At 34.7% G+C, this 72,089-nt stretch overlaps 4 protein-coding genes, 2 long non-coding RNA genes and 3 other non-coding genes across 14 annotated transcripts; 5 read left to right on the plus strand and 4 right to left on the minus strand.

Annotated features, from left to right (window-relative positions):
• Positions 1–6,932: 6,932 nt before the first annotated feature.
• On the plus strand, positions 6,933–13,271 carry LOC145028135 (protein MICRORCHIDIA 6-like). Of its 4 annotated transcripts, XM_078976956.1 has the most exons (21): positions 6,933–7,214; positions 7,295–7,333; positions 8,320–8,673; positions 8,852–8,926; positions 9,033–9,067; positions 9,255–9,333; positions 9,438–9,527; positions 9,604–9,679; positions 10,276–10,381; positions 10,463–10,582; positions 10,955–11,053; positions 11,133–11,234; positions 11,307–11,444; positions 11,526–11,618; positions 11,711–11,762; positions 11,839–11,950; positions 12,035–12,288; positions 12,382–12,473; positions 12,558–12,622; positions 12,708–12,750; positions 12,913–13,271. In XM_078976956.1, exons 3-21 carry the CDS (start codon positions 8,340–8,342, stop codon positions 13,042–13,044), a joined length of 2,097 nt encoding a protein of 698 aa, XP_078833082.1. In that variant the 5' UTR covers positions 6,933–7,214; positions 7,295–7,333; positions 8,320–8,339; the 3' UTR covers positions 13,045–13,271. The 4 variants fall into 4 exon arrangements, with proteins under 4 accessions (XP_078833082.1, XP_078833081.1, XP_078833083.1 ...); XM_078976955.1 differs by having other exon boundaries at positions 6,933–7,333; XM_078976957.1 differs by having other exon boundaries at positions 6,933–7,333; positions 8,323–8,673.
• Positions 13,272–13,826: 555 nt separating this feature from the next.
• On the minus strand, positions 13,827–16,415 carry LOC145028181 (uncharacterized). Of its 3 annotated transcripts, XR_013675951.1 has the most exons (4): positions 16,121–16,405; positions 15,923–16,045; positions 15,255–15,314; positions 13,827–14,205 (listed from the first exon to the last, which is right to left on the minus strand). It is a non-coding gene; the product is annotated as an uncharacterized LOC145028181 (long non-coding RNA). The 3 variants fall into 3 exon arrangements; XR_013675945.1 differs by lacking the exon at positions 15,255–15,314 and having other exon boundaries at positions 16,121–16,401; XR_013675939.1 differs by lacking the exons at positions 15,255–15,314; positions 15,923–16,045 and having other exon boundaries at positions 16,046–16,415.
• Positions 16,205–16,307, minus strand: LOC145027877 (U6 spliceosomal RNA). Its single transcript, XR_013675640.1, has one exon. It is a non-coding gene; the product is annotated as a U6 spliceosomal RNA (small nuclear RNA).
• A 6,258-nt stretch (positions 16,416–22,673) lies between the features above and the next one.
• On the plus strand, positions 22,674–26,156 carry LOC145028202 (uncharacterized). The gene is made up of 5 exons (XM_078976959.1): positions 22,674–22,957; positions 24,222–24,270; positions 24,764–25,171; positions 25,317–25,657; positions 25,761–26,156. The coding sequence occupies exons 1-5, from the start codon at positions 22,877–22,879 to the stop codon at positions 25,974–25,976; spliced, it is 1,095 nt and encodes a 364-aa protein (XP_078833085.1). The 5' UTR covers positions 22,674–22,876; the 3' UTR covers positions 25,977–26,156.
• Positions 26,157–27,284: 1,128 nt separating this feature from the next.
• LOC145028218 (uncharacterized) lies at positions 27,285–29,701 on the plus strand. The gene is made up of 2 exons (XR_013675966.1): positions 27,285–27,610; positions 28,341–29,701. It is a non-coding gene; the product is annotated as an uncharacterized LOC145028218 (long non-coding RNA).
• Positions 27,376–27,478, plus strand: LOC145027879 (U6 spliceosomal RNA). The gene has a single exon (XR_013675642.1). It is a non-coding gene; the product is annotated as a U6 spliceosomal RNA (small nuclear RNA).
• Positions 29,702–30,241: 540 nt separating the features above from the next.
• On the plus strand, positions 30,242–30,344 carry LOC145027878 (U6 spliceosomal RNA). Its single transcript, XR_013675641.1, has one exon. It is a non-coding gene; the product is annotated as a U6 spliceosomal RNA (small nuclear RNA).
• A 1,311-nt stretch (positions 30,345–31,655) lies between these two features.
• On the minus strand, positions 31,656–33,648 carry LOC145028229 (uncharacterized). Its single transcript, XM_078976960.1, has 4 exons — positions 33,329–33,648; positions 33,168–33,246; positions 32,441–32,865; positions 31,656–32,200 (listed from the first exon to the last, which is right to left on the minus strand). Exons 2-4 carry the CDS (start codon positions 33,192–33,194, stop codon positions 31,840–31,842), a joined length of 813 nt encoding a protein of 270 aa, XP_078833086.1. The 5' UTR covers positions 33,195–33,246; positions 33,329–33,648; the 3' UTR covers positions 31,656–31,839.
• Positions 33,649–38,701: 5,053 nt separating this feature from the next.
• On the minus strand, positions 38,702–40,505 carry LOC145028245 (plant UBX domain-containing protein 10-like). The gene is made up of 4 exons (XM_078976961.1): positions 39,881–40,505; positions 39,441–39,614; positions 39,087–39,158; positions 38,702–39,014 (listed from the first exon to the last, which is right to left on the minus strand). Exons 1-4 carry the CDS (start codon positions 40,415–40,417, stop codon positions 38,784–38,786), a joined length of 1,014 nt encoding a protein of 337 aa, XP_078833087.1. The 5' UTR covers positions 40,418–40,505; the 3' UTR covers positions 38,702–38,783.
• Between the last annotated feature and the right edge of the window lie 31,584 nt (positions 40,506–72,089).

Genomic DNA, 72,089 nt, shown 5'->3' on the forward strand with positions numbered 1-72,089 from the left:
TTTTTGAAGATCCATTTGCACCCGACTGTTTTACGGCCCGGTACATTGTCAACCAAGTTCCAAACTTGATTGTCATACATGGACTGTATCTCGCTGTCCATAGCCTCCTTCCATATAGCAGACTCCGGGCCTGCCATGGCTTCCTTAACACTGCTAGGTTCATCCAAATTTACTAGTGTACTATCACTAATAAACGTATCACCTTCCGTAGTAATATGAAAACCATAATAAAACGAAGGTGTGTTCCTAACCCGTGTGGAACGTCTCGGAGGTACAGACTCGTCAGCTGGATCAACAGGAGTTTCTTCCTCAGGTTGATTGCTAGTGTCTGAGGTTCCTTCACCAATTGATTCTTGAATTTCTTCAAGATCAATCTGCCTCCCACTGTCTCCTTGGCTTATAAATTCTTTCTCGCGAAAGATCCCTCTTCGTGCTACAAAGACCACATTCTCACTGGGTCTGTAGAAAAGGTAACCGAAGGATTTCTGTGGGTAGCCGATGAAAATACACCTTTCACTTCGGGGTTCAAGCTTATCATGAGTTTCACGCCTCACGAAGGCTTCGCAACCCCAAATTTTGATGTGGTCCAAATTGGGAACCTTCCCAGTCCACATCTCATGAGGTGTTTTGGTAACCTTCTTTGTAGGGACTAGATTAAGGATATGGGCGGCAGTCTCTAAGGCATACCCCCAAAAAGAGATTGGTAACGAAACTCGACTCATCATAGAGCGAATCATGTCCAACAAGGTACGATTACGCCTCTCAGCTACACCATTTAGTTGTGGTGTCCTGGGAGGAGTCAATTATGAGACAATCCCACACTCCTTAAGATAGTCAAGGAACTCGGTACTAAGATACTCACCACCTCGATCGGATCGAAGTATCTTAATGTTCCTGCCCAATTGATTTTCTACTTCCTGCTTGAATTCCTTAAACCTTTCAAAGGTTTCGGACTTATGTTTGATTAAGTAGACATACCCATATCTACTAAAATCATCAATAAAAGTCACATAATACCGATTAGTGTCCCTTGTGGCGGTTTTGAATGGCCCACATACATCAGTATGTATTAGGTCCAACAAACCTTCACCCCTCTCACAAGTTCCAGTGAAGGGTGATTTTGTCATTTTTCCAAGTAGACAAGATTCACAACTATCATCTGATTTGAGGTCAAATGATTCCAAGACTCCACTCTTTTGGAGTTGGCCTATGCGTTTCTTGTTTACATGTCCAAGACGACAATGCCACAATGATGCTTTATCTAGGCTAGTAGAAGAATCAATATACAACACATTATTTCCTAAGTTGTCTACAATCGACACAGTTTCATACACACCATCACAAGGTAATGCTTTAAAATAAAACACATTATTAAAGAAAGCATTAATACCACCACATTCATTATCAAACGAAAAGGTAAAACCTTGTTTGTACAAAGCATGAAAAGAAATAATATTTCTCGCCATTTCAGACGAGTACACACATTTATTCAAATCTAATTTTAACCCATTATTAAGCAACAAAGTATAAACCCCAATCTTGGAAACAGGTGAAGCCTTCCTATTCCCCATGATTAAGTTTATCTTCCCGTGCTCCACATCCTCACTTCTTCTTAGGCCCTGCAAATCAGAACATATGTGAATACCACATCCTGTATCAAGCACCCAAGAGTTAGAATTGTTGAGTAATTAGACAATATAGTGTAAATACCTGCATAGGTGGGTTTCACTTTCCCATCCTTTAGATCCTGCAAGTACTTAGGGCAGTTTCGCTTCCAGTGTGCCTTTTCATGGCAATAAAAGCATTCAGCATCCTTTGGAATGGCAGAAGGAGTGACAGAACCGTTCTTAGTCTTTGATGAGGAGCCTTCAAGAGACTTTCCCTTGGTACCCTTCGAAGGGTGCTTCCTCTTTTTCCCTTTGCCTTGCCCAATAGCTAAAACAGGGGTAGAAGTTGGAGTAGGAGTAGCAGAGGTAACAACCGCTTTACCCTTAAGACCGGTTTCAGCGGTCTTCAAGAGTCCTTGAAGCTTGCTGAGGGTAACTTCCTCCTTGTTCATATGATATGTCATTCGAAAATGATCATAACAGGAAGGTAAGGAGTGCAAAATGATGTCAATTGCTAACTCCTCGGGGATGTTAACATTCAGCTTCAGCAAACGGTCCACATACCTTTGCATCTTTTGCATGTGGCCCGTGACGGATTCACCGTCCTTCATGCTGGTAGTTATTATGGAGGAGATTATTTCATACCGCTCCTGACGAGCACTCTGATGGTACCTTTCCATCAGGTCTTGGTGCATCTCAAAAGGGTAGAAATCTTCATACGACTTTTGGAGCTCGGCTGTCATCGTGGCCATCATGATACATGCCACCTTAGTAGCATCTCTCTCATGAGTCCTGAATTCAGCGATCTCCTCAGGAGTAGCAGTAGACTCATCAAGTTCTTTTAGCTCCTTATCGAGGACATATTCCTTGTCCTCGTAACGAGTAACCATCCTGATGTTCCTAATCCAATCCATGAAGTTGGAACCATCAAAGATGACCCTCCCACAAAGATTCATGAGAGAGAAAGAACCAGTTGGGTTAGAGCCTGAAGCATTAGTGTTGGAAGACATCTGAAAGAAGAAAGTAAGTTTAGATTAGATATTTAGGATCCTTAATAAGACACCCAAATGTAATATTAAGGCTAGGATCCAATCACAATATATTACACTTAGAAGAGGGATGCCGTAATCTAAGTAATAATATATTTGAAAGGTAGGCGAATGACGATTCACCAATTTCCACCATGAAAACGAAATGATTTATTAGGTTTAATTGGATTTGAAATTCCTAGATTCTTTTGAGATTCATTGAACTTTTCAATGGCATGTTTCAATCTCGATTGTGCCCTTCAAGTTTTGTGACTGGGATGCCGAGGATCACAAAATAAGGTGTGAATAACCATGCTAACTCACTTGGTACTCCTAATATTATCACCTAATCAATGTGCCGGTTAACCACACACGCTCCATTGATCTATGACAAATATTAAGTTACCCTTCGTGATCCTTACTAGTCCTAGTTAGTGTGCCGGTTAACCACACATGCTCCACTAACGACTTGGTAAGGTACAAAGTGTGAATTCCATGGATTAGCACCATGTTCACATTTTCCTAAAATAACTAAGATTGGGAATTAAAAGAGTTTAGTTATTTTATAATATTCATTATACTTTTAATGAGGATTTAAAGTCATTGTTCTACCCGTTCGGCTAACGACCCTCCACCGATCAAGCAAGCGGTGGGTGAGAGTATACACCCATTAAGTCGCCATTTTATAGGCAACAACCTTATACCCACCTTATAGATCGGCTTCGTGAATGAGGCCTACTAACGGTAAAACGACTTATTCTTATACATATATATAATAATTAACCATTAATGTTATAAATAGTATAAGGGTTGAATTTTAACTATTAAAACTCTAAGGTTTGGAATTAAAGTTTATTAAAGTGTGTGAAACTTTACAAATTCCAAAACTTGAGGGCAAGTTTTGTAACTTTGCAAAACTCTTCATTTCATAACTTATGAATTAAAGGTTCATAAAAATGAAGACTCTTCATTTTCATGTAACTTATGTGTTTTAAGTGTGTGTTAAATGAAAGTGACCTTTGGTAATCCATAACTTGAGGACAAATTATGGACTCCATTAAAACACATAAATGATAAAGAATTAATCCTAAACAATTCAGCAAATAATTCCTATCATTTTCTAAATTCATAAGAACATGAACATGTTCATCAAAATTCAAGAATTATATGAACACATAAAATCATGGAATTTTGATATATGCTATTGTAAATGGATTAGAACAACCATTACACCAACTAAAATAAGTTTTATAACACCAAAACAATTTAGGGTAATGTTTCTAGTCCATTTCCAGCAGCAAAAGTCGAGATTCTGCATTCTTTCGATCCTACTCGCCGAGTGCACGAACGGACTCGTCGAGTAGGTTGAAGTTTGCCTTGGACTCGGCGAGTCCCCCCAATGGACTCGGCGAGTCTAGCATGCAGACAGCAACGATTTCGACTTTTTTCACTATTTTGCATCAAGTATCAAACAAGCAAGCCTAGGCTCTGATACCACTGTTGGGTTTTGAGCAATCTAACACTTCCTAAGTGTGCATGCAACCCTAATAAACCTTGGATCTATGTTTGTCTAAATACATGCAAAATAATAATTTTCCAAGGTTTATAACCTATCTAACATGGCATGGGGAACATTTCAACATAAAAAGAGTTAGAAGAGATTACATACCTTTTGGTGTGTTGGGTTCTTAGGAGTTTGAGGGCCAAGCACCAATAGTGTGAATGCCTCAAATGGAATCACAAACACCACAAACTCTTGGAAAACTTTGAGAGAGTATATACACCTTGTATAAATCGGCCACACACATGCACACACACACTAGATCACTAGCTTTCTCTTAGGCTCCATTTCATGCTCCATAAGCATGCTTATATAGTATGCATGGTTAGGGTGAAACCCTAATAACCCATGTCTTTTCCTTTTCCAAGGATCCATGGGTTAAAAGCTCCATGGATCATCCATGGACTTCCACATAAGCCTAGCCCATTAACAAATGAGTATTAGCCCACACTATATAAAACAAATAGCCCATAATTTAATTAGTATTCCTTTTAATCTCTAAATTAATTCATGATTAATTTAAGACTAAAACTAATTAAATAACGTAACTTCATATTAATATATTATAACTCATAATATATTAATAAACATATGTGTATAACTCTCATAAAATTATCCATAATAGTTTGGATGAGATGCAACCCAAATGGACCATGCCGGTCGGGTCAAGTATATACCAAATAAGTTATGGACTTAGACACCTTATCCAACAATATTTACTTATGAGTATTAAATAATATTTTATACGCGAATATTACATAGTATTCCATGGTATATCAAATGTGAATATTACATACTATATTCACTTGTGAATATTAGATGATATATTCACTTATGAATATTACACAGTATATTCACATATAAATATTACAAGGTATATTTACTTGTGAATATATTCACTTATGAATATTTCAAGGTATTTTGACAAATATATTTAATTTTTATATGTTATTCACATATGAATAACATACAGACTCGCATATTTGTTTTGTGTTTTTAATAATCATATGTTGATTCTGGTGAGAAAACATATTCATATGTGAATATAACATGGTAATTTAGTTTATGCATTTCATCAAACAGTTTGAGTACATACAAGTTAACTATTTTAAAAATGTTAAAAACATCAAGTTATCAATTCCAAATCATCATATACTTCCGATTTCGACTTCAGATGCGACATCCTATGTCTGATCGATTTCTCATTTTGATTTTGATTTCCGAAAATCCAATTGGGAACCTGTGAGTACCGATTCCGAGTCCTTCAATGTCGACTGTGACTGCGAGTTCAGAACTCCGATTCCAATTTCATGAACAGCGAAGAAATTCCGATTTAGTTGAAGAAATCTGGATGATTATTGAAGGTTGGAGGAAAATTTTTGATGATGAACGGACTGTTATCGATACGTATTTGAGATTGAAGGTTATTAACATATTTACAAGTTTATCACCGTGTCTTTTTATGTTTAGATTAAATGAGTGGCTGAGAATGATTCCCCAACATTTTTTATTTTCTCAATTGAACTCACCTCTCTCTCTCTCTCTCTCTCTCTCTCTATATATATATATATATATATATATATATATATATATATATATATATATATATATATATATATATATATATGAGAATTTTATTATCTTTTTTAGTTTTGTAATTTTTTTTAGTTTTTTCTTGGCATTGAGTGTCTATAAAAGAATATGACATATGCTTGTAAAATAATAAATACCCGACAAGTTTTTTCGGAAAAATTAATCAATAAATACCTGAAAATACATGTTTATAAAAATGAAAAATAAATAAACGAACTTAATAAAATATTTAAGATGAATAAATGATAAATTAATTGATTTTAGAAAAATTTATTGAAAATGTTAACCATTGAAAATGATATTTTAATAAAAAGTTTTTGTTAGATTATGGTAGGTGGAAAGATAATATAAAAAAAACAATAAGTATTTATAAGTTTAATCATTGGAGGATTATAATATATAAATTAATAAATTTTTATATTTTGTAAAATATATGTAGGTTACGAAAGGCTTGTCAAAATTAATATGATAAACTTTAACAAAATTTAATTCTTAGATATCATTTTCAATATTGGACTTATTTTATATCTAAATATTTTTTCGACTCTAATAAATGAATATTTTTTTTTGTAACATTCTTATTTAATTTGCCAAATGTTATTTTGTGGTTATTTTAATTTAATATTTTTTCACATGTTATTATATAAGTTTTTCTATTTTTTAAATTTCACATAATATTTAATAATTGAAATAAATAAAGTAATAAATTGATATCAATGTCATTAATGAACTTATATTTTAATTTCAAAATCTCAAAATTAAAGCTCGCTGGTTTTTTTTTTTTGTTTATTTATTTAAATTTAAAAATATAAAACATTACTATTATAACAATTTATTATTTTCTTATAAATTCAAAGTTTCAAATATTTACACCTTTATATTTAATTTTATTTAATTAATATGGATTTCGCAACTAATTTATGAAAATATGCTTGTAGAAATTAATTTTAACATTTGTATCATATACTTACAATTTATATATAAGTGACAAAATATACCATAAAACATTATTAATATATAATATATGAATTTGTCTTTGGTGAACATAGCAACAAAATAGTGGGCTAGGGTCGTTAACACCAAAATGGTGCAACTTTAAAGCTTCAAAATAGCCTATGGTTGGAGATAGTTTTAGTAAGAAAAGATTGTCCAAATCGTAATTTTAAAGAAATACAGGGACTATTTGTAACTTTAGAGGATCATGCGAATCCGGGATGCCTGTCACCTTGCTCCAATTTCCCACTGTAGCCTCTGCCGATCAACGGAGTTTCTTCGAGCTGTTTTTTTTTTCTCTCTCTCTATCTCTTCGACGATCGTGTATATTTACCGGCGGACGTTAGCGCTACCTTCTGGCCATTCCTCTTTTTCCATCGGCCTCTTCTACGCAATTTCATTCTATTTGATTCCATTTGCATGCCACATCTGGTAAAATTCTCTTTCAATACAAAACCCTCTTTTCAAAACCGCTTTAGTTCACTGTTTCTTCATTTCTCATCTGCTTGAAGTTTCCGCTACTGAGTTTTCATCTTAAGCGCAGAATAACTGTGAGTTTATTTCATTGATGCATTTTATCCAACTTTCCAGTAGTGATTTTGTCATGTTCTCTTATACACGATTATTCTTACTGTCACTAGTAGCCAATGTCGCTGTTGAAGGTTCCATTATTATGTATTAGCAGTCTTAAGGCTGTATGAATGATGAATTTGCTATTTCAACCTTTTTGTTTGTTTTTGTTTTACTCGTATTCAGTATTTTGTTACTGATCAAAATATAGGGTTAAGCCCTGGTAAAAATCTACGTGCACCATTTGTATTCTGCATTTGGGGAAAATCGTAGTGTCAATCCATGATTCCATGATCTCAATGCGTTAAAACGTAACAAATCATAGGAGACATCTACTTTGTGGTTCAAATATCCATATAATCTTCTTACTTGGTTCCTACATTTCATGAAATGAGGGTTCAATCATGTAATTTGTGAAGAATAGTACTTGTCGATCATAGTTTTCTTTCAACTGTGTGTGTTCATTTATGGAAGCAGTCACCACTGCCTACCTCTTACCTCTCCTAGCCCATTCATATGGGAGTTCTTTTTTATTTATTTATTTTGTTGTTGTACATTCTGAAAATATGATAGGAGTGCTCTAGAGCTATCCTTTTCTCCACATATTAAGTCTGGATATTACATTCTAAAGTAAAGAGTAAACAAAGGACTAATCGGGTGAATCTCCTAACACTTGGAGTGTGATTTGGGTAAAACTACTGTTGGTAACTTTTCGTATATGTGGTTGAAGACATGTTCCTTTATCATGTGCTCCTTTTGATAACTTTAAAATGATAGAGGATATGGTTTTCTATCTCAGAAAAGGATCTCCTCTTTTTCATAGAGAAACATTGAAAAAACTATTTAGGTTTCTGTTCTGTTTGCTGGTTCTTTGTCAGTTCTTCTGTTGTGCCACATTTTATAGTGCATTGTTCTTACTTTCATCTTTGATACCAAGGCGATTCTGAAGACTTTTATGACTTTTCAGCAGATTGCAACAATCAGGATATGGTTGAAGCTGGTTGGGATTATAATCCTGGAGAAGTGGATGCAGGGTTGGTTAAGATGGAATCAAATTCTGTCAGGATAACTGATGACCAAGTTGAGTACTTGCATACAAAGTCCAATGCCCATAGAAGAATACCAGAATCTGAAGGGAATAGGAGTCGAAGTGCCTCAAGTACAGGTCAAAGTGGCACTTGCATCTTGGATCATGAAAAATCACATGTTGATGATACAAGCCCTTGTTCTACAGCATCAGAATGTGCTGCACCCATTTGTCGCCAATTTTGGAAAGCTGGAGCTTATAATGAGGATCTTACACCTGTCTCCAAAACCCATGGTACTTCACAATCAAACTATTCTCATGATTCTCTATAGACTATAGTTGTTTCTTCTTGGTGCATGTGTTGTATGCATGTGATTATACTGATATGATTGAATATCATTTTCATGATTAAAGATTAAATTTCTATTAATATATTGTTTGCTGCATTAGTAACTTTGTATGTAATTAATAGCTGGTTCAAGTTATCTACACATACACCCGAAGTTTCTTCATTCTAATGCCACTTCACACAAATGGGCATTTGGTGGTATGTTGAGCTTCACCCTGTTATTTGTTCTATGTTATATAATCCTACACTAAATAGATATCTTGTACGTTTCTAACTCATTCTATTTGCCATCTTGTATCTGCAGCCATTGCAGAGCTTCTTGATAATGCTGTGGATGAGGTAATCATGTTAATGTATTTCTAGTTGATTTTTCTTCAAGAAGTTTATTTTTATTTCTTTATATACCATCATTCTTGTTGTTGCCTATTTGTTTATTTTGTTTGGATACCATTACATTTGTCTTTATGATAGCTAATCATTTCTTTCTTTCCCTAATCAATCTTCCCATGCTTTACCTGTTGTGTAGATACAAAAAGGCGCCACCTGTGTGTACATAGATAAGACTTCAAACCCAAGAAATGGAAGTCCAGCATTGCTGATTCAAGGTAATGTTGTGCTTTAGGGTTTTCTCTTTGTCATATTCAAACTCTTGCAAGGTTGTCATTATTTGTGTGGCTTTTGTCTTGATGATTTAAATTTTAAAAACTAGATGATGGGACTGGAATGGATCCAGAAGCAATGCGCCAATGTCTGAGTTTTGGGTTTTCTGATAAAAAGTCAGACTCTGCAATTGGAAAGTGTATGAACACAGTCTTCTCATTGTTGTCATTTTGTTTTTTTTCTTTGTTTTAATTGGTTATGTTGTTGACATTTAGATGGGAATGGATTTAAAACAAGTTCCATGAGGCTTGGAGCAGATGCCATAGTTTTCAGTCGCAACTTTGTTGGCAGGTTTGGCCCTTGGGTTATCAACATGACTAGATCTTCTATTGTTTTTCTATTCTACACAAAGGGGTTTTTAAAACTTGTAATATCTTTAAAATTATAGTATTCTCAAAGTATACTATGCATTTAAGCTAAACAAACCCATGCGGATCCAGAAACAAGGATGATCTGCAGTTGACAGCAAGTTGTCATCTTGTTGTATACACCATTTTCATATTTTCACACAACAATTTTTTTTTTTAACAATGAAACACCAACTTTAATATTTTAAATTATGTTCAAAAATAACTTTTAACAAGTCCATGTGGATCCAAAAACAATGTCCACCTCAAGTTAACAACAAGTCATTTCTCACATAACAATAAGATTTTACAAACTTTTATATCTTTAATGTTAATGTAATATGAATCTATGCTCCATGTGGACCCAGAAACCATAATTACAGATCACCTGCAGTTTACAGCAAATTGTGCATGTGTTATATACACTGTCTTTTTCACGCACAAAAAAAAAAAGATTTAAAATAATTTAAGAGCAAAATAAGAAGTTATGTTATTGTTTTGACTTTTGACATTCGGGTATCCTAACTGTTTTGTATACAGTTTTGAAGAATGTTTGAAAGGGATTGGGAGTTTGACACAGAGCATTGGCCTTTTATCCTACACATTTCTGACTCAATCAGGCTATGACAGAATCGTTGTTCCCATGGTGCATGAGAGTTTAAATTTCTTGTGATTTGCATTTACGCATTCATATTTAGGTCCTGAATTACTCAATTGTATACTGCAGGTGCACTATGAGTTTAATTTTAAGACACACGTTTTCCAGCCACGCCAACACTCTGACTCAAATCTATCTGTGCTTTTGAAGTGGTCTCCTTATTCAACAGAGGAACAGTTACTAAAGCAAGTAGGCATACTGTTTCTGTTTCTTTCTTGGCCTAAATGCACAAAATACCAATGTACTTTTCAAAAGAAGCATATTGTTGTTTCTTTCTTACTACAACATTATGCTTTCCTCTTACTTCTTATTAGGTATCGTACTTTGAAAAATCTACCCAGTTATGGTAACTGATAACTAAAAGTTTAAAAAATACATATTGTTATTTGTTGCATTAAAATCGGCTGATCTTGTGTTTAAAATTGAGCTTTCTTGGAGTTGTTGGACCAATCATCTCCTTGTTGAAGTTTTACTTTTACCACAATCAGTTTGTATTACAACATACTAGATATAGAATTGTAGATTGTCCATAATGCTAATGGGTTGTTATTACTTTTATAGTTTGATAATGTTGGTCCTCATGGGACGAAAGTCATCATCTACAATTTATGGCTCGATAACGAGGGTAATGTGGAGCTTGATTTCGAGTCAGATCCCGAGGTTTCAACTTTTTTCTTTTCCAACATTACCCTTTTTGTGGTTATTCTTAACACAATTTTCAAATTTGAATTTTCTGCAGGATATTCGTATAGAATGGGATGGAAAAAGTAAAGCAAAGGATGATTCTCTCAAGGCAAAAAATGAAAATCACATTGCCAATCGCCTAAAATATTCTCTTCGTGTAAGTGTGATGAGTTCAACTCTATTTTTTGAAGTATGCAGTTTTTCCTTAAATTTCTAAAACATGTTTCAGGCATATTTATCCATCCTGTACGTCAACCTTCCGGAGACTTTCTGCATTGTATTGCGAGGAAAAGTTGTTCTTTATGATAACATTGCAACTGATCTCAAGCACCCTGAATTTATCGAGTATAAACCGCATAGTGGCGAGGTCATTATAACTTTTTATTTATATAATTAACTTCAAAAACTAGGCAATCACCTGATTTTCAATTTGATCAAATTATTTCAGGGCAAAGTGTTAACAACAATAGGGTTCCTTAAGGAGGCCCCAGATGTAAATGTCCATGGCTTTAACATCTACCACAAGGGACGTTTGATACTGGTCATTTTGATTTACATTCTTCATTTTTACCTATTTATTTATTCCTGTTAAAAAAATGGAAATTCTAACAGTTTGTTTAATTTTTTATTCAGCCTTTTTTTCCCGTGGTTACTTTTAGCCGCAACCGAGGGAGAGGTGTTGTTGGTGAGTGTTTGGTCTTTGTTATAGTTGACCATCCAAACGACATTTTTAGTTGACTTTTTTTTTTCTTTTTCTTTAGGTGTACTTGAAGCAAACTTTATCGAACCAACACATAGTAAACAAGATTTTGAGAAAACAAATGTTTTCCAAAAGCTTGTGGCTAGATTAAAAGACATGACCCATGAGTACTGGTGAGACCTAGCTACTACTTACTTGTTTCATGCCAAATAATATTATAACACAACATAAAGTAACATTTATTTATTTGATGTTAGGGATGTTCATTGTAGCCTAATTGGGTACCAAGTCCCTAAAAAGCTTCGATCTTCTTCATTGCCTCCCCCAACCCCGAATACACAAACACCTCCACCAAGCACCAAAACCACTGCTAATGATACTGGTGGCTCTAAAAGCGCACCAGTAATCACAACTGTTAGCAGCAGGGCTGCTTTATATGCTAAATCACCACCCACTCCCAATCCCAATCCCATCATAGAAGAACCTGCTGTCCCACAAGCTGCTGAAGAGGGTAAGTATTATCATTATTTCATTTTAATAATAATAATAATTTGTTTTTATTCTTGAGGGTATACATTGATAATCCTATGTTGTATTAAATCAGGAGGATCAGGTTTGAAGAGGAAATTACCAGAGGGAGAAGGATCCCATTTGAAGAAGCATATGACAGAAGCTGATCAACCGGACTCAAATATGGTAATAAATGTTTAGATTGGAAGAAATACTCTTTATTATCGTAATTTCTTTCATCATAACAAGCATCTTGTTCGTTGTTTGTAGCCTAGTACTGCACAGAGTCAAAGGATGATCATCTTGATGCAAGAAAACAAGAAGCTCCAACAACAGTGACTATCTATCTTTTTAGTAAATTTTATAATATGTGTATATATATTGTGTTGTGACTTGTGAATGTCATTTGGTTTATTTCAGATGCTTAAAATCCGAGAAGGCAGGGGAAGAACTTAATCTCAAGGTATGTAGTTGATTTTAGTAATATTTTCTTACAGATACAGACAATCTATCTGCATTGCATTGCCGTTGTTTATTAATTTAATGTCAAATTCTCTTTCAAAAAAATAATAATAATGTTAAATGTCATATTATTATTATTAAATAGGAATTGGCAAATTGGCAGGTGATGAATCTGAAGATAGCATTAGGTGAGGCTCAAAAAGAATACGCTGCTTTGTTGGCAGAGTTGATGGTTTTAGAGAATGTGAATGTTAACGTGGAAAATAGCAGCAGAAGTGGATATTTGTACATGTAGGCAGTAGATATGATTCCACGACTCTCTCTCTCTCTATATATATATATATATATACATATAATATATATATTGTCTTTTTTGGAATAGGGAATGAGGTTTAGGTAGGGGTAGTAAAGCTGTAAATGTGAATATAGGGATGATGAAATATTATGAGAGGTACATGGCACTACTAGTAAATACTAATAGGACCGAAAAAACATTATTGTCAAGTGAAGTCCTTTTTCGTACGTGTTTTCCATGAGATGGACACAATTCCCTAGTCCACTTCTTCTATTAAACAAAATCATAAAACCTCAAGTCAACACCCTATTTGTTACCCACAACAGGAGTCAAGATAGCACATGACATGTTGAAATTCACAAGGGGATAAAATAAAATAAAGGTTATAATTTTTGTGTATTGACATTTGCCAAATGCTGTACAAACATACATGTTTAGTGCAGTCCTATGTGAAGGTGAGTGACACAATACAAAATAGCTGGCCTCCCTCAAGGAACAATTCCATAAATTTGTGTTTACTTGAATGATGATGTGAAACGTAAACAAACGTAACATTCTCTTCTATTTATTGTGTAATTTAAGTAGCAGTTTAAATATGTTGAATATTATATAAACATAAACACAAACTAGGATGAAAAGAATACCATACAAGAACAAACAGCAGCTGACATGAATAAAAACACAAAACAAAATCTTAAGTTCCATTGTAGACTAGGGATTAGGGAGGAGCTCAACAAACCAAACCAAGCTAGACAATATCCACAGCAAAACATACAAAATAATGAAATATAAACTGCGAAACTGAACTGGCAGTGTAATTTTGATTAAAAACCCCAATGGAAGTGCATAAGTGTAAACAAAATACATCAAAACCATACAGTATCTACATAGCTTCCAAAGATTTGAACTTTTGATGCATATGTCCTCAAAATCCGCGACTATTCAAGGAAAGGAGAATACAATCAACCAAAATGCATCAAAAGTCAAAACCTAACCTCCTTTCGATTGCATCAAATACTGTTTTGGTCACAAAACGCTATGATCTGAGATTACTATGGCTAAGAGACCAAAATTCACAAAAGTGACATGACCATAACTTGCAGCGTTGCAGTTTACTTGATAGAAACATCTTCAAATGCCCCAATTTGAATTAACAATATGCTGAAAAATAAATTGCCAAACTGATCAGGCAGACATAATTGAAAATTTATTGATCGACAAATAGAATAACAAATTGGCTCATATTGGAACACACGCTTTGATGCATACACTGGCATTACCACCACCATTACGTCAATACGAGCCCTAGTTGACAAAACGACAAGGTAATAAACAAAAAATTGTCCAAATCGTAACCTCTGTCTCCACGTTGCATGACATAAGCGTCAGTAAGTTCCTAATCCTTTGAGTAACTCGATACCGATTTAAGATCATTCTTACAAGTAAAACTTTACAACAAAAATGATTGAAGTTCTTAAAAGACTTTAAGGATCGATTCTTTCATATTTTCTACCAAAAGACCCTACACTTCAAAAGGATTGTGGAAACATTACAACTAGATAGAAATTACAACTGTTACTACATAACCAAAGCAAATGAATTGCAAGATGCAAGTCTTTCGACCGTATTTGTAACATGTGTAACGGGTCCGAGGTGAAGAAACGATTAGCGCTCGAAATGGATTGCGACTTTTTAGGTTATTATGAATAGATAAGAGTCGAGCACTCCAAGAATACCTTTTGGAAAATATGTTCTAAATTTTTTATAAGACTTATTCTTACTCGATATTGAAACATGAAGTTAGGTCATTGTCTCTTGATGGCTTTATTTACCAACACCTAGTATGAGAATACATATTTTGATTGTGAAGTTGTTCCTCGCACGTTATTCATAGATTAGATAAATGTTGTTTATGTGTCGAATTAATATTGTTAAAAGTAGGCAGTACACATGTGCTTAACCTAGATTTACTTTCATTCCAATTCTTTCATGATATAACTTATTTGCCAGAATTCTAAAAATATTTTGTAAACCAAACGCCGCCGTTTAAACAAATATACATACAAGTAAATGCTGCAATCATTAGATGGAAAAAGCGGCTGCAATTATTACAGAGTTTGGCATACATACATGTAAATCATTTCTATTGTGGCTTTACAAAAATATAGGCTGCAATTACTACATGGAAATAGAGGGAGTTCTTGTCTCACCTTTTTTGGGTAAAACATTAGTGTTGTGCCTAGCAAATTAATTACAACATATTCAGTCGCCTGCAATCATAATAAGCATCTTATTGTAATTGCAATTGCACCACAAAGCATTAACACTGAACTCCAACTAAAACCAGGATGATGGACCTAAATAGAAGAACATAACTATGATCCAGGTACATTTTAAACCCTAGCGAATATAGCATAACAGAAAGAACATAAAGGATTAATATGGATGATCTGAATAAATAAAAACAATCTACATTGGTACTAATCTACAGAGACTAAAAACTAGAGGAATTAAAGATGCAACCCTAAATTCAAAACTGACAAACTTATTTGATTTTAGTTTCATAATCCTATTGCAATTTAAACCATAAATTCATATAATTATAAATGTTGGATAAGCTTATTTGCTTCAAGAAATCAAAATGAATCTGAGTTTTGATGCTCCATTAATGATCAAAAGCAGGGCAGAAAATCATCAATGGTAAGACTGGTTTGATCACAAAACGCCATCATTTAAGATTACTATGGCTAATAGATCGACCATCTCACAAACACTATAACAGCTTAAAACTCACAAAAGTCCATCATCATAACTTGCAGTTTACTTGATAAAATATAGTTACAAACACCCCAATTTGGGTTAAACTTGTTCGACATACCCAATCGAAGTGCATAAGTGTAGACGCAGATAAACTACATTCAAACACAATCAAACATTTGCTCATATTCGAACACACACACGGATTCAACATCTCTTCCCAGATATAAATTTTGAGGCATACCTGCATAAAATCCGACGGTTGTTATGAAGCCGTAGTTCAACAAATGATGATAAATCAAAAACGACGAAACGGCACCTTCCATTTCGACCGCCCCCGTCGCGTGAAATCTCTGTCACTTCAGAATAGAGATTAGGGTTTCCACGAAGACGAAGAGGGAAAAAAAATTTGGACCATTTCTCGATTTGTGCGTGTCATCCTTGCGCAGGGGCCATGCTAATCTTCTCTGTATCGTTCCAATTTTATCGGATGTCCCCGAAGGGACGATTATGGCTGCTGAGCTCGACGATATAACGATACACTCAGTTCTTCATCTGGTCGATGTGGGACTAGACAGTTGACAGCATCTTGTTACATGAACTAAATAATACATTGTTTTAGTTTTTTCTCTCTTAAAAATAAACAACGCCATTCATATATACTATTTTATTTTATTTACCATTCATATAATATTTTATTATATTTCCGTCAATCAGATGAAATGCTTTTTCTCACTTAAATTTTCATTTTTCTTATACGAGATTTTATAATTTTAATATGTATTATCAAACCATACCATTACCAACTCTCAACTTTAGGTATACGGAGGTAGAGTAGGAAATTCAAAGAACTATAAGGTCTACCAACGTTATTTTTTCCATCTTATTCTATTATTTTATTTTAATGAATTATATGTATATTATTTTAACTTGTAGGGTTGCTCAATATCAATTAAAGACTATTCATACCAATAAAATGTCATCACAACAGAAAGATTGTAGTTGTTAGTGACTTATAGCCCATGTTATTACTCTCCCATATATTTGTAATTGTAATATTGTTCTTTGAAGGCAACGAAGATAATCATTCTATAATATGGTATTAGAGTTAAATCTCTCTCTCTCTCTCTCTCTCTCTCTCTAAAAAAAAAAAAAAAAAAAAAAAAAAAACTACTTCTTTACCAAATCAAAGTCTCAGAGTCATTGTCCTATACACCAACTTGACTTTAAGACTTATTTTCTTCATGAACATCTTTAAAAGACGATGCAAATGTATCATCGGTTGAAATGTCAACATTGTGCCACTTGCAAGGTCTACGAGCATGGTACATCAATTTTCCCGATATGCTTCCTGCATTAGTTTCCAACACAATTAGTCACACAAACCCTTATCTGTTTATTTATTTGGTCGTCTCGTATTATATTTATAACACATGGATGACATCATTCTCACAACATCATCCACAATCTTTTACATCATATCATTACTCAGCTTAGTCGTCATTTCTCTATGATAGACATCGATGCCCTTAATTACTTTATGTGTATCTCTTAAATCATATCATCCACATGTCTTATCTTTTCCTAATAAAAGTATGTGAATGAAATTTTAGAAAGTGTCAAGTTGCTACACTACAATCCCTATCAAACTCTATCTAAGTTGGTTCATAAGTTGGACTCTTCTGAGTCTCCAGTTGTTGACTGTAACGCCCACAAATTTAGCATATATAAATATTTATTTAATGTATACACATTATTTGAATAAATAGTACGAGTATATAATATTTTTTAGAAAACCATAATATAAAACGTATCGTCAAACGATAAAATAACATTTTTTGATAAAATAACATTTAGGATAAATGATCTAAAAAAACCTTGTTTAAGTAAAGTCCTTCACAACCAGTCTAGCTTTGAACGTGTGCACATTTTCATCAATGTCGGTCTTCTTCTTGAAGATCCATTTGCACCCTACTATCTTTCAACTAGATGCATGATCAACCAAGTCCTACATTTGATTATCATACATTGACTGAATCTCGTTATTCATTGCCTCCTTCCATTTAGCAGCCTCAAGGTTTGTCATCGTTTCCTTGTAGTTAGTTGGTTCATTCAAATTTACCAGTGTTTTATCACTGATAAACACGCCCATATCTAAAGTCATATGGAAACCATAAAAATTAGGTGGAATGCTAACTCTATCAGACCGACAAGAGGTAGGAATTGTCAATAGGCTGAACTGGGATTCCATCCTCAGGTTGAGTGCTAGTGTCATCTAAGGTTCCTTCATTGGATAACTCTTGAATCTCTTCAAGATCAGTTGTATTCCCACTATCCTCTTTAAATGTGAGCTCTCTCTAAAAAAGACTCTTATTCGAGCTACGAAGACCAAATTTTCATTAGGTCTGTAGAACAAGTATCCAAAGGATTTTTATGGGTAACCAACAAAGATACACTTCTCGAATCTAGGTTTAAGTTTGTAATGAGTTTATCGTCCCACAAGAACCTCACAACCCCAAACCTTGATAGGTGCGAGCGAGGGAGGTTTCCATGGACACATCTCATGAGTTGTTTGATGAGAATTCTAGGTTACAATAACAATGTACTTGTGAAATTTCACTTAACACTTAAGGGTACATGTAAGCTAAATTGGATCTATGTCTTTTTCACATCTAATAGAAACATACTTATGAAAAACACAAATTAAAACCATATGAATCAAAATTCATGTTCAAGAACAGATACCTTTTGTAGATCACAATCAAGGTAATCAAAATCTTGTACTCTCCTTAGAAAACCTAGCTACAATAGTGTGCAAGCCTCTAATGGTTCACACCTAAAATGTGAGAAACCTTAGGACTGAAGGAGAGAAGGGAGATAGAAGGATAATTTTGTTCTTGTTGGGTTTTAGTATACTACAACATCCTATGGTGCACATACAACCATAAATGATCTGGATCTATGTTTTCTCTAATTATACATGCACTAGTGTTTCCAAAAGCATTAAGCCTACAACTAGCATACAATTGACATAAACAACATAAAATACTAGTTAGGAGTTTGCCTCTTTATGTAGCTTGTAGAACTTGTTGTATTTGGGCTTTAAGAACTTAGTACCCCAAGTGTGATGCCTCAAACGATTCACAACACACCTAGGACAAAGGAGAACTTGAGAGAGATTACTAGGCATACAAATCGGTTATGAACTCCAAGAACACTTGTTATAATCGATTTTAGCCATGGGGTTATGTGTGTGTGTGTGTGTGTGTATATATATATATATATATATATATATATATATATATATATATGTAGGAATCCAAGATTCATGGGTAAACCCTAATCCATACACTTTGGGTTATGATCCATATTTCATGTGGGATAACTCTTCATGGAAACTTACATAAGCTTAGCCCATCATGGATCAATAGCCCAAACCATATATATATATATATATATATATATATATATATATATATATATATATATATATATATCATTGACTTACATAATCAGTCCCCATTAATTTAATTAGTCACTTTTGATCACTAAATTAATTCCAAATTAATTCTTGATCAATACTAATTAAATAATATGATTTCATATTAATATATTAGAACTTATAATATATTAATAAATCATAAATTATCTCTTACTATAATATCCATCCTCAAATTGTCCTGGTGATATGCAACCCGAAATCGACCATGCTACTCTCAGGTCAAGTACATACCAATTATAGTTATGGGATTAGACACCTAATCTAACAATCTCCCACTTGGATAATTCTAATAACTATTATTGCAAGTACGACTCCAAAATCCCGACTAGCAATCGTAGCTCTTAAAAGCCGATGTTGAACTCTGACCTAGTCATTGACGCGTCCATTAGATAAGGGATCATATATTCCTCCATTCTATATATCGTATAGACATAAGACATGGATTATAATCATTATAGATCTACAAAGGAATTATTGTTATTACAATATAACAATCAAGGTATGTGATCAAACCCTATTTTTATATGAATTTCGAAAATTGTAGGCACTTCCTAGGGTTTATCCTTTTGTGTTCAAGTTTGCATGCTCAATTAGAGAAAACTGGATCAAAAGCATTAAGGTTGCATGCACACATAGGAATTTTTGTTTTGCTTATAACCCATCAAGTAGAAGGTACTCCAAGGCATTTAAGTTGTCCTTTCAGAGGTTTTAAGGAGTGTTAAGTCATAAAGTTGGGTTATTGGGCACTAGTTTTCCTCTATGCAAGTCCTAGATGGTCTTAATGGGTTAAGATAATAGGGTTTTTGGTGTTAAGGACTTAATAGCCATGCTAGACCATAAAGCTGTAAACTTTATGCTTTAGAGCATCTTATGTAATCCAGATCTGAAGTTTGGATGTAGGTGCTTAAGGGATTAATCACTTATTTTAGAGGTTGGCAAGCAGCCTTGTACGTAGGACATGCCGAAGGGTACACTGAGCATACGAGGTCAACACCCCAATCCTCGGTCAACTACGAGGTACGCCCCACGTACTGACTGTATCAACCTGATTGAGTTGGATCTGGAATTTGACTAGGGTTTGACCTAGGGTTATTTTGGGTATTGAATGGTTGTTTGAGTTTTGGTTACTGTTGTTCGTGAAGGTGACTGGCAGTAAGGATTTCGGAGAAACATGTCAGTTCAACTTTTCGTTTATCTATGAGGTGAGTCTTCCTACCAACTTAAGTAGGTCGAAGGCACCGATGTCGAACCATTGTATTTTGTGAGTGAACTATATGTTATCGTATGATTCTGTTTGTGTGCTTGCATGATTTATGTATTGAACTATATGGGCTCGAAGTCATTACAGACTCGGGGTTGATACAAACCCGGGGGTTGATTCGGACTCGACACAACCATATGTTGTTATTTTAGGTTGATACGGACTTGGGGGTTAATACAGACCTTACAAAACCACGTGTTGTTATTTGATATGTATGATGTTTGTGGTAATTTGGGAAGCTCACTAAGTTTTATGCTTACAGTTTATGTTTATGGTTTTAGGTACTCCCAGTTCAAAAAGGGCTTGACGTGATGACACAACATCCCCCTACATGTTTTCCACATTTGATGTATTTTGTATTCTGATGTTTTAGAGTATTGTAATGAATGATGGCTTTTGATACAATCAATGAATGAAAACTAATGGCTTTTAAATGAAAAGTTTTAGTACTGTTTTTGGGTTGGTACAAGTTGGTATCAGAGCATTGGTTTGAGGGAGTCACGCATTCTCTCGTGTGTGTCAGAACTTAAACTGAGGAAATGATATTTTTCTTTAATAACAATGATTTTAAAAAAAGGTTTATTTAAGAAAAAAGGGGTGTGATACATACGTTCGGCTGAGCTCAAGTAAGTGGTTCTCAAATTACCCAACTTATGTTTTATAAGTAGTATTCTTGATATGAGAACACAATGCTAGAGTAGGCTAGGGATACATTCAGGAATTGTATGATAAAATTGTCTGATTTGTGTGATGCATTATAGCCTAATTGAACTTAATGCCATGTATTATTTAGAATTGATACCGACTCTATTATTTGCTAAATGTATGCTTTCAAAGTTGTATACGATTAGGATTGTATAGCCCTAAAGACCTCATTTTCTGTTCCTTGTTTGGTTGTAGACTTAGGGTATAATCATCGTTTGACAGTCTATGTGATCATGCTTTGTGTATAACTTGCATGCATAAGGCAACCAACGATGTTGATTGAGGTTATTGGTATTGCGAGTGGTGAGGGTTGGGAATTCCTAGTAGAGTCTAGGATATGTATGCGGTATAACATAGGATCAACTTATTGCTTTGATGTGATGACTTAGAAGAATCAGGACTGACCTGGAGGAAGGTACAAGTAGGTATGAAAGGTAGTATTGGGCCCGTACTACTAGAAGCACAAGACCTATACCTGAGACTAGTGCAACTCTGGAAACTCTAAGAAGGCCTGTGTAGAAGAGTCCCCTTGGGTCGTTTGTTGATTGTTTTATGTTGTGTTTCAGTTTGGAGTATGGTGATGATTACTCGAGGAGGTTCCGACTTTGGTTTTGGATCAGGTTCTGGCTCAGACACAAAACCAGTTAATGTTTGTTTGCACAAGTTCATTTCGGTTGAGGTTACTCGCGGTATTCTGGACACTACCCCTATGCTGTTTGGTACCATAAATGAGGGGATTATGGAGCTTATGGACGCGAGGCTTAAGACTTTACAAGCCGAGATTGTTATGTGTCAGATTGGAGCTCGAGATCCCTCATTTTAGGAGTTCAAGGCCTATGGAGCTCCTGAGGTCTTTGGGGCTAAGAACCCCATCACTAGTCATCACTGGATCGTTGACATGGAGAATGCCCAGTGGACGAGCTTTTGCCTTGAGGGGGAAAATGTGTGATTTACATCCTGCCTGTTGAAGACAAAACACGAGACCGGTGGGAAATGGGAGCGGTGAAGGGCGATCAGAACGAGAATACGAGAACAGATCTTTAAGGTGGGAGAAAAAAGACGAGAACATATTTGTAGGTGGGTGTGAATTGATTAGGTTAGTTTTAAAGGCATTAATGTAATTAACTAATTTTTTTTCAGATTAAAAATTCGTAAAAATATACGAAAGGATGTATTTTGTCAAACCAATTTTTTTTTCTTACTAAAAAAACTTTTTAATTTACCAAATAACTTTCGAAACATTTTGATTTTTTGAAGAAGTTAAAGTTCTTTATTTATTTATTATTATTATTATTATTTGACTTTTTGAAGAAAAAATCGTTTGAAAAGAACTAATTCTTTGTAAAGAATCGTCTCCCAAGTGAAATTTACACCTACGATTGTACTTATTAATTGTTGTATTTCACCAACCTCACTTCTTCACTTGGACATAAAAACAATGACAGAGTAGCCGCTTTCTTGGATTGTATCCAACGCCCAATTACCATTTCCTCAAAATCAACGAAGTGTTTTCAATTTTTCTCAAATGGGTTTCTACGAATTCCGTTTCTTTCAAATGGGGTTCCTGTAGATTTCAAGTTTGAGTTAAGAATATATTGCCTCTAAGAATGGCAGTCAAAGTTTCTTCATCATTTTCCTGCGTTTCCACATCTTTCTTTGCTTCATTCCCGTTCAGAAGAACTCTCCAGGTACAAATATTAAGTAATTCAAGCACCTTAGTTGATTTGTTTATGTACCCTTCAATTTGCTAGCGTACTACGTTTTCCGTTATACGAAAGTCCTGTCTAGGGTTTATGACGAGTGCGGTTTCAAACTCAGAGATTCATTTCGATTCTCCAAACAAATAAGTTTATCAACTATTTAGAATTATATGAATACTGGGTTTAAATCGCGATGGGTTTATGCAACTAAAATAAAATAAATCTGTTTCAATTTTGAATTTTAGGTTCGCATCTCTAATTCGTTTGGTTTTTGTCTTTCTTCTTTGCTTTTTTGTTATTCATACCATCCACATTCATTCTTTATGTTCTTTCTATCCTGCTAGATTTGCTGGTGTTTAAAATATACTCAAATCTTTTATTTAGGTTCATCATCCCGATTTTAGTGTTAATGCTTTGTGCTGCAATTGCAGTTCCAATAAGATGCTTATTAGATGTAATGTATGTTACTTTATGGCAACAAGTTTATGTGTACATCATGTAAAAATAATGACATAAGCCTATGTTAGTTTATTAGTTTAACCAAGGAACATTAATGCCCTGTTTTTTCCTTCCCATTAACTCATGTCTGGATAAATCATGTTTTAGGAAACTGATGTTACACCAATGGAAACGATAGAAAATATAAATGAATGTAAATTTGTAAAAAGTTAGAACTTAATGAAGAAAACCTCATTTCCTTGACTTTCTCTATCAAGTCATTTTTTTTACATCAAGTAAAAAAGAAACACCCATATATAGCTCAAGGGATCAAGTCATATCCCTATTAAGTCTATTAAGTCAAAAGATACAACACCAAACATTTTTTTTATAGTTTCATTCATGTTTTCATAAACTTTATTCTTCTTTAGTTGTTTTGCACGGGTGTGTGCTTGTGTACAACATTCTTGTTAATCATGTTATATATATATAATATATATCATATTGCCCTATTTTCTTTGGTTTGACGTAAAGGTTAACATTTTCTATTTTCTTTGGGAAAACGATGAGTTTTTACCTTTTCTTTAACATGAATGGTGTCATTTTTTACTTAATAAGATCAGACATTCTTCGTATGTTTTTATGTGTAGTTTGTGGACTTGAGTATTTGCTTAGAATGTGTCGTAAGTTAATTAAATAGCTATTTCTTTATTTTGTGTCATTACTTTTGTCATTATTATCACATCTCTATATTCCTAATTTCCCATAAAAGTTATTTTTGTTCCTTTAGTAATTTAGCAACTTGTGTTCTCAGGTCAGCTTGCCTCCAAGATTACATGATTGTAGGCAACTGAAAACCAAAGGTGCGTTTGTAACTTGTTACTTGATTTCTTCATTTTTTCCTGACAAAAAGGATTAGGGGGTGTTTGGTTCACCTGATTCCTTAGGAATTGGTCGGAATTGGAATTCCATTCCATTCTGGTGTTTTGGTAGCAGATGACTACAGAAATGCATTCCGTTGGAATTCACAAAATCTTACTAGTGATGGAATTTAACGTTCCTTCCATAAACTCATGAAGTTCAATTCACTTCCTCGGTTCCTCATTTCTATAAATGACCGAAATACCCTTTCTAAACTCTATGTTTAACATTTCAGTATGTTTTGGTTCCTTCTTTTTACGACGTGTCAATAATAATCTGTTACTAATGTGTATAATTCACAAAACCAAACACCCCTACATCCATTTCTTTTGAAGGGCATTTGCCATTTTAATTTCTATTTTTGTTCAAAACCAGTTTCTCGTTTGTGTATACAGATTCTAGTTTTACGCCTTGTTTTAAAATTATGCTTTGCAGTTAATACAAATACAAGATGTTCCATAAACGGAAGGTTGAACATGAACCAAAGGTTCCCAAAAAGACGCTTTATATTCTTTGCCTCTGTGGAGGATCTGATCTCAGGAAGCAATGATATTGATTCAGACGATGGAACAGATGAAGAAGATGATGATCTTTTGATTGAAGATGAAGCATCTAAAAGACTTGAAAGAAGTGGAGGAAAGCCGGGTCTTATCTCCTTTTATAACCACCCATACAAAAAAAATGAACCTGAAATTCTTGTATCCACACCCACAATCTCAACTTCGGGTCAAACAAAACTCTACTGGTTTGTGGGTCCCGCTGTTCTTGTAGCCTCTTTCATTTTCCCATCTCTTTATATGCGAAAGATCCTGTCTACTGTTTTTGAGGACTCTCTGTTGACAGGTATAATTTCTATAAACCCCGTTTAAGAAAGACCCTGTTTCAGTGTTTATTTTTATTTTTTATTTTTCTTATTAAGTGTTGTCTGGACAAATAATGTTTAAAGAATATTTTAGGTTTTGAGATGAATATTTATTGTTATTTGCAGATTTCCTTATATTATTCTTCACGGAAGCTCTATTCTATTGTGGGGTAGCCGTATTCCTTTTGATAGTGGACAATTTACGCAGGCCTACCGAGCCAATGAACGCCAAAAACCGTGTGATTCCACCTCCTCAATTGGTTTACAGAATCACTTCAGTGGCTGCATTGGTACTCAGTCTCATGATTCCAATGGTCACAATGGGTTTAGTTTGGCCGTGGACAGGTCCAGCGGCTTCCGCTACACTTGCGCCCTATCTTGTTGGCATTGTTGTGCAGTTTGCATTCGAACAGTATGCAAGATACATCAAGTCACCTTCATGGCCTCTCATTCCCGTTATCTTTCAAGTAATTAACCTTAATCAATAACCACATGTTTTTATGATTTTGTTTCTACAAGGTTTTTATGATTTTGTTTGTACAAGGTTTTTATGATTTTTGTATTGTGCAGGTGTATAGATTGCATCAGTTGAATCGTGCAGCACAGCTTGTGACTGCATTGTCCTTGACTGTTATAAGGGCTGAGTCAACACCACATAATTTGGCTATAAATGGTTCGTTGGGTATGCTGTTGAATGTTCTTCAGTGCCTTGGGGTGATTTGCATATGGTCTCTTTCCAGCTTTCTTATGCGGTTTTTACCTTCTGCTACTATAACTGAACAGTGAGTCTACAAAAAAATAACAGTTTAATTGTTCATGTAGGTTGTTACAGATACTACATATTTTATTTTTTAGAGTGTTTTAGTAACTGGAATTTTTCTGTTGTAAATATGAAAGAAGCAGAATTCTGCTGAATAGTTGGAATTTTTATGCAGACGTAAAAGCTCGAAAGACATTTTATTACCATGGCTCGTTTGTTATGCATATGTCTGGACATGACAAAACATGTTGTATTGCATTTGTTGTGTATAAGGGGGTCTTACGAATGAACAGATTGACTATGAAAGACAGAATTTGGCTCTAGTAGTAACACCAGGGTCAAAACCTATAAAAAAAAAATACTACGAACCAATTAAAATGGATGCAGTTGTTACTTTTTTAATATTTATAATAAAACAACTATTTTGTTTTTTAAATGTAACGTTATTTCTTGCGAAATAATAATGAAAAAAGATTTTTTTTTTTCGATTATCAAAGATTTCTATAGATGATTATTATTAGAGAATTCTATGTAAAAAAATATTTCACTAAGTCTGTTTTGCAAAATGTAAAGTTATTCTATGACAACTATTCAAATATAATTTTTGTGATGATATCCAATCCATTTTGGTTATTTTAGTGGCTAACCTATAAAAAAAACAAACACTTTTCCGTTCTAATAGCAATACATTATACAACAACAAAACCTTCGCAATCTAAAGTTTTCAAAAGTTGATATTGTTAATCGCTAAATTCTATACATTGGTGACATCAAGATTATAATTTTTTGTATAAAATTGAAACTTTAAAGAAGACATAACATTATTTTGATTGACCAAATTACAATGTAAGTTAAATAATTTCAGCGCTTTTCTTTGAGTAAATTACACGAATGGTCCCTATGGTTTGGGGTAATTTGCACGTTTGATCCCTAACTTACTTTTTTAACTCGGAAGGTTCTTACTGTTTGTTTTTTTTACGTGTTTGGTCCCTTCTATTTGTTTTTGTTACGCGCTTGGTCCCTATCTTACCTAAAAAGATTATTATTTGATTAGAGAAAGATGATGGGATAGGTAGGGTAAGGTGAGTGCAGTGAGGTTGCGAGTGTGTTTATTTAAATAAATTAAAAAATCAAGGGCAAAATAGTCTTTTTAGGTAAGATAGGGACCAAGCGTGTAACAAAAACAAACAGTAGGTACCTTCCGAGTTAAAAAAATAAGTTAGGGACCAAACGTACAAATTACCCTAAACCATAGGGACCATTCGTGTAATTTACTCCTTTTCTTTTAAAGAAAAAAAAAAACTTAAATAATGTATTATGGTAAATTAGTTCATGTAACGACATGGGTGTCGACTGTCTAGTCCCATATTGACCAAATGAAGAACTGAGTGTAGCGTTATATAGTCGAGCTCAGTACCTATAATCGTCCCTTCGGGGACATCCGATAAAATTGGAACGATACAGAGAAGATTAGCATGGCCCCTGCGCAAGGTTGACACGCACAAATCGAGAAATGGTCCAAATTTTTTTTTCGCCTTCTTCGACTTCGCAGAAACCCTAATCCCTATTTGGAAGTGACAGCGATTTTATGCGACGAGGGCGGTCGAAATGGATCATTTGTTGAACTACGGCTTCATAACTATCGTCGGATTTTATGGAGGTATGCATCAAAATTTATATTTGCGAAGAGATGTTGAATCCGTGTGTGTGTGTTCGAATATGAGCAAATGTTTGATTGTGTTTGAACTTCAGTTCTGTAGTTTATTTGTGTCTACACTTATGCACTTCGATTGGGGTATGTCGAACAAGTTTTATCAAGTAAACTGCAAGTTAGAGATGTTGAATCCGTGTGTGTGTGTTCGAATATGAGCAAATGTTTGATTGTGTTTGAACTTCAGTTCTGTAGTTTATTTGTGTCTACACTTATGCACTTCGATTGGGGTATGTCGAACAAGTTTTATCAAGTAAACTGCAAGTTATGATGATGGACTTTTGTGAGTTTTAAGCTGTTATAGTGTTAGTAAGGATGGTCGATCTATTAGCCATAGTAATCTTAAATGATGGTTTTTTGTGATCAAAGCAGTCTTACCATTGATGATTTTCTGCCCTGCTTTTGATCATTATTGGAGTATCAAAACTCATATTCATTTTGATGTCTTGAAGCAAATAAGTTTACCCAACATTTATGATTATATGAATTTATGGTTTAAATTGCAATAGGTTTATGAAACTAAAATCAAATAAGTTTGTCAGTTTTGAATTCTAGGTTTGCATCTGTAATTCCTCTAGTTTTTAGTCTCTGTAGATTAGTACCAATGTAGATTGATTTCATTTATTCAGATCATCTATATTAACCCTTTATGCTCTTTCTGTTATGCTATATTCGCTAGGGTTTAAAATGTACCCAGATCATAGTTATGTTCTTCTATTTTGGTCCATCATCCTGATTTTAGTTGGAGTTCAGTGTTAATGCTTTGTGGTGCAATTGCAATTACAATAAGATGCTTATTATGATTGCAGGCGACTGAATACCCAAGGTGCATTTCTAACTTTTCTCTTCTAGATTTTCTTTATTTTTGTCTGGAAAAAAGGACTACGGGGAGTTTGCATTGCCTGATTCCTTTGGAATTGGCCAGAATTGGAATTCAGTTCCATTCCATTCCGGCATTGGTTGCAAATGAGTATGATATCAAATTCATCTGGAACTCACAAAATACTACCAATGAAAGGAATTCAACTTTCCTTCCCTAAACTCAAATAATTCAATTCAATCCTCCTCATTTTTAGAAATGACTGAAGTACCCTTTCTAAACTCTAGTATTAACATTGTAGTATGTTAAATCCATAATTTATTATTTGTCTTTTGTTCCTAATTTGTTGCCCCTTGTGGATAAATTTTGTTACCAATATGTATAATTTACCTTTTTTTTTAATCGAAATAAGTTTAAGAAAAGTCTTGTGTATGAGAAATTAGTAAAAAGGATAATTTCGATAAGTTTTATGAACCATTCCAATTATTTAAAGGAATGGAATTGGATTCCCTTTCATTTTCCTTCCCGCATGACAAATTTCAGTTCATCCATGTTCCAGTTCCTTTGAGAGAATTCAATTTCTTCCAAATCATTATGCGAACTAGAAAAATTCTAGTTTTACGAATTGATGTTTCTGTTTGTTCGATTGTTAAAATTGATGACTATGGTGATGGTGATGGTGATAATTGCTTTTTTGAGTGTTAGATTTTGATAAAATGCTCATATACTCATATTCAAACAGTTTATTTAGTCCAAAAAAGTAACAGTCTTTTTTGCATTCAACAAAGAAATCATTTATCCATTCAACACAACATCCGCTACACCTTCATGGCCTCTCATTCTTGTCATCTTTCAAATACATGCATGTTTCTGAAATTGTTGTTTGAGCCCATGTTTGTTACACATGACATAACAAATTGGGTGTGAAAGCTTTGTGATTTTATTTGATAAATGAAGTGAATGTGAAGCTGATACGAGAAGGAGCATTAATTCAAGATAAAAGTTGGAAGACTTGTGGCTTACGTAGGCTGTATTCCTACTAGTTACTCCGGATCCAATATTTTTGAAGTCTTTAGAAACTGCAAAATTTGTTTTGTAAATATGAAAGAAACAACGTTGGGCTGTATAGTTGGAATATATATGCAAACATTTTATTGCTAGGGGCCAAGTGTTTTGTAAATATGAAACAATCAATCCTTAAAGTCTTTTAAGAACCGCAATCATTTTTGTTATAAAGTTTTACTTGTAAGAATGATCTTAAATCGGTCAAGTTACTCAAAGGATTAGAATAGTAATTTGACCACGTAAAATACATCAAAATAGATTAGGAAAGTAAATGTAGAAATTGATGTTGGAAAACCTTAATTTAACTTTAGCACCACTAAGATGAGGGTCATTATCTATAAAAAGAGAAAAGTTTTTAATAGTTCTTTACTTCTTTCGAGTTTTCCACTCTAATTCCAAATTTGTAATACGACTTTCGCATATCTAATGTTTTTGAAGGTTGATTTTTTTAATGGTATATTTTATAACATAGATCAAATATAAAAATTATTGTACAAAAAAGATGAAATTTTTTATGTGTGAGAGAGCGTTTAATTTGGTTGACCAAGGCAAGTAAAGAAAAAGGAACGTTTTCAAAAGAAAAGATAAATAGTATATTAGTTCATGTAACGAGATGCTGTCGAGTGTCTAGTCCCACATTGACCAGATGAAGAACTGAGTGTATCGTTATATGGTCGAGCTCAGCAGCTATAATCGTCCCTTCGGGGACATCCGATAAAATTGGAACGATACAGAGAAGATTAGCATGGCCCCTGCGCAAGGATGACACGCACAAATCGAGAAATGGTCCAAATTTTTTTTCATACCTGTTCTCGTCTTCGCCGGAACCCTAATCCCTATTCGGACGGACGTGACAGCGATTTCAAGCGACAGGGTGCGGTTTGGAAGGCTTTTTGTTAATTATCTTCTTTTATTAACCACGGCTTCATATTGACGTGCATGTAACGACCGGATTTCGAGGAGGTATCCATCAAACTTGAATCTTGGAAAGTCAGCCATATTGAATCTGTGTGCATTCGAGTATGAACTAAATTTTAATTGTGCTTCCTTAGTTTATTTGTGTTTACACTTACTTATGCACTTGGATTGGGGTTTCTGCCTTTCTGGAATAAGTTTTATGAATTAACGTACTGTTAGTTAGGGGAATTTGAAGATGTTTTTATCAAGTACACAGCAAATTATGATGATGGATTTTAAGGTGGATGGTGTTTGTATTAGCCAATAGCCATATTAATCTGAGACCATGGTGTTTTGTGACTAAAAGAGTAACTTTGTAGCCATTGGGAGAATTTTGGCTTTTCATGTCTATTGTGGCTCCAAGATTCTTTTCTTTTACTGTATGTAACTACATATATATATTGTATGTTTTGCCATGGAACGGATATTGTCTGGTTTGGTTATTTGTCTTTTATTACACACAAGTGTGGGTTCAAATGTAGGTTCATATTTTATTTCTTGAAGCAGATAAGTTTATCCATCATTTATAATTATATGAATTTAGATGAGATTTATTTCTCTAATTGTTGGAATGTGATATCAGTCGAACCCCTTGGTAGAATAAGATAAATGTAAGTGTATAGACATTGACACGATGGTCACTCAAGTCTGTTGTCTTATCTAACTTCTTCACAAATCAAGAAACAGAAATTGAACATCAAACAAAGAGAAACTTAGACGACGATGCAATCACCATTAAATAGTTAATGGAAGCATTGTAGAGACACCATCATCTCCGTTTTTATAGTTTATTTGATTTCCCTAATTTTCCCATCTTGACCACCTTCAAATTCTAACTCAACATCTCTTTGTTGCATTTTGTACACCAAAACTGCTATCAAGGGCAGGTATCCCGGACATAGTTGCTTGCAAGGTTGACTTGTGACTCGGTTTCAGTGACTTCACCAAATTAATAACAATAAACACCAAAAAAAACAAGAAATATGAGTGTTTAAATGGCAATAAGTTTAGGGTATATAAATTTGTGTCAGAGTCAGAGGTTTGCATAGTTTTTAGTCTTTTTAGATGATGAGTAGGTTGTTTTTTGGTTATTCAGATTAGGCATGTTAACACTTTATGTTGTTTTGATTCAAATGGACAATTCGGTTTAGGTTTATCCAAACAGTGAACAACCTTACATATAACAAACAGGCCCTCAAAGAATCTTTCCGGAAATGGTAAAAACAAATATTACCAAATCTATTGCTTCCTGTATCTGTATGCCTAGGTTAGCCAAAATAAACCATTACATGAAACAAAAGACTCAAAAAAAAAAAAAAAAAAACACGTGTTCAACCTATATGATCTTGGTCATCTTCAAAAACCCAACAGTTCTGCGATAAGACCACATTGATTCAACAAACTCCATACACATATCCCCAAACCATTCCTGAAACTCTTTCCACATTCTTTTGGACTCATCTTTGTAGTCTAAGTTCCTAAAGTACACAAATTGTTGCCATAAATGAATTCTTCCATGACCAAAGTTGTTTACTAATTTGACTGATTGCTTGAAGCTGAAAACATAGAGCGAGTATATCACATGGACTATCTTGATGTAAAGAGCAAGGAGTAAAGGTCCACCAATCCACAAAGGGATCAACTCCTTTGTAACATGAGCACCATACTTTATGTTCACTGTAAGGAACAGGGGTATGCTGCAAATCAAGCATAATAAATGTGCATTAAAACCAAAATAAGATGCCCTGCTGAGGAATGAAATTTACAAAATGAAAGGAATAGAATGGAATGGAATGAATCATTCCACTCCTTCCTCGATTCCATCACACCAAACACTACCTTAGTAGTGTGTTGGATTATTAAAAAGGTGTGAAAACACTTAACAACCTATTAACCTACAATGTTTTTCTGGAATATATTAGATACAGGTTACTTACAATATTATCATGGGGATCTTTATTTTTGCATCCAAACTCAAAAAATTGCACCATATCCTCTTTAAAATCCCACATTTCATGATCTCATGGTCTGTTTCCACTCTTTCATTACAGGAATGCCCTTCTAATGTACGATCTTGACTTGGTGAAGATGTGGGCAATGATGTCAAACCTCCATTTGAGGAGATGTATGGACTTTTTGCCCATTTTGACCCTCTCACTCTGTCTAAGTATTCATCACCTTGATTACTACTTTCAAAAGATGATACTCTTAGAGATTTCCGCTTTGATCCATGGATAAAAGATGGGCCCACACTGTTAAGATATAAGGTTATATCTATCTTCTGAAATGTGCAAAATGCCTTTGAATTTTGGGTCAATTTGGTCCCTTTCTTCCAAGAAGGCCTTGATGGAGCATATACATCCTTGAAAGATAATAAAGATCTATCAAAACTCCATACAAATTTAAGGGTAAATGTGATCAAATTATATGGTGTTTGGCAACCTGGGGGGAGATAATCGAATTGTATAGTGTTTGGCAAAAGTGATTATAATTCTGATTTTTTAGGGTAAATGTATTAGAATCTTTGAAATTATATGCCTACTTTTGTTCAAAATGATTGTCTAATTATGATTCTAGAAGTCGTGGTGATCAATTTGAACAAATAGATCCAACTACACCCTTAATACATAAATACAATAACAAAATTTTGGGCATTTTTTCTACCTGAACCTGATGGGTCACTAAGGCCATTATTCCCTTTGACAGCACCCGATCACTTACGCATCCACATTACAGATAACAGCTGAAGCAAATGTTTTAGTCAATCATCTATTAGGGCACAAAACTCAACAAAAGAATTTAGACAAAGTACTTGAGAAATTCACCTATTCAGAGGAAGAAAACTGCTCTTGTTTGAATCTCCAAAATGTACTTACAAAATCCACATATTCATCTGTTGCTCATAAATCAAACATGGTAAATTGGAACAAAACGATGAATTCCAAAGGTTAAAAAGAATCGACAACTGCGATTAACATGAATGTAAAAGTAAGAGCATTAGCAAACGAAAAGGTATGAGTTTGGGAACTGGGATCGAATGGATCAATGGAGGCACAAAATGTGACAGGTAAATGGAACTCGAAAGAAGTGAAGACGATAGAGAGTGAGAGAAAGAGATATAATTCATGTCGGTGAAGGTTATCAGGATAACGATGGCACAAAGGCGGTTTGATTGGATTTTGAGAGATCACAGATTCATACAAGACTCAAATTGATTTTTTTTTTTTTTTTTTTTTTTTTTTTGGGCTCTCAAAAACGTAGTCAGTTATTCAAAGTAGTTGAATATATCATTTAATATGGATCACCTGGATTACCTAAAAAAAATTAAATATCAGTTAAATATTTCAAATAATTTGTGCTACTTGTGGATTTTGGCTATTGTCAAGCTACTTCTTAATTGTGTGACTTATATCTATAGAACGAGATTAATAATGCATGTTTATATGGGTTTTGCAAGGGCCCGATTGACTAGAACAAATCATTAAACGTTATTTTTATCTGATCTCATCCAGAAATCAAACTAAACTTAATAACTTAGATATCAAATAAAATCGTTAAAATAGAATCATCAACAATCTCGTTATCATTCATTTAAAATAATTTTACAATAATTAAGTTATGTTTGATATGCAATAATAAAAAAATACAAAGCCCAAATGGGAAATAAAGCCTTGTTGGCTTGTTCTGCACAAACCCAATAGCATTAGCATATGGGCTCAACACTACGATTAAAGACGTTATTGAGTAAGTTTGCAAATTTTAGTTGTAGCTATGGTGCCAAAAATATCCAACCCAGATAATCCAATCCAATTGAGTGGAGTGGCTCGACAACATTTGTATGGAAGATGATGTGGCCTCGGCAACACTGTGTTTGATATGGTAAGGTTTTGTGTCATCTCTTCACTTTCTTACGTTTTTTTTTCCTTAGCAAACACTTGACGAATGCGATGGATAACGTGGAATTCCGCACCACTCCCTTGTATCCAATGTTTTAAAACTCGGGTTTTTAGTTGACCCGGTGTGATGACCGGTTCATGGGTCAACCGGTTCAACCGGTTGAACCGCCGGGTCAACCCGGTTTATGGGATTGAGCTTACAATGGTTCTTCTTCCTTTGATTCCATATCTAACTGCATTGAAAAATAATGTTATAATCAATAAACATATGTCAATTGGATCCTAATTACATAATCTACACAATCAAAACCTTGAAACAAACTATAAACTAACCAAATATGTCACAATCAAAACCTTGAAACAATGATAATTAACAATAAATGAACTGTAAACTAACAAAATCTATCACCTGTTGCAAAAGAAAACATGTTTCATACGAAAAGCTAATCAGAAGCCATAGAAGAAAATAACCTGATTTAAAAGTCAACTGTAGATGAAAAGAAAATTGGGAAAGAAAATAAAACAAATCTATCACCTGATTCAAAAGAAAACTAATTTCATAACAACAGCTAATCAAAATTGGATGATTGGACGCAAGTTGTAAGTGAATTAGTAATAGAGGGGGAATTGGGGTTTCGATGGAGAAGGAACAGCCAATAGGAACATCACTCATTGTAGCAGGAAAAAAAGAAAGGAAGTCGTTTTGCAGGAAAAAAACTCACCTGGAGAAGAACGGAAGTAGCTGGCTCGTTGCTGAGGTCGTTGCTTTGCAGTCGCTGTTGCTTTCTTTCTTCAGTCGTTGCTTTCGTTTCCTAGAGAAGAGAAGAACTGAGTTTGTTTTGCGGCCTGGAGCGATACTGACTTAATTATCCAAGCCCTAATAAACGGGTCAATCCGGTTTTTACCGGTTCAAAATACCCGGTTCAACCGCGGTTTAGGTTAAACCCGGCCGGTTCAATCCGGTCGGTATTTTTACAAAAACCCGGTCTCAATTGACCCGTCTTCTATCCCGGGTCACGGTCCAACCGGTTCAACCGGCCAGGTCGACCCGGGTTTTAAAACATTGCTTGTATCTTTTCTTTTTCTTTGAACAGTCACGTTTTTGTAAATAGAAACTAGTAAGAAGGTAGAGAAAAAACTAAATACAAAAAGTTATAAAAATAGGTTTTTATAACCAATGGTTCCAAGATATACCACTCCTTTGTATGTAACTAAATTAAACCACAAGTTTTGAACCATTTGACATTGTTGTAGGGAGACAAAGAGACTGAATATATTTTTTTCTAGGATTTCACATATTGTAGGTACTTTAGTTATGTTCTCGAACTTTCTTCTATTTACACCCAACTTCTTCCGGTGTCCTTACTAATCGGCGCTTAGACTATCACCATTGGTGATCTTTTAGGACTAGCTGGCCAAAAAAAAAAAAACATATTTGGTGATCTAGGTTGCCCTAACGAGTCGCTCATCAAAAGACTCACCAAAAGATTTGTGTATTTTTATCTGTTTATGTTGTCAAGTCTCCCTTTTAGATACTTTTATATTTAATTCTAATTTAGTTAATAACTACATTTAATACTTGTGGTAAAAAATCAAACAAAATATACTAAAATATATAATTTTTTTTCTACAAAACAAGACCAATATTAAAATATATTTTTTAATATAAAGTTGGGTTGTTTTGGATTGCTAAATAGTGTGAATAATTGAATTGAATTGGGTTGTATAGGTAAAGGAAAGATAAATTAATTTTTTTATTAAAAAATTGAAGGGTTGGATTGCAAATATTGATAGTTCTAATATTTCGGAGTTCAAAATATACCATGCTTTTTAGCAATTTAAAATAAAGCATGATTAATTCTAGGGAAAATGACGGCCATACTATGTATTCCGGTTTTACCCTTTCAATCCTTAAAATTTTTTATACACCTTTTAAGGGAACAAACTGTTTTTTGTCGGGTTAATTTGGTTATTTTTGACAAAATGAAAGGGTAACCCGGTTATCCTTTTGCCACATAGTTGTGTTTCTTGATTTTACAAAGTTAAACTTTCCAGAGTCAAACCTAAAGTCTCTCTCTCTCTCTCTCTCTCTATATATATATATATATATATATATATATATATATATATATATATATATATATATATATATATATATATATATATGTATGTATCCAAAGAAAAACACAAGACCCATCCATTTCTCACTTTCTCTTCCCCCCTCACCCACCATTATGCCATCATCCACCACTTGTTTGAAAGAAGGTTTAAGAGAAAGGGTTTGCTCAACCCAAACACCGTTTGCAAAAGATAAACGAGGGCCACCACTTTGGCTACCGTCGGCGAAGACCAAGGACACAAGCTGCGAAGAAAGAGAGTTGAGGTCATCAATGGATTTTGTTTTGAAAAAATATAGCAACTGATCAAGTGTTGGCCATTAGAACCAACGACAACTAGGCTGGGGACGCCATGGATTGAAAAGGGAGAAAATACAATGTTGGAGTTTGGGGATTTCTTGGAGAGGAGGTGGTTTGCGAGTGTTATTGAGACATGGGTTTGGTTGGTGATTGATTGTTGGATATCCATTTCTGTCTTTGGGATTAAAATTGAAAAAGATTGAATCGATGGATAAAATGGTGATGTCAGAAGATTTAAAGGTGGATGTTTTGGCATTTTAGTAACACTATAGGAAAGACCCTGGCGCCGCTTGACAATGGTTTCGACACTAACACCTTCGACTTTTATGGAACTAAGTTTGGTTTGGAAATCGACTTGATTAGAAGCAGGTGGTGTTTACATTGTTCACAATCATATGTATTTAAGTCAACCAATCATTTACATCAGCTTTAAGTGCATGTAACTTTGTATATTACGGAGTGATAAAAAAAAGGTTGATATCAACTTAGTTCCCTTAAAAGACAAAAAAAAAAAAAAAATCCTTTAAGAACTAAAAGAGTAAAATCAAAATACATAATAAGACCGTTGCGTAATTTTTCCTTAATTTTACAAGTATCATTTCCATCTAACATATTAGTTCACATTTAGGTTATAAATGATAAATTAAAACCTAGAAACTTAGGATCACATGTTTCAATATGACTATATGTAGTAGTGATATCCACAAAAAATGTTAAATTAAATTACTAATAAAACTCAGTTATATTTGAGAATTGAATTGCGTAAAAATAGTTATTATAGAAAAATTATAGCATAAAATCAATAGAAGTGGAAAAGTAGAAAATCTATTAGATTATGGAACTTTTGAAGATTTGATTCTTATAAAGATAAATATATCTAGATGAATGTTTATTTGTGAAAGTTTCTTTTAAATGTAAAAATTCTATAACATTATTCGGGTGTAAGATACATTTCATTCGGATATATAATATATTTTAATATCTTAATATAATGTAAGAGCAACCACATCGCATGTTGCAATAGTGTTGCAAATGAATTTCAATTGTCATCTCAGTTTAAATCTTTCAACTTATGAAAGTCTTGCAAATGAAAATATGGGCTCCACCACTAACTCCATTTTCTGCTGTGGTACTATTTCCTCTCTTTGATAAACGAGTTATTGTTATATATGTAATTATAATTATATTATTAAAATGTAGTATCTAAGTTATTGTTATGTAATTATAGTCGTATTGTTAAAACCTAAAGATAATTAACTAGGTATGTATAACTTTTATTAACTAATTAACAATTTAATATGTTAATATTAATGATTAAATGAATATTTTAAATTTCTAAATTTCTAATGATTAAATATTTATAAAGTGATAAATAAGGTGTCACTGGGACTATTTTTGAAAGATGAGTTTTTATTGTATTAATATGAGTAGTTATTGGAAAACTGATGTGACACTGAAAAAATTAATGATATTACACTGATGTGGATCACCTAAGGTTTGAGGGAGTGGTGCGGTAGAGGGAGCGCGGTTTTGCCACATAAGCAGTGAACACCTCCCCCAGGGTGCGGTTTGGGTGCGGTTCGAACCGCAGTGCGGCAAAAAATGATTGCAGCTTGTGATTGGGTGGATATAATTTGACTAGCTTGTAATTGGTTGGGGAGAAATTAAAGTTTTTATTTAAATTAATTTTTCTTTTAAAAATAAAGTGTGGCACCACTCCTTGGGTGTGACAAAGAACCGCACTTTTGTGGTAAAAATGACGTGACGCTTACGTGACAACGAAGGGAGTGCGGTTTCGGTGGCACGACACCCTCCAGCCTAAGTCCATTTATTTTACAATGATAGCTTCTGAGAGTGGTTTGGTTTTTCCAAGAAATAATAGATGTACATGAATAATACAATTGAACGCTTCACAATAAAAAAATGGTCTAGAAATAATCTTAAATATACTGCAATACGAAACATAATCAAACAAGTTCAATAAATAAAGTTGCTTCTGAATGAAACCCGACATCTTCAAGGGTCATACTTCCCTTATCAACACCGTAAACCTTTCTAGGAAAACTTGATACGAGTCTATAGTTTTCACCAACTCCCGGTATGCCTAGTGAATCGATGAATTTGAAAATGGCTTCCATTTTGTCTAAACTTGAGAATGTTTTCTCCTTCCTTTCTCCATTTGGAAACCGTATTAAAATCTGAAGAAGATAAACCGGACATCAAGTACAGGTCTATAAGCCAACTGTACAACCATGACTTGCAAAACAAACCTGGGAATGTTGACCATTGGCAGTTGCATTTTCTTCGTGTTGAGCTTTATTTTCTAGTTTTGACATCTTTTCCTAAAGCCAAAAAAATAAAAAGTTATATAAAATTCCGGAACCTAAACATAACCGCTTTAACTGCTTGTATATTACAATTTTTTGTAAAATACGATAGTGGATCTAAATTTATTTTTGACTTGGGCATTGGGGAATGATGGATGATAATGACATTATACATACCAATCAGACTATATAAAAAATACTAGTGGAATTTGACAATGAGACATGCATGACTAGTCCGAGTGATATGAATGGTGGGACCCATGGAATATATATAAAAAAATGCATGATTAAACGAACCTGATCCGCTTGGAGAGAGGCAGCAAAAGCGGCATCTTGTTCTTGTATCAATCGAATATCGTCTTTTCTTTTTTCTTCAGCTTGTGCCCTTGTATTACTAAATGCTGATTGTTGCTCCTCGAGTATCGTTTGTAGTATTTCTACTAGTTCTTCTGGGGTCACCGGCCCTTCCATCTACTTAATAATATGTTCAGAACTACCGATTGCATTAAAGATATATAAATGAAATTTAAAAATATACGAGAAAACGTGCGACATACTTCTAGAAATGGAAGTGAAAACTGAAAAGTAAATGATGACAAATTTATTGTTCTTTCATCATTTTTCAAAAAGAAACTTTTATAAACATAGTTTACGGGATCAAATCATATTCTCGTTAATCCACTAAAATAAAGCAAGACTACAAGAAATCAAAATCTTGGTTTGTGGTTCAAACATACCTGTTGAACCACGTCTAAGTTGTGGCCTGAACCAGGTGCGACAACCGCACAAAACGGATAGCTAGCTGCCCGAAGTGTTGTAGCCATATGCAAACCCTCACCTTGATCAGCAACACCACCCCATGACACGAAATTTGCATCAAGAAACTGCACCACTACTTCAGAACACAAAGTTTCCTTACAAAAATGTGGTGTAAATGGGTGATTAGGCAAATGCAAGTACAAGAACACAAACTTGTGTTCATCTTGAGCCATCTTTAACGCCTCCACGAACCTACATGCATAGAAGAACGGATGGATGATGCCAAAGTGTTGCTCAAAACATGATAGAAAACTCAGATCTGGTTGAAGATGATTAGAAATGGAGTGATCTAGTGGAGGGTGGTGGTGGTAAACAGGAACATTTGGTGGTGGGAATTGGTGGTGGTGGTTTCTCATGAGGTCTAGTCCTTGATCCATTATGGCTCGTGGGAGGCTAACCATTCGACGCACTAGTCTAGTGCATGAGGCTTCCAACATTTCTAGTGGATTAGCCATTTTGGGTTGAGCCACAACACTTGCATCACTAGAAGCCTATGTAGCACTTCCTCTGACAAAATGGAAACTTGGAAGAGATTAAAGTAAATGGGAACCCAATGTGGTAAAGGTCGTTGCTTTTTGACTATTTGATCAATTAGCAATAGTTTCTATGGTTGTCATCATGTAGTTTTGTTTTTTAGTAGGCATTTTAAAAAAATGACCGTTTTCTAGGACATTTACATAATATTTGTTCAAGAATTTGCAATATATTTTTCTTGTGGGTAATCAAGATTTCAAGTCGATTTATCAAAGTTTGCATAGTAATCAATATTCAATACTGATGTTGTTTTTTGCGAATTTAAGGATAAAAAAAGTGATATGAAAACTTTTGTAGGTTATCATTTTTATAGGGCCATTTATTTACAGGGAAAGCAAAGATTTAAGATCGGTTTATTTTATCAACGGTGAAATATATAGATGGTGCTCATAATAGTATAATACTATTTTGTCGGTCGTTACGTATTTGAGGGAAGAAACAAAAAAAGGAGGATATATATGTCATTGTATATCGATAACAAAACAAAACTACAAAAGTAACCGGACAAGAAGGTAACTGAATGAACTATTATAATTAGCCCTGTCAAAAATACCCGTTATCTGAATTACCCACCCGATTGATTTTTTCGGGTATCGGGTAAATTGGATTAATTTTTTCGGGTAAATGGGTAACCCGATTTTTTCGGGTCGGGTAAATGGTAAGTTGTTTGGGTTTCGGGTATACCCGATTACCCAAAATATATATAAGAAATAATGTTCCTTTATGAGTTTATCTAACCCTCCCAATTCCCAATTTCCAATTCCCAATGTCCCTCGTTGAGGTTCGTTTTATTTTCCCCACATCAAAAAACCCTCGTACGTTGTCCGCTCTTCGTTGGTATTCGTTACCAATGGATGACTATATTGAAGTAGAAGATGAGACGATTGAAGTTGACAACCCAACCAATAATCAAGTTCCACAAGAAAAAGAGAAAAAAAAAATAAAGAATTCAACTCAAGATCGAAAGTTTTGAAAGAATATTTGACATCTCAAATATTATTGAATAAAAAATCTCAATGTTCAAAGTTCAGCACGAAATACTTATTTCATTACATTTATTTTTAGGTGTCATTAGAAAGTTAAAAAAATAAAAATAAAAATTAGGTAGTATTCGAATTACCCTTACCCGAATTTAATTTGGATAGGGTAGCGGGTAAATTTTTTTATATGAAAAACCCGAATTACCCGAAACCCAAAAATTTTAGTCGATCAACACCCCCTAGTTATAATCATCAGTAACTTTTTTTTAATATTATAAATATTTTCTTTATTTAATGTGGGTATGTGATTAAGGGTGTTGATCGGGTAAAATTTTTGGGTTTCGGGTAATTCGGGTTTTTTATATAAAAAAATTTACCCGTTACCCTACCCAAATTAAATTCGGGTATGGGTAATTCGGGTAATGGGTCGGATAAGGGTAATTCGGGTATTACTCGATTTTTAATTTTTTTAATGGCACCTAAAAATAAATTTAATGAAATTAGTATGTCGTGTTAAACTTTGAACATTGAGATTTTTTAATCAATAATATTTGAGATGTCAAGTATTCTTTCTAAACTTTCGATCTTTGGTTGAATTCTTTATTTTTTTTTCTCTTTTTCTTGTGGAACTTGATCATTGGTTGGGTTGTCAACTTTAATCGTCTCATCTTCTACTTCAATATAGTCATCCATTGGTGACGAATACCAACGAAGAGCGAACGAGGTACGAGGGTTTTTTGACGTGGGGAAAATAGAACAAGCCTCAACGAGGAAAATTGGGAAATGGGAATCGGGAGGGTTAGATAAACTCATAAAGAGACATTATTTCTTATATATATTTCGGGTAATCGGGTATACCCGAAACCCAAACAGCTTACCCTTTACCCGACCCGAAAAAATTGGGTTACCCACTTACCCGAAAAAATTAACCCGATACCCGATAAAATCGGTTGGGTAATTCGGGTAACGGATATTTTTGACAGGGGTATATGTGATACCAAAACTTTATTAGTAATATTAATATGTATGAGTTCACGTAAATAAATATGCATACATATATACCAATACCCGGCATTCATTTTCAAGCCTGGTTCCTTCCGATTGAAGGCAAATCTCAACTTGTAAAAGCACTAGAGTTGTTTTGTTCCATAAAGATACGACACGGACCACCATTTTCAAAGCCTCATAATCGCCTATTGACTCTTTCTTTTCTTTTCTTTTTAATTGAAACCAGTTGGTATGAAACTATCTATAACTTTTACTGTATGAAATACAACTTTGATCGTAAGAATTGTTGCTTTTGGGGAAGAAAAAAAACTTACCAAACTTTAAGGTGGGGATACCAAAATGAGCTTGACGCCATGATGGAGATTGGTCTTTACTCATTAGTTGGATAATCCTATGATGGTCTTTGGGTGGACAATCTTATGATGGTCAATTGATCCTATTGTGGAATTTATTCTATCCAAAGTCGCACCACAATCTTATGATGTTGTAAAACCGTAATAATTAGTTTTTAGTGCCAATTAAATTTGGTTAAAAAAATCTAAAAGTTGCAAAGAAATGATTTTCGAAAGTAAATATAAAATCAAATATCTACCACTTTATTCACTTTATGACAACTAATTATTTGGGATTTGATTCTTAACAATCATTAAAAGAACCATGTTTCTTGATTTGATTAAATAGTTGAACTCGATATAAAATTTTAAATGCACTACTTTTACCGCATAAAACTTGTGTATGTGATCATAACAATTTTAGAGTGAACATCCATAGGGCTCACAAAGTACTACAGAGAACCAACTAATATGTTACCAACCGAACCAATTAAATCGGTAGCCAAGTTGTTTGGTAGCCAATATGTTTGATTGATAATACCATGACAATTAAGTAGTCTTGGTACGGTATATATATATATATATATATATATATATATATATATATATATATATATATATATATATATATATATATACAAAGAAATATGAGTTCTCATATCTTCATGTTTTAATTAGTAACAACTAACAAGTCTTAGAATTATTAAATTAACACATTGACCGATAAATTTCTTGATACTTATTGTTTGATGTGCACGATATCGATGATACATACACAAACTTAAAAAGGAATACTAACTTCTCATTCTTTGTACTTGTACTTGTACTTGTACTGTTACCATTTGTTTCCTCTAGCAACTTGCTAGGGGTGGACTTCTTTTAATCATTTTAGTGGTCTATAAAAAAAACTTCCAGAAGCAAGTGAAGCAACGATCAAATGTCCACAAATTCAACTTATATTCATGTATAATACATATTAGTTAAAAATTTTGGTATATACCAACCAAATTTGTTAGTAACCGAATTAATTGGTATCAAGTACACTTGATACGGTACTGGTAGCTAAAATCTTATACCAACTATCATTGGTACAATACACGGTTTGGAGAAAAAAATCGGTACCGTACCAATTGCATCCCTAAACATACACCATATCTTTCTCAAGGGTAATTCTTCTGTTACGGAAAATTCTCAAATCTAAAATAATGAACTTTTATTCATAATATGCATGTTATCGCCACATCATTATTCTCTAGATATGAATTCATAGTTAAGATCCAATAAGACATACCACTTTCATTGCATGCAAGTTTACATGTCACTCAAACATCATCGAATATATATTTGTTGGTGGTTTTAATGTTATCAACATATTTTGGCATAATTATTATTAATTATAAGATAGGTCGAGCTTAATTTATTAACTGAGATAGGAGGTGCAGGTTGCATAGTCGGAGTGATAAATGTGAACTCAGGAATACGCGAGTTTGGGGGCAACGCCCCTGGATGCAGGGTTCCAAGGGGTTGTAGCCCCTTACTGGGGTCTAGGGGTAGCGCCCTGAAACATAAACGGATTTTTACATCAGGTATGACTCCAACCATGCATTTTTCGGCTAAAACTCACTTGATGATGCAAACGTTAGTTATGTATAATAACTACCAGTTTTAACGCTAAATTTGGTGACAACCGCCATAACCATTTTCCCCTCTGGTATAAGAACATTCCTCATGTTCCAGAAAATGGTTTAAAAAACCATATACTCTAAAAATCTTATTTTAAGACTTGTTCTATCTCTCAAGAACACAAACAACAAGGTATTTTTGTGTTTCTGATTTAGAAGTGGTCTGACTTCTAAATTGAATTTTTTTTGGATTATCTGAAATCCGATTTCGTGATACCCCGACTATAGGGTCGAAATCGTAGATTTTGGAAGGTGATGTCAATCACTAGGGCTGTAAACGAACTGAACGTTCAGTGAACAGTTCGTTTATTTAATAAATAAACGAAAATGAACACAAATTTTCGTTCGTTTAGTTAAACGAACGAACATTAACAAAGTTAAACGAACATGAGCATGAACACTCTCTTAAGTCTTATAAGCATATGGAGCACTATATAAAGTTTGCTATACTATATAATACAAATTCCAAATAAAAAACGTGTAGCTCGGAAAAGCAATTAACTTTGGTAAGTTGATATGCGTAGCATCTAGATTTTTCATAAAGATAGGAACCATAAAAATTCTTAAATATGTGTATCTAATACATAAAATAATATGTCTATTTTTTTTCTTTTTATCATATTACTTATGAATAAAACCAGTGGAATTCGAACACGAGACAAGTTTGAAGTAATTAATTTCCAAATGATCGCCGCTAAAACAATGTATCTAAATACCAACAAATATGTATGTAATGAAAGTGAGAAAGGGAGAGAAACAAAGCTTTAAATACCGAGGCAAACTAAGGCGGGTTAATGATCTAGAAAGGTAACCAATTTTAGGGTTTGTCCACATTAAGGTAACAATGTTTTTTCGTATACATTTGTCAATTGAACTTGTTTGACCTGTTCAAATTTAGGTAATATGATCGGCTATCTTAGGTTTAAGCTGATTTGGCACATTACGTGGCATTAGTTTATATTATGTGGCATTAAATGATATTACGTGGCATTATACATACATTATTTGGTACATAACTTGATTTAGGGCTGATAAACAATCTTCCCCAATTCTTTCATTAGTTCCCCATTCCATTGGTCTCCTAGATAGCATAGTCGAAAACCTTCAATCAATCTTCCCCTCCATTTCTTTCTTCAAATCTATGGATTGTGATTTCATTGATTCCAATACACTTTCTAGAATCAACTGGGAGCATCGAACCAGAATTTGTAAAGTCATGACTCACACATTTTTTAATGTAATGGATGAAAAAATTGAATGACCCTCCCCTCTCAATTTCACATTACGTTATTAGGCCTATATTAGGCTTCCATCCAATCCCATTGTTCATTCAATTATCTAGAACATAACATAATTTCCATTCTTGAATCTCGAATTGTCGATTACAAACTCATGGTATTTGGATAGAAAAAAAAGTGTGTCCTGCTAGGAATTGTCGATTACAGAGGCTGCACTAAGTTTCTAAGATTTATCATTTATGTCTTTTGAATAAATTTGGGAACAAAACTTAAAGTCATTTAATAACAAGGGGTAATTTTTTCTATTTTGTAAAGTAACTATCCCTAGTGATAAAGAACCTTGAAAAGGGCAATTTGGTTATAACCTATGATGACTCTAACTACCCCTTGGGATAATCTGTGATAATTTGTGAATATATGAATCTGTTTTAGCATCTTAATTTAATTAATTTCATCAATAAGTTTAGTCTTTATAAAGTTTGGTCTTTATAATTTGAGAATCTGGAACCACACCAAGGGAATTTTGGTCAGACTTGTATAGTTTGTTATCATTTCATCAACATGTGTATTCATTTCAAAACTGTTTTGGTCATAGCATGTGTAACTGTTTCATTTTTATTATATAGATAAAAGTAGGCAAGATACCAAACCAAGCTTCCATTAAGTCATAAAAATACATTACAGTGGTTCATCTAGTTCAAAATTTCAAAGTACAATCCTTACAAATTACTGATTACATTACTTCTTGTTAACTACAAATTACTGATTACATTACTTCTTGTTTAACTACATTACAAAAAAATAACGGTTGTATTCAACATGATAACATCCCTTAAATTCAAATTTTTGTATTTAAGAATATTCAAATCAATAGCCCCAATAATCATTTCTGATTTCATCATCCAACTTCTTCTTCAACTCTAGATGCTTCTCAAAGTACTTATCATCAATGATGGTGATAAGTTTTTTCTGTCGTAATCAAACAATCAAATTCAATGAGAGATTTCTGTTGTGCTTCTTTTAGTTCCACCAACAATTTCCTTTCAAGTCTTTTAGATTCCTTGAGAGATTTCTGTTACGCTTCTTTTAGTTCCACCAACTATCATTTCAAATTCACAAACTGGGATAGTCATAAATAAAATACATGTGATGATTTGGGAAAGAATTACGTGAAATATCTCTTTCACACACTTCATCAAACACCTGGTATGCATTACTTGAAACACACCCCAATTTGAGCTTTAGCTCTTCAACTAGAGAAATTCCTATTGAAATGTGTTATTTTAAGCAATTTGTTCGCTCCTAATCTTACAAACAATCAATTAGTGGAAAAATACCTACAAGTTTTGGTGACTTAACTAGTCTTCGAGCTCTTGATGTATCTGCGAACTATCTGAATGGAATCATACCTATAACAATTGGAAATGTGTAAGCTTAACAAACATGAACAACAATGATTTGTCAGAAGAAGTACCTTCTTAAATCGAAAACTTGTTACATCCAATCTCTCGTACAAACCATTGCCAGCACCAATCTCAAACGTCGATGTATTTGAACTAGCACCAACAGGTCCTTCAGCGGAATGTTAATACGTGTGGATCTGTGTAGCATCTTGATTCCCGGGAATGAGATTTATGGATTTCATGTAATTAAGGAAGTCGACTCGGCGAGTTAGAGGCCTCAACTCGTCGTGTAGAGTTTTAGTCAGCCTGCGTGATTTATGTGGTCTACTCGACGAGTCGAGGACCCCGACGAGTAGGAGTTGGAAGATAAAACCCTAATTTCCAGGGTTTTGCACTCTATTTAAAGGGTCATTAGCCTCCCCAAGCCTCCCTTACCACCCCCTTGAGCTAAGAAAACCCTAATCACGATTTTACTCCATTATGTGTGTTAAGAAGCTTGGAAGGTGAATTTGTGGAGAAGACTTGAAGTCTAAGGAGCTTGGAACAAGGAGAATCTTTTGGATCCGACTTCTACTTCATATTGGCATCATCTGGAAGGTAACAAGTCGTTACCTTGACTTCTCTATAGCTAGATCTCTCCATGCTTAAGTTTAGGACCATTTTTAGCATATATGCGAACCATTTCGGGTATTGCTCATGATATGAAGTTGTAACTTTAGATATGGAATCCTCTAGGTCCCAATAGCCACAAATTTATCATATTTACCAATCTTGGGCCATTCTCTTTGGGTTAAACCTTTCCTTTAACTTGGTTTTCGCATCTAGGACCATGGATGCACGTAAAGTTTGCAAGTTTACGTGGAAACCATGCCCTAAAAGGTTAGATATGCATTTTGGAGCTTTGGGGTAGCTTAAAAACGTCTGAATGAGAATGGATTGAAGGGACTCAATGAGTTGTAGAGTTAACTCGACGAGTCCGATGAAGATTGGCCGTTGTTGGTTTCTGCATGGACTCGGCGAGTCGGTGAGACGACTCGACGAGTCAGTTAGGGTTTTTCCCGACTTTTGGACATGCATGGACTCGATGAGTTGTCAAGAAACTCGGCGAGTCAACTAGGGTTTCACTGTTTCTCGAGTTCTGGAAGGACTCGACGAGTTGGGTCAACATGGACTGTTGACCTTGACCGTTTACTTTGACTTTGACCAATGGTTGACCAGTTTGACTTCTGGGGGTATTTTAGTAAATTGGGAATTTATAGAAGTGATCCTATGATGAATAGAGGTAGTGGAGTTTGTGGCTGTGATTCAAGAGTTTGATCTTAGCACTACAGTTCGACATTTGTGAGGTGAGTTCTTCTTACTATATCAACAGGGTCTAAGGCACCAATGTCGGCTCTTTTTGGATTTTTATCTGGGTTTATTGCATGATATGCTTATTGATTTACATCTTGGTAGTTAGGATGGTGATATGCTTAGTGACCTGGTTAGGTCAGTATCCTGGTATATATGATAATGCTATGTTAGTGACCGGTTAGGTCGGTATCCAGGTATATAGGATGTTGCTATGATTAGTGATCTGTTAGATCAGTTTGACTGTTATATTCATGCTAGCATATGATATTTATGTGTACATGATTGTTTGACTGGGGTTGGGTTGAGGCGGACTTGCTTTGTGTTGAAGGCAACATACCCTGGGCGGATCGGATAGACTATAGACCCGGGAGGGCGTATTAGTTAGGCCGAAGGCTTGGAGAGCGGTTTAGATAGGCTGAAGTCCCTGAGAGGCCGTCCAGATGTGCTGAAGGCTCGAAGAGTTGTCCAGATAGTCCGTAGGCCCGATGCGGGAGTTCCAGTCAGGCTGATGGCTCATTATGCATGTTGTTTGTTTATATAATATTGATATTGTTTGTATGACGTTGGTATTTTGAGGAAACTCATTGATCTTCGGGCTTACAGTTGTTGATTTTGTTTCAGGTACTTCTGATAATCGCAGAAAGGTGAAGGCGTGATCATGCACCTCATTATGTTTTTATGATTTGATTCTAGGATACTCTGACATCAAACCATTTTGAAAACATGTTTGTAATAATTATTGGTTTTTGAATGATTTAAAAGGTTTTAAATTTGCTTGAATTTTATGTATGTTACAAGTTGGTATCAGAGCCTTGGTTTGAATGAATTGGAGGAAACACTCGCATGTCTCCAGTCTCAGACTAAGGACACAAATTTAAAATGATTTTTCAAATGGTTTTCCAAATACTAAAGGAGGATGCAAGTGTACGATCAGTCGGAGCCAGTAAGTAGACCCCAAAATACCTTACAGATTATTTGATTTTGTAATATGTTAGAACAACATGCTAGTACTAGGCTAGGGATATTTAGGAATTACATGATAGAATTTCCTGATTATATGATGCCTAATAGCCTAGGGTTTTTACTTGTATGAAATTAATATCATTACTGTAGTTTCTTAGTGTATGCCTCACAGCCATACATAATTAAGATCTTATAGTATGAGAATGTTTTGTTTGACCTTATTTCTTGTTCTTGTTTGATGAAGGGCTTAGGATAGGATCAGGTATTCGAAAGTCTATAGGGTCTAGCTTTATGTATGGCTAGCATACACGAGTGCTGCAGGGTTGGTGGAAGTTTCATGGATGGGTTGTGTGAGGTCGGTAGGCCAATATGAGATATTTAGCATTCCTCTAGTAGTGAAGATTGAGTGCTCACTATGTTTGTATATATTGTCAGGGAATTGTGATGATACTTGAGACAAATATGGGTAGGTGTGGAAAGGTAGTATGGGCCCGTACTACTGAAAGCACAGGACCCATACACGTAGCAAGGAAGTTACAACCCCTTGGGTTTTGTTGATAGCTGGTTTTCCATTGTCGCACCGAATGTCTAATATCTTCCTAGTATGTATTTTCAGTATAGTGGTTACGAGACGATTTGAGGTCGGATCCGTGTCAGCATCAGGAGCTGGCAGCCAGGATAGGCCAACACTGTCAGAGGATTACGTCAGGAAGATTATCCGAGTGGAGGTGGTCGAGATTGTATGAGTTCAGATTCTATAGATGTTTGGGTCTGTTAAGATGCCATGGTTGAGTACTTTGACGAGCGCTATGCATCCATTGCGTAGACGGCTACCGCAACAGCTGTAACGGTGGCATGGGGAGGAGCTAGTCGGGCTTTTCAGTACCGAGACTTCGATAACACGAAGCCCTGACTTTTGATGGGACATAGGACCCGATTGTAGCCATGAGGTGGTTGTCCGACGTGGAGGGATGTTTCTTCACGTGCATGTAACCTGCTGACCAGAAGGCCAGATGTGCACTGAACCTGCTGAGGTCCGGGGCAAAGGACTGGTGGAGGTTGATGACTGGATCTTACACTGACGATTAAAGAGCTGCGGTTACTTGGGAGCAGTTTAGGGATATGTTCTGCGCTCACTACATCCCGTGGGTCGAGCGGGAGCGGTTGGCTTAGGAGTTCTTGGATTTGAGAAAGGATAGTGAGACGGTGACAAAGATCACCCGTATGTTCACGAAGAGGGCGATGTTCTGCCTGGAGTTTGCTTCCGAGCAGGCTCAGATGACACGTTATCTAGTCATGCTCAAGACTGACATCCGTCAGTTTGTTGCTACCCAACGATGTGATACCTTGCTGGAGTTGCAGGAGGCCGCTAAGCGGCGGGAGCTTGAGATTGAGTTACATCTGAGAGAGCAGAGGTAGGCGCCGATGCAGTCACAGCCAGTTACAAAGCGGTCTAAGACCGCCGATTCTAGGATAGGAGGACAACAAGGTCGCACTTATGGAAAGTGCGGGAAGAGTCACTCAGGGTTCGCAGATCTGGTAGTGTGTGCCACAAATGCCGCAAGGACGGGCACTTTATGAGGGATTGCCGCTAGCCAGCACCGGTTCAGGATATGAGGATTTGCTACCACTGCCATCAGGTTGGTCACGTGAAGACTAACTGTCAACAACTCGTTTCCAGGCCGGTGCAGGCTCTAGCACCGGCTGCACTGAGGATTACTGACGGGGGTCAGGTTAGAGCAGAGCCTCCGAAGGCTTAGGGGCGTGCTTTCCAACTTATAGCCGAGGAGGCCAGGGCAGCACCAGATACACTTACTAGTATGTTTCTACCTTTTATCTTACTGTTTATGATTATATTGTGAACTTTCCATTACCTTCTGCATAAGATGTCAGGATATAACAGGATCAGGGGAAGTTAGTATCGAAGGGTTGTAGATGATTAGGATCCAGGGATGCATTGAAGATGAGAAGTTGGGATAGATAATCACCATTTTGGGGTCTGTAGTTGTGGTTTGGAGATTCAGAAGCATTCAACTAGGATTAAGGTTTCTCTTGAAGTTTCCCTTTCTCGGGGCCGAGAGAATTGTTTTGCATAGGTTATTCATTCCAGGGTTAATTATTCCATGGTTAAGTATAGTAATACCTAATAGGGATGGTTAATTGGTGTTTGGTTTCACCACTAGTAGGTAGCGGTTAGTGTCCTAAGTGGGGAGAATTGGGAATTCTCAGATGGAGCATCAGCCATTGAGGGTTTTTTTAGCTGCTAGGGCTCGGCAGTACTTTCAGCGTGGATGTGCCGGTTATTTAGAATATGTAGTGGATACATGGGTCAGGGAATTAGACCACGGTTTTCCCAAGAGGGTGGGCGATCAACACGAGGTATAGAGTTAGGTCGGGATTATAGTTTACGGATCGGATCAGGAATTTGAAACCCTAGGTGGGGGAGAACTGGCTATATGGGAGAGGTCACCTAGATAGATCCAGGGTTATGCTCAATAGACTTAGGGCGATCCTGATAGACTAAAGTTCAACAAGGCATACCAGTCAGGCCGAAGGCCCGGAGAATGGTCGAGACAGGCTGAAGGCCTAGAGAGGCAGTCTAAACATGCTGAAGGCCTAGAGAGGCAGTCTAAACACGTTGAAGGTTCTGAGAGTAGTCCAAATAGGTTGAAGGCCCGAGGAGGCGGTTTAGTTATGTTGAAGACTCTGCGTGTATTCTATGAGATCTACATTCTGGTATTGAGCACGCTGTTTTGTGATTATAACTTGTGGATTTGTATGATAGTTGTGCTTGCTGGTTATCACCTATGAAGTGACCTTAAGGAATGTCGGTGGTCATGTAGGAGAGCCTGAAGAGTCTTGGGTAACAATTTGTTCTATAAGGAAATCGTACATGGTAGGATTTTTGTATTGTGATGCTTGTTGGTGTTGTGTGGGACGGTGATTGGGTCCCCTTAAGGCAGTGAAAAAAGGAGAGTATCTCTAGGACTCATGAGGATGGACAAGCAATGTAATACCAACAAGGTCGGTATGAGATCAGGAGCATTTCAGCGATAGACTGAGGACATGGTAGGAGCATTCCAATCATGCGCTGCAGGCCAAATGGCCATGATTGATCATTTAATCTCTTTGTGATACTCTCAGTGTGACGCGTTGATATAGATCAAAAGACCCATTAATTAGTTGGTTTGGATAGGGAACAGTCAAGGACCGTTGGGAGCGTCAGTCAAGTATTAGAATGCATCCGGGGTAATGTTTTCCCCGTATTCCTGCTCATTCGCAAGTTGTTGACAGAGATCGGATGTAATGTGGAAGTTCTTGGTTGATCATCTTCTCTCGTCGCTCTGGAGATTGGTACTGGCATGGAAAAGAGTCAAAGGTTATATTAAAGTTTTGGTGTATCATATGGATTCGAATTGTGAAAGGTTCGCTATCGACATGTTTGAGGGTCTTCTTTGCATGACTTGTGGTAGTTTCAGTCAGAAACTTGGGGTGGATTCATGGACGGCCATTCCAAGATGGCTTATAATGGAAACTTGCATTAGTAATTGCAAGTGTATCCGTGTGAGGCATGCACTTTGGAGATCGGTGAGCTAAACGGGGGGAAACTTTTGCTTATAGGGTGGATCGCGAGTGGCAGGTGAAAGGTACAATATCATGTACAGAAATAGAGGGTTGTTGGGTTAGAGCGTCCCTGTCTGTCAGGTTCTAAGGACCGAGTTAGATCTTTCTCCTGATTATCTATGGCAGCACATTATGTTGGGAGGGTTGAGGCAGTCTTGCTCGATACAATAGGCCAAGATACCTGGTGCGGGCCAACTGTAAGTCGTAGGCACGGAGACTCAAGAGGAGCAATAGGGCTGCAAAAGTAGGCCAACATACCCGATGCGATCCGACTGTAAGTCGTTGGAAAGAAGGACAGGAGGAGCAATAAGGTTGAGGCGGTAGGCCGAAAAACCCTGAGGATTTCAATTCAGTGGTTGATCAGATTCAACATATTGATATTCCAGCCTAAGGATGATTGAGCCAGTCACATGTGTTTATGGTTATACGTTAGCAGTTGACTATTACTATATGTAGATTCGGGAGCTAAAGGAAGCATTATCCTGTCGGCACAATAAGGGTTCAACTCCTAGTTTGCCTCCCATAGTCTATGTAGATTACGATAAGACCCATTAGAGAGGCTTGGGCCCAATTTGGAAAATTAGACCATAAGTGGGCCATAATTGGGTCTTGAGGACTATTAGCTATTGGGCCATCAGAATGCCTAATGGTTGGACTGGACTACATAATTAGGCCTTAAGATAAACTCATATAGAGGTTTGGGCCTAGTTTGGAAAATTAAGCCATATATTGGGCTTTGGTCCATGGTTTGACTTTTGGGCCTTGGACTGAATAAAGCTAAGTTAGGGTAAATTAGTCTTTTAACCCAAGTATGGAGTTGTGGTTATGCATTGAAACCCAATTATTAGTTGGGTATTGTTTGATGTTGGCAATTCGTAAATCTGTCAACCAACAGCTGGAGTTCATCCGCGGGACTTCAGCAATGCCAAGTGAATTTTCTCACCATACCAATGGGTCTAAGGTACCAAGGCTTGCCCGTTTTATATTATGTGGTACACTAGTTGATGTAGATATATGTGGTATGCTAGTTGGTTATATGCTATGTTGTTTGTCTATGTGATATTTGCATGAAAGACCATGGGGGAGCCCATGACACTTGGATGTAAGACCATGTGGGGGAGCCCATGGATTTTCATCAAGGAAAAGACCATGGGGTGGGCCCATGATACATGGGTGTAAGACCATGGGGGCGCACATGGCATCCTTACGCAGAGATATGTAGTAGAGATAGCTTTTATAGCTAATGTGATGTGGTAGAGATAGGTTTCATAGCTAACATGATATGTGGTATGTGGTAGAGATATCTTGGATAGCTAATATGATATGTGTTATGTGGTAGAGAAAGCTTGTATAGCTAATATGATATGTGGTATGTGGTAGAGATAGCTTTATCAGCTAATGTGATATATGTTATGTGGTAGAGATAACTTTTATAGCTAATATGATATGTGGATTTATGTATGGGGTATGCTCTGGGGAACTCACTAAGCTTCGTGCTTACAAGTTTGTTTATGGTTTCAGGTATCATTGTATTGGAAAGGAAGAGCTCAGCGTGATCGCAGTGCACACACCTGTGTTTCCGCAATATATGATTTTGGGACGAACTCTGATGAATGTTTTTAATTAATAATGTTTTTGGAATGTTTGGATTTAAAGACATATACGTTTTAACTGTATTAAAAAAATGAAATTTTTACCCTTGATTTTTGGGTCGTTACATGACATCCACGGTTTTATGGGTCAAAAATGTCATTTTTCATAAAAATGGGCTTTATGTGACAACTCACGGTTTTATTGAGCCTAAAGTGTCATTTTTCATAAAAATGGGCTTTATGTTACAACTCACGACTTTATTGGGCCTAAAGTGTCATTTTTCATAAAAATGGGCTTTATTTGACAAAACACGGTTTTATGGGGACTAAAATGTCATATTTAACAAAAATGGGCCTTTGTTGTAAAATTTCGGCTTTAATGGGACAAAAATGTTCATTTTTAATAAAAATGGATCTCTTATGTCATTTTGGTACTATTTGAGCTAAACCGATCATTTTGATAACAAACAGATAATTTACAACATTTTTACTCTAAATAGGTCATATAAACTCATTTACATACTTATTGGGCGTTACATACTTATTGGGTTTTACATGCTTATTGAGCCATTTTTGGTAATCCTATCCTAATTGGGCCTTAAATGCCCATTTGTTTTCTTATTGGGCCTATACAACGCGTTTTATGCTATTCGGGTAGATATCAATAAATATTTGACATTTTCATATGAACAAATATATTTTTATTGCCGATGATTTGTAATCAAAATACATACTTGCAACATTATTTATTACGTTAAATAATGGGATACACTATTCGCGTAAATTTAGTTAAGGCTCTTGTAAGACACTCCTTCATTCGTACCTACCTAGCGTATACCATAAGTCTTATAGTTATAACCAGAGTCTCCTTGAGGGAGAGCGAGAATTTGTGTATAGATCTATATGGGGTTGACACCCCGCACCTGAGTTGTTCCCTACAGCTAGACGGACGAGTCTAGGGTGACAAATGTCTTACCTTAACCGACGCCTGAAGAACGTCATGACAGACATATCAGTCATATCAAATATGCTCACATAGAGATTAACAAACACAATACATTTACAGAATACACATACTATACTCTTGATACATTTACTACATTACTCGGGTCTTATGGTTTTAAGACCACTACTCTTTTTGTAACATCCCAAAATTCAAGGCCAAAAATTTCATTTTTAAATAAGTTATTATAAAACCAATAGTATAAGAAAACATTAATAATAACATATCATGTTAAAACCAATACGTCAATAATCAAAGCATGTCATCATAAACAATAATAGAGTATAATCCCAAAGATCTCATGTGCGGAAAACATAGTGTGATGCGCTGAGATCGTCGACTCTTTCCTTTGAAAATGAAGTACCTGAAACCAAAACTGAAAACCGTAAGCACGAAGCTTAGTGAGTTCCCCCATCATACCACACACCATACAACCACATACTGTCAGGCATACCGGGGTTCCCAACCTACCCCATGCCATGCATATCTGGGTGCCTGACCTACCCTGTTGAGTATATCGGGGTGTTCAACCTACCCCTGCTAGGCATACCAGGGTGCCTAACCTACCCCTATCAGACATACCGGAGTGTCCGACCTACCCTCCGGTTTATCTCAACCGGTTACAGGGACTATTTCACCCCGTACTACTACCACATAGAAACATAACATAATCATACTGTCAGACATACAGGAGTGTCCGACCTACCCCTAGGCCCTATCGACCAGATATGGGGACTATTCCCCTGTTACCACTATCACATAACATCATATCACAAACATACTGTTAGGCATGCGTGGGTACCGACTACCCCTTCAGTATCTTTCAACCAGTATCTAGGGACTATTTCACCCCTACTACTACTACTAACACATATATCAGAGCATCCTAGCACATAGAGCACATCCGATAGTTGCAAACAAGACAATTATCGCATACGTAATCACCTACTGGTGGGCGGGCATTAGTGCCTTAGACCCACCTCTACTGGAAGGTAACTCACCTCACACTACTGAGGTCCCGTAGATAAAACTCTAGCTACTGGATGTCAGGTTCTCGAACTGTCAATCATCAAAATAACACCCAATCAGCAATTGTGTTCCAACATAAACCCATAAGTCCATGCTTGGGGTAAAATACTGCTTTACCCCTTTCTTAGCTTGATTTAAGCCCAAGGCCTAATCTAAATGCCGAAAAGTCAACTATGAGTCAAAGCCCAACATATGGCCTAATTTTCCAAATTGGGCCCAAACCTTTACATGGCCTTATACTAAGGCCCAACCATTTTGTCCAGTCCAAATATTTGGCATTCCTATTTTCCTAATATCTCATAATCATAAAGGCCTAATTATGGCCCATCTATGGCATAATTTTCCAATTTGGGCCCAAACCCCTTATATAGGCCTTACCCTACAGCCCATTAAATTATTCTAGTCCATATGCTTGATTTTGGATGACCCATTAATAGCCCAATCACTAAATCTCAATAGAAAGGCCCAACTCAAGGCCCAAGTGAAATTAGGGTTTTCACATAAAATAATGATTAGGGTTAAGTGTTTCTCACTTAACCCATTAAGGAATTAATCCATTAAGTCCATCACTCTACTAGATAAATCATATGGTGTAATCGGGTGCAATTCACAATTCCATTCCAATGGCCTAAATGTGGGTCCCGATAAATCTAAGGCCTATATATCCAAAATTAGGGTTTTATAAACCGTAATTAGGGTTTCCAACCCAATCATAGCCCAATAGGCCCAATAGCTAGGTCTTTTGATCAGTTAGGGTTCATTAGGCCTATTAGGGTTTTGCTAGTTGGGCACCACCCACTACTACCTCGGGTAGTGGTGGTCAACGACGGCTCACGGTGGCGGCAACCACCTCACAGTGGTGGTTATGGCTCCTAGTCCATTTTTTGTCCAAGCATCCAAAAAGCAACTAAACGCAAGCAAAAGCACACCGCCACCCAACACGACGGTTGGTGGTAGTAGAAGGTGGCAACCACCACTTGACGGTGGTGGTTTAAGTTTTTCTTTGATCATTCTTTTACAGATTACAACATACAAAGAAAAATCCCAATAACAAACACACATACATCCACCCTAGTGGTGGCCGGTGGTGGTGGTGGCTTTTCTGGCCAAATAAACCCACTCACATACACCTCTCGTCTTATAGCAGCAACACATAACACACACAACCAGAGTTGAACTAAAAATGCACCCCATTAGGAATCTTGTGGCGGCAACTAGTGGCTTGCGATGGCAGCCACATGGAGGCGACGGTGGTCGGAAAGTTGCAACCTTCAGAAAGAAGGGAGAAGACAGAGAGAGAGAGACAGAGAGAGTTGCAGACGCTACACGCACATGGAGCATACACCATGCAGCCATTCACTTTCGGTGGTATACGCTAGCCAGAATAACTGGGCCACCGATCAGAGCGGTGGCGGCGCTAAACAACACCACATAAGAGGAAACGGAGAGGGTGAGGGCGCATTTACTAGAGGGAGGAACAATGGCCACAAGCTTCCGTCTTCCATAAATCCTCAGCTCGTCGTTAATCAGCGCTTCACAACGTCGTTGGCAGCGAACCACGACGGCGATGCTCTGCTCTCGGTGGTTTACGATATCAACGGTAGAGGGAGCAGCGACTAGAGACGAGGGGAGTATGAGGGTGGCGGTTGGAGTCATTTAGGGTTAGGGTTTTTAGATATGATGCTGGTGAGTGAGGAACACGGTTGAGGGGGTGACGGGCTTTAGCCCTGCCTCCACCCATTCGAACATTTCCCATATTAACACATCTAGTCGCTCCATCCCTCTTTCTTTTCAAACTAAGCGCATTATTTACCAACAACCCCTCTTCTTGTAAATTATTTTGTAATTATGGTCCATATGTTACAAAATGGACCCCGACTTCCTGAAGTTATAACTTTTAGCTCCCTAACACCAACCCTAATAAGTTACGAAGGATTTAGGGCTAAATAAAATAAATATACAATACATCTCGTGATCTTAGGGCTTGTTATTTATTTATTAATTTTATCTCTTTATTTATTTACTAAACAAGGTGTTACACTTTTACAAATAGAAAATATTAGCTTTTCTAGGAAATAACGCACTATACACTAAAATATACTTACAACAGAAAATATATGATTTTCTGGAACTCTCTCTTTATACACTATCAAAACCGGAACACACATGCTTTAATATTAGATTTGCAACAAAACCCTCAACGACTTTTACGGAAAATATCGGATTTTCTGGTGTTTACAAAATGATACAAAACTTTTCATACAAACATTCTTATGAACTCACCAACATTATATATGTAAACGTTTTTAAAATAATTTATATTCCCATGAACTTGTTAATCAGGTCTTCGTCAAGGAAATATGGAGTTGTGTTGTATTTTTGTTTCCATCATACATTTAATATTTGGGGATGTAAATTTTGAACAAGCATATTGATGTAAACCATGAATATTGTATTGTTGAATGTATGTTGATGATGTTGTCTATGATTCATTTATATACACTGTGATGATATTACAAACACCCGCCCCTAGACGTTTCCGTCGTCTGGTTCGGAGATGTGACACGGATGGAATAAATTCATCTGCGATTTTAGTTAGGCGTGAGGGTATTTATATTGGAAAAAATACAAAAAAAATTAAAAAAAAACCTTCCGCAATCGTACAACTCATAATGCGCCGTTTGTGTTTTACCGACTTGTACATTCACATATTAAATGAGAAAATCTTAGATGGATTTAATCCATCTGCGATTTTGATGGTTATTTTTGTAATGTTGACTTTTTTTTTTGACTATTTTCTACAAAATAATTAAAGAAATTGACTATTTTTGTAATTTTTCTCAAAATTATATAGTTAGAATACTGATATGAGAACCTATTAAACTCTTAAAAGTTCAATTTATTGAAAATATCTAAGAATATCTACTAAATGTATGGATATCCGCTCCAATATCCTAAAACGCCTAGAAAGCCACTTCTCATTCTACTAAATCTATGAATATGCGACTTCGACATCATGATGTCCAAATCATCCAAAATTCCGAATTTAGATTGCAAAATCATAAACCTAAAAAAGCAACTATCTTTTTTCAGTTAAAGCGACTAAATAGTATCATGTTTGTAACAACTTATACTATATGCATTAAAATTGTACCTTGCACCTATTTCTTCTAAATGAAAGTTCTCAAATAGAAACATACGTCTCTCACTACATGATATCCAAGTCATTCCTCAATATTACTATAGATTACAAAATCCTAAACCTAAAAAGGATGGAATTGTTTATCTTATGCAATTAATCATATGTATTTGATGTGTTTATATTAATTTAAGTCCTTAAATCCAAGGCAATATACATCTCTCCCAATATGATGTCCAAGTCATCCTAACAATATTACCCTATATTAAAATATCCTTACCTATAAAGCAACTAGGTTTTCTAGGTTGAAACCACCAAACAAAATAAATCATGTTACAACAACTTATACCATATGCATTAAAAGTTATACATTAGATCAGATTTTGTGAAATTCAACACTAAAAGATACTCTATACCCTTATTTCAACGTGATGAGAGAGAATCAAGTGTACCAAGGGCACGACACCTTTACAAAAAGCATTTATGAGTGACACTTTATGGGCCAAATATTCTCAAAAGAACACTATTCGCTTTTTCTAGCATGGGGTCTTTGTGCAAAGAATTAGGGGCCATATAAAGAATTGTAGACTGTAGAACGTAAAGTGGGAAGCACAATTGCTCCCTCCTAATAAAAGCCAAATATTTTTTTTCAGAGATTATAAAAATATAATCCAGTGAACTATGCATCATCAACCTGTTTATCATGCATTGTATATTGTACATTGCTCTGGATCCAAGAACATTCGCTCTATGAAAAATTAGTGATTGTATTTTTTGACCATCCCATTTTGTTTTACAAACAATCGTGTTTGAGATGAGAAAAAAAAAGTAACTGTGGTTTACGGAAAAGAGTAATTTTGAAGAAAAAAAACATCAACCATGATATTGATTTTTGTTACTATGGACGTAGTAAAATGGAAAACTTATATATAATTATATATAACTAGAAATTGCTTCTTTTTCGCTTGGTGGGGAAGCATAATTTCTAATTGCTTTTAACAAACATTAGTTTCAATGTAAGCTCTAGACTGAGGATAATTTGTAAATTTTCAATTAAAAAATAAAACATTTTTCTAAATTTTTAAACAAATATACCATTTACTATAAAAAAAAAAATCAGAACAATAACCTTTTATGTATGTAAATTACAAGGACGGTTGTAACACCATACTTTTAAAACACCATAATATATTAATATAAATGGGGTTAAAAAAATAAAACTTTCAAAACATTATCATAGTTTATAGCTTTCGGTGTTACATCAATATCAAAAACTATATCACAACCGAAAATGATTATAAATCTTCTGTTCTCTTGACATCTTTCTCATATATATATATATATATATATATATATATATATATATATATATATATATATATATATATATATATATATATATATATATATATATATAGCTTTCGGTGTTACATCAATATCAAAAACTATATTGCAACCGAAAAGGATTATAAATATTCTGTGTTGGTGATTTAATCACCAAATATATTTTAGTGTAATAGATTTAACAAGTGTTTCAAGAATATTGTTTTAGTTATAATAAAAGTTAGGAGGTATGGAAGTGAACACTTGTATTTACTAAACATTGTTAGTACAAGGACCAATCTATCATTCTTTAGAGATGCAAATTCAAGGACTAATATGTCCTTTCTAAAAGATGTAAACTGTTCTTATTTATCCATTGAGTGGATAAATCTGGGAAATACAACGATTTCGTTGAAATACAAAAAACTGAAAAACGTCTTCTTCTTCATTCTCTCTCAAAATTGATTCTGTGTTTTGTGCCTAAAATCAGAATCGTTTCTTCACGAATTATCCTAGTTTGGATTTCGTGATACCCAAGGCAATTAGGATCAAAATATCAAACAAGGAAAGTGTATCACACGATTCCTGTTTATGATCCAGATTTCCTATAACCCAATTCAAAATTCCCCAACATTCTGTTCTCTTGACATCTTTCCCATCAATATGCTTCATCTCCTGCTTTTATATATATATATATATATATATATATATATATATATATATATATATATATATATATATATATATATATATATATATATATCACCAATACGTAAGTTCAAAGATTCGTGAGCTATATGAGTTTAACTCAATAACATACTTTTATATATCTTTGAGAATCTTATAATTGAGTGGATGAATTTCTTTATGTTGCAAGAGAAAAGGGATGAAATTGGAAAATGAAAGAAAAACTAATAACCAAAGGTTTTTTGATCTAACGATAATGAGTGATCTTTTTTATTTGATAGATATGTGTTCAAGTCTCATTTAGAACATAAATAATGGTTAAATTTAGATTAGTTTGTCATTTAAAAAAAATCTGATACGATATACCAATTGAGACTTCCTCCACCTATTTTGTGTATTAAAAAGTCACAATTACCCTAATCAATGCATCTTCTAAGTTCTATCGTCTATGGGTAATGGATACTTTTGCGATAAGAAGTTCTAGTTTCTATTGGCAAAAGGAGAAAAGGTTAGATAAGACATTTAACGTTTGTCCTTTTTTTAGATAGTGGCAAACCATATGCCCTGAGAAGTTTGCCATTATCTGCTTAAAATAGCTGTGGTTTCGACATGTTAGTGTACAAGCATCCATTCACAAGAGGCACAACAATCATGTTAGGTTGAAATAAATAGATAAAGTTATTTTTGAGAAGTAGTTTAAAAGCTAATTAAGAACAAAAAAACTAAATGATTATTAGATAAATTATCTGATGAAAATGATATTTGATAAAAGAATTGAGAAATATAAAATTACATAATTCTATTTTGTAGATAATAGATTTAATATTATAACGAATAAAAAATGTATTTGATTTTTTTTTTTTAATTTGCAAGTTCATTAAAACAATTATCATAGTAATTCTTTAAAAAGTTAGTTTATATACTTTTGGCTGCTAATGACATTTAAATTTAAAAAGAAGACAAAATTGCAAAAATGGCCCCTGTGGTATGCAAAATTTTGGGGTTTTAGTCCAAACAGCAACTTTTTTGGTTTCGTAGTCCTTTTGGAGTGGTTTGTATGTGAAAATGATCCCTCCAAAAACTGAAATGACTATAATACCCTTGGGGTATTTATTTTTCATTTTTCTTTCATTATTCTTAAATTTTAATATTTATTTATTTATTTTAACAATTAAAAAAATAAAAAAGGGCCCACCTCTCTCTCTCTCTCTCTCTCTCTCTCTCTCTCTTCCTTATGATCCATCACCCGTTCGTCTCCTTCCCCTGTCAAAGAACTAGAATCACCGGTGATGTTTTCCCGGTTCCCCACTGCCGCCACCTCCATATCCCCTTCCTTTCCGCCTTCTGCTGAGAAACACCACCAGAAGCACCCTCTCCGGCTGTTGCTACCCTTCTCAACCCCCACAACCCTGATTGAAGGCTTGAACCGCCAGAAAAATCGACTCCTTCATGCTTCATAACGAATCAGGAAAAGAAGAAAGAAAGAAGATGTTGCTTGAGATCCCTTTCGAAGGTATTGTAGCAACAAACACGATTTACTACACCCGAGATTGAACACACACCGAAACTCGTCAAACTAAGTTGAATTAGGTTTTCTAAAATCGAACTAGATAGAGATACGGTGGAAATCAAGTCAGAAATCGAAAACACGTTTAGAAATTTGGCAGAATCATAATTTGGATTATGAAATCAGTTCATACATACATATGCTCACAAAGATGAATGCAGAAAATCTAAAATAGATTACAAGAGAGCAGATACTAGCAGCGGCTTAAGTTGGAAGAAGGAGGTCGGCCGCCGGCGAAGTGAAATTGAAGAAAAATGTTAGAGATTTGAGGCGTTTGATCGACAGAGAGATACGATTCTGATTTAGGGTAAATACAGACATTGCAGATGTGGATTAAAATGGTTTGATGATTATGATTGAGAAATAATAGAGAAACTTCAATCGATTATCCATAATCATTTTATTTTCCGACAAGTTCGGGTGATTGAAGGAGGATAAGTTTCAATTGATTTGTCCCAGTCTCTCTACCAGTCTTCATCTCTCAAAAAAGCAATACGATTACCAATGGGTTGCTCCGATCAACAGAAAAAAACAAGGAGCGAGGTGGTTTCATGGTGGTCCCAGCAACAGCAACACCATCGTTGGTGGTGGTGGTGTTTCTCGATGGGAAAGAGGCAGTGGGTGGTGGAGGGAGGAGCTCCGGTAGCCTCTGATGCTTTTGTTTGGTCTTCTACCGGCGAAGACAAAGGAGGGAAAAAGTGGCATCGGTGATTGCTGGAGTGACTCGACAGAAGAGGGCGGAGGGAGGTGGTAGTCGGTGTCAAGTTGGTCGGTCTTTTCCTTCGGTCGGTGAGATACGAACTGGAGGGATCGAGATTTGCTATAGCAGTAGGTGGATATTTGGGTTTAGTGATATGTGTGTGTGTGTGTGTGAGAGAGAGAGAGAGAGAGAGAGACCAAATTAGTTATTTATTTTCTTTTTCTTTTAAATTAAACAAAAAAAATACAAAAAAAATATCAGAAAGGGCATTTTAGTCTTTTCAGTTTTCCGAAGGACCAAAACCACAAGCAAACATGGTCAAAAGGACCACCAATCCAAAAAAATTGAGGTTTGGACTAAAACCCCAAAAAAATGCATACCACTATTACCACAGGTACCATTTTTGCAATTTTGTCTAAAAAGAAAAATCAAAAATTAAGTTAGATGCAATGTGTTAAACATAAAACACTGCAACTTTAACCAAAACAAAAAGTTAATATCATAAAAGCCTTTAAGTTTTCAAGAAATGTTCGGTTTTATTTTTTTAATGTCTTTTAGGTTCATTGAAACCGAAAATTTATGTACAATTTTTAATTTTACCATTTTAGCAGGTTACCCGGTTACCAAATGATCATTACACATGACTTGAAAACTTAAATGTAAAAACAAATATTTTTTGAAAACTTAAGGAACGTATTTATATATATTTAAATGTGTTTTAAAAATACTTATCATATCTTTATATCTATTAATGTTATTATATGAATATAAACACATAAACCATATCCATACATGTAAAAAATATTTTTTTTAAGTATAAATATGTTTTAAATGTATAATATTACACGAATGATCCTTATGATTTGGGGTAATTTGCGCGCTTGGTCTCTAACTTGTTTTTTTAACTTGGAAAATTCATACTGTTTGTTTTTATTATGCGTTTGGTCCTATCATACCTAAAAAGACTATTATATAAATAAGGAAAAATGGTAGGATAGGTAAGGTAATGTGAGAAGGTGGGGTTGTGGGTGTGTTTATTAAAATAATTTAAAAAATTAATGGCAAAATAGTATTTTTAGGTAAGACAGAGACCAAAACATGTAACACAAACAAACAGTATGAACATTCCGAGTTAAAAAAATAAGTTATGGACCAAACATATAAATTACCCTAAACCATAGAGACCATTCGTGTAATTTACTCTATTTATAAATAAAGTTACTCGTATGAAATACTCTTTTTAGACCTTTCAAATACATTTATAACTTTAAAAATATGTTTTTTTGTACCTTTAAATATTTTTTTATGTATATACACATAAAAAGGTTTTTATATGTAATGTTTATATATATATATATATGTTAAATATGTTTAAATTTATATAAAAACATTTTCTGTATGTTTAAATATATTTTTTATACATATAAAATTGTTTTTATATATTTTTATATTTATAAATATGTATTAAAATGTCTTATACATATTTGGATTTATTTATAAATATTCTGTATATTTAAAAGGTATTTATATCTTTAAAAATATATTTTTATATGTGAATATATGAGGTTTTATATATATATATATATATATATATATATATATATATATATATATATATATATATATATATATATATATATATATATATATATATATATATATATATATATATATATATATATATATATATATATATATATATATATATAAAAGGTAAAACCAAAAAAGACATGTTGTTGTACCGTAGGGGTGTTGGCTTCCTCCGGCTGTAGTCGTGGGTTCGAGCCTTTGTGCCTATATACTTCCCCTCAAAACTTTGACTTTTAATGGAATGAAACATTTCAAGAAGCCAATCATTGTTTGTATGATATTTCTTTTCTGTAGCTCTTTGCTTGAGGTTTGATTTTTTAATAGATGATGTTGCTGTTCTAAAAAAAACATAAATATATGATAAATATTTTTAAAATACAATTATATAATTGTATTATATATATATATATATATATATATATATATATATATATATATATATATATATATATATGTGTGTGTGTGTTTTTGTACGTTTAAGTACATATAAAAATGTTTTTATATATTTTTTGGCTAATGTTATAAAAGCTCTTAAGTTTTCTAAAATATTCGTTGTTACCCTTAAGTTTTCAAATCATGTGTAGGTAACCTATTGATAACCGGATAACCTGTTAAAATGGTAAAAATGAAAAAAAAAAAAATTATGCAAACTTCCGGCTTTAGTGAACCCAAAAGGTAAGCCCTACTTGCAAGTTGTATGAATGGTGATGGAAAGTTAAGATTATGTAGAGAACGTGATGAGGGCGTCAAAAGAAATAAGACTTCAAGATGTGATAACATGATGATGAAGGAGCAGTATTTGGAAGATGTTCTATGATTGATCCAGCAGGAAGACGACTTCCCATGATGGAATATCGTAGAATGCAAATTGAACATAAAGGATCTTATAATCAAGGATCTTATTGTTGGATTAGTGTCTAAGTCCATAACTATAATTGGTATGTACTTGATCCGACTCGGCATGGTCCATTTGGGTTGCATGGCATTGGAACAATTGGATAGACCGTTTATGAGAAGAGAACATTTGTGACATATTAATTTATTATGAGTTCTAATATATTAATATGAAATCATGTTATTTAATTAGTATTGATCAAAAATAAATTTGGACTTAATTTAGTGATCAAAAGAGACTAATTAAATATATGGGGTCTGGTCGTGTAAATCATTCATTCTTATATATGTGGGCTTATCATCCATATCCATGATTCCTTATGTTGGGTTTAACCCATGTGGTGACCCATGGATACTCCATGGAGGTTAAAACCCATGGAGCATAAGGAATGGTTAAAGTCATGGGTTATACGGTGTAACCCTAATGTACACACTATATAAGGACCCCTTTAGCTTAAGAAATTGGCACTAGTGATACATATATGAGGGCTAGCCAATTTGAGCATGAAGTGTCTTCTTCTTATGGTTATGTGTTGATGATGTTGTGTGAACCATTTGAGGTGTCACACTTGGGGCACTAGGCTCTCGAGCTTCATGGAGTCAAGTTACATCAACAAGGTATGTATTCTATTTATTTTATTACCTAAGTATCAAAGATTGTATGCTAGTTAGGGTAATACCTTGGAATATTCATATTTGCATGTATAATAGAGAAAACATAGATCCAAATTATTTAGGGTTTCATGTACACCATAGGAGTGTTAGAATGCTCATAACTCAATAGTGGTATCAGAGCCTAGGCTTGTTTTCATGTTATACTTGCTTAAATTGCTGAAAAATCGAAGATTTATGCTGTCTGGGCAGGGGACTCGACGAGTCCACGAAGGGACTCGACAAGTCCAAGTGTAAACTCATCCAACTCGCCGAGTTGGTTCATGCACTCAACGAGTTGGACCCCCTGACAGCATATCTTCGAGTTTTAAAGTTGGAATTGGTCTAGAATCATTAATTTAAGTTGTTATGGGCTTATAAAACACGTTTTTAAAGTGTTAATGATTATAGTAAACCAATTTCAAGGTTAAAATCAAAATTTCAAGTTTTATTTATGTTGATGTAATTCTTGAAATTGTTGATATGGATTGTTCATGCTTATGAGTTTTGGTAGATCATAGAATTATTTACAAAAGTGTTTGTTAGTTAATTCTTGATCTAAATGTATTTTAATGGAGTTCATAATTTGTCCTCAAGTTATGGATTACCAAAAGTTTTATGTTTCCTTGATTTATGAGTTAGTTTAGATTAATGGAAAAATTTGTGTTTTAGTTGTTTTCAATCCTAATGAAAATGACAGTTTAATGGGTGTCCAGTCTCACCCACCGCTTCCTTGACTAGTGGAGGGTCGTTAGCCGAACGGGTAGGACAAGAACTATAATTCTCCCTTCATTAAAAGTATTAATGATAAAGATAAAGTAACTAAATGCTTTTGATAATTCCCAATCTTAGTTACTTTAGGAATAATGTGAATAAAGTGCTAATCCATGAAATTACACTTTGCATTTTGTTTAAGTCGGTTAGTGGAGCGTATGTGTTTAACTGACACACTAACTCGTATTTAACAAGGTAGGCAAAGGGTAACTTAATGTTTATCATAGTATCGATGGAGCGTTTGTGGTTAACCGGCACATCGATTGAGAGGTAAACACTTAAGAGTATCAAGTAATTTGCATGGTTACTTCACACCTTGTTTTGTGATCCTCGACATCCCAGTCACAAAACCTGAAGGGCACACTTGAGATTGAAACATGCCATTGAACAGTTCAATGAATCTCAAAAGATCTAGGAGTTTCAAATTCAATTAAAAACCTAATAAATAATTTCGCTTTTCATGGTGGAAATTGGTGAATCGTCATTCACCCACCTTCAAATATTCTGTAGCTTGGATTACGGCATCCCTCTTCCAAGTTATAAAATATTGTGTTGGGTTCTAGCCTTAATATTTCATATTGGGTGTTATATTAAGGACTTTAGATCAACTATCTTGAATATCTCCCAAAAGATGTCTAGTTCAGACATTTATGATCTTCCCAAATCTCTTGGAACTTCACTTCCTCCACCTCCTCCAATTATTCTCCCTAACCCACAAGTTTATGGTCACTCAACCCCTATTGGCAAGCAAGGTCTATTTGTGATCGCATCTTGGAGATGAAGTCACATATTGACAAGCTGGGAGAGTTGGGTGTCAAAGTTTTAAGAAAGTTGGATGTTCAATCACTTTCTAAGTCACATAGAGAGTTAGCTTTGGGACTACTATGAAATAGACTATGACATGACCCTAAATGATCTTATCTATTTGCTTGGTATTGTTGAATCAACAATGATTTGGACCTTTGGTAAAACAAATTTTATTAGTAGATAAACATTCCAAACCTTCAGTGGACATCGACAATGGGTGCGTTGGATACCCATTAAAAGCCTTCTCTTCCCAAGGAAAGGGATTGACCATAGTCAACTCGGTTGACCAAATGGTAAAGAGAAAGGCTAAGTCTGAGATTGTCCCATGTACCATTCCCTAAGGATCCATATGGTTCTATTTCCAAAAGGAAAGGGCATTGGTTTCGAAGCTACCAAATTTACCTGAAAGATCATAAGGTTGGTAAAGTCAATAAGTTTGACTCTACTTCAGGTAAAGTCCACTATCTAACTCAATTAAGTTTCTATTTTGAGATTCTTATTACATGATGTGACTGGGTCACATGTTTATGTTTTAAGAATCAAAGGAAAAAGTGAAGGAAACTTAAAGAAAGAGTATGTTGAATCTGATCGCGAAGATGGATTTCTATCACTTGATTAAAGATCAGATTCTTAAGCTACTCTTAGGAGTTATGATAGATTGCTAGGAAGCATGTAATAGTATAGTTTTCATTTAAATTTGCATTGTAAGGAAAAGTTTTTTCTGCATTTTATAAAGAAATAAAAAGTTTGCTTTACTTTATTTTATATCTCTTTACAATGGCATTTATGAAAACTTGATGTTTGTATGTTTCAAGCAATATGAATTTGATTCTTTCATTTGTGGTAATGTCTAAATTTACCAAATAAGGAAAGCTTCTCATCATCCAAGTTTTCAGTTGGATAGAAACTTGGAATCATACCATTTGTACAGTATGATGAATGAGAACTTTCAGCTTTGGAAAATTAATACTGGTTCCTTGTTCACATTTATATGTGAGTCAAATGAAGGACTAAGGGATCGAGTACACATTCTTGTGCACTGGTCAAGTCCACCACAAAAGATCGATAAGACTATTTGCCATGATTTACTAAAGTTTAGGAAATATGGTTATACTTACCAGTTTAAGTGTAATTCTGATACATTGGAAAATTTTCGATGTATGGCAGAATGAATGAGAATAATCAAATTAGGTAGGAGGATAAAAGTTTTTCAAATCTGAAAAGATGGGAGAGTACTTTAGTATTAGGTTTTGTGATCATCTTAATGATTTAAAAATCATATCACAATTAGTCCTCTAAGGAAATATTAGCGCATTCTTATGACTAAGAAGAGGAATCTTGAATTGTTGGAATGGCTAAATCAAGAAGGTGAGTCATACATTATTCCAAAACAAGTCTTAGAGTTATACTCCAAGACTGTAAGTTGAGTGGCATATCTTAAATTAAGGTTTAAAACACTTTTCAAATGTAAGAGTAAAATTGTCCTACTCTTGTACATTTTAAATTGGTAAGTTCTGATGTTTTGGATAAAACAAAGACTAACTAAGACCAATTGTGTGGAGTTTTTGTCTTGATAAATAATTTGCACTATCTCTTGAATATTTGGTAAGATAGTCTTATATGTCAATAGGACAGTGGGAGTCTTAAAGATCCTGAAAAGAATTTCAAGATCTAATCAAGAATAAAACATATAGTTTAACACTAGCACATGACGTGAGGTTTATAACCTATCGTGTTGACATATTTCTATTTCTGTGCCCAATCCAGTTAAAGTTGGCTTTGCATATGAGTTCTTAGATTTCTCAGTTGGTTACATAACAACTTGGAAGCAATGGCAGATCCTTGAGCTTCCAGGTGGCAAGAAATAAAGATTGCGTTCAGTCCATATGGGTTTGGATTTGTCATTATCCTTGTCTTGTGACTATGGTTTTGACAATTCATATGGATAAGAATGTTGAATTAGTGTCTAAGTATGTAACTATATTTTGTATATACTTGACCCGGTTGTGCATGGTCCTTTTGGGTTGCTTTCACCGAAGCAACTTGACAAGGTAATTTGAGGAGAGAGAGAGAGAGAGAGAGAGAGAGAGAGGATATTATGGTTTATTAATATATTATAAGAATAATATATTAAAGTACAAATCATATTTATTTAATTAGTATTGGTCATAAATTAATTAGGAATTATGTTATGTGATGAATTTATAGTTGGTTAATGAGTTCAAATAAATATTTGGTGATGATCCGATCACTTGAGGTCATCATGACATTTGAATAAGTTATGATGCCCTTATAATCAATCTCAAAACTCATACGACATCTAAATTTATTAATGATTAAGTCATCATGAGGATAAGGATTAATTGAGTATTTGAGAAATTGATAAATTTTTTAGTCCTTAATAACCACTTGGTAAAGTATGGTAGCCATTGGTAGTCTAAGGAACACCTTACAAAGCTTTTAACAAAATTCTACACAAAATAGTGACCTCGGTCGTGACATGGGGCGTATCAAAATGACACAGGAGCATGTCATTCATGACATGAGGGCATATCCTTTTTGACATAGGCATGTCAAACGTCCTATTAAGTGTATTATTTTTCGTGGAAAACCTAGTAACCGACATCTGATTACCCTCAAACTTTATATATAAGCTAATAGGAAGTACATAAGTTATAGGGAGTATCTAAATGTTAAAAATCTATGAGGGGTATTTTGGTTATTTTTAGTTACTTGTGTCCATCCATGTTATATATGTGGTGATTTGGAATGTTGCTAAAAGGAAAGGAACTAAAAGAGGACTAGTTAGCCTTCTTGTGATTGATGTGAGTATGTGCTGGCATTTTTCCCACTTTGGGGTACATGGAAAATAATTTTATGATAATGAAATACTAATGTTTTTGTATATGAGACGTTTTTAAATAAAAGTGTTAAATGCATTTGGAAAGAATGTTTTGAAAGAATTCCTTGAAGGCAAGAATGTTTTTTGAAAACAAAGAATGTTTTAGAAGAATGAATGTTTTTATAACGTGTTTGAAATGTTTTGAAATATAGATGGTTTACATTTGAAATGAGTATTTTGATACTAAGGTGTGAAATGTGTAAAGTATGGAATGTAATGAGAAGAATGATACAAGTGTATAGTGTAACATTCCGTTTAAAATAAATAAATAAATAATAAACCCTAAAACCCTATATTTTTGTTTTTAGGCCTAATGTCGTATTAAATTAGCGGGGTGTACACCTTGGGTTGT

This window comes from Lactuca saligna, chromosome 1 (assembly GCF_052625555.1).
Source record: "Lactuca saligna cultivar CGN05327 chromosome 1, ASM5262555v1, whole genome shotgun sequence".
Lineage (NCBI taxonomy): Eukaryota > Viridiplantae > Streptophyta > Magnoliopsida > Asterales > Asteraceae > Lactuca > Lactuca saligna.

Bases quoted from the DNA above. Each gene is read 5' to 3' on its own strand.
- LOC145028135 (XM_078976955.1), top strand. From the start codon at position 8,340: ATGGTTGAAGCTGGTTGGGATTATAATCCTGGAGAAGTGGATGCAGGG. The intron at 9,528-9,603 runs GTATGAACACAG...GTTGACATTTAG, and splicing joins AGACTCTGCAATTGGAAAGT to ATGGGAATGGATTTAAAACA. The intron at 10,583-10,954 runs GTAGGCATACTG...TTACTTTTATAG, and splicing joins AGGAACAGTTACTAAAGCAA to TTTGATAATGTTGGTCCTCA.
- LOC145028202 (XM_078976959.1), top strand. From the start codon at position 22,877: ATGGCAGTCAAAGTTTCTTCATCATTTTCCTGCGTTTCCACATCTTTC. The intron at 25,172-25,316 runs GTATAATTTCTA...TGTTATTTGCAG, and splicing joins TGAGGACTCTCTGTTGACAG to ATTTCCTTATATTATTCTTC. The intron at 25,658-25,760 runs GTAATTAACCTT...TGTATTGTGCAG, and splicing joins TCATTCCCGTTATCTTTCAA to GTGTATAGATTGCATCAGTT.
- LOC145028229 (XM_078976960.1), bottom strand. From the start codon at position 33,194: ATGGCCTTAGTGACCCATCAGGTTCAG. The intron at 32,866-33,167 runs GTAGAAAAAATG...TTATCTTTCAAG, and splicing joins TAGTGACCCATCAGGTTCAG to GATGTATATGCTCCATCAAG. The intron at 32,201-32,440 runs GTAAGTAACCTG...CTTGATTTGCAG, and splicing joins AAGATCCCCATGATAATATT to CATACCCCTGTTCCTTACAG.
- LOC145028245 (XM_078976961.1), bottom strand. From the start codon at position 40,417: ATGGCTAATCCACTAGAAATGTTGGAAGCCTCATGCACTAGACTAGTG. The intron at 39,615-39,880 runs GTATGTTTGAAC...ATTATTAAGTAG, and splicing joins ACTTAGACGTGGTTCAACAG to ATGGAAGGGCCGGTGACCCC. The intron at 39,159-39,440 runs GTTCGTTTAATC...TTTTGGCTTTAG, and splicing joins CCTCTCTCCAAGCGGATCAG to GAAAAGATGTCAAAACTAGA.